We start from the raw sequence: 69,752 nt of genomic DNA on the forward strand, positions 1-69,752 counted from the left end.
ATGAATGCATGGCCACTCGTTTGGTTGGAACGCCAGGCTACCTTCCACCAGAGTTGGTTTTAATTAGTTTGAATCTGATTTACATCTACTTGAGATTATGGTTTTTACACATATAGTAACACTAGTGTAATTAATCCTTGCAGATCAGTTCTTGAGCTTCACATGACTACCAAATCTGATGTGTATGCATTCGGAGTAGTTCTTGCAGAGCTCATTACTGGTCTCCGTGCGCTTGTGAGGGACAACAAGGAAGCTAATAAGACAAAATCTCTAATCTCAATTGTAAGACAGTTTTGAATGTTTCAGGAGAATCATTGTTTCTCCAATTGTCACACTGATCTTCACCCAAGTGTGTTCAATATATATTCAATGAAATCAAAGGATCAAACTGGCCATTTTGTGAACAGATGAAGAAAGCATTCAAGCCAGAAGATCTGGAGAGCTCACTGGAGACAATTGTAGATCCCTACCTGAAGGACAGTTACCCCATTGAAGAAGTTTGCAAGGTTAGCAAACACTGAAACTTTACATGCCTACTGACCCACTGAAACATCCCAGATAATTGACTGATAAGTTCTTTTTTTTTCTCTGAATTTTAGTTGGCAAACATTTCTATGTGGTGCCTAAGTGAGGATCCACTGGACCGACCAGAGATGAGGGAGATCATGCCAATCTTGGCTCAAATTCATCTGGCTTCCATAGAGTGGGAAGCATCACTTGGAGGCGCCAGCGAAATCTTCAGTGGCGTTTCCAATGGTAGATGATGATAGCAGCATGCTTTGGTACAGAGAAGAAGAAAACACTCCTTGTTTTTATTAATTTTAAGGAGAGCTGTTTGTTGTTCTGCATGCTGGGAATTTATATACTGGGCTCCTTACTAACTGTTGATGTAATTATGGGACACGCCTTTTCCTTTCCATGAAGCTGTAGTAGCAACCAAATACTCTCTCCATTCCAAAATAAGTTTATCTTTCTAGTTCAAATTTGAACTGGAAAGATGAACTTATTTTGGGATGGGGGACTAATTATCAAATTCTTTGGAGAACATTTGAAACGTAGATTACGGTGTCATATATCACTCCATTTACACATAGGTTAGTTTCTTTAGATAATGCACAAAGGTTAGCAACTGATTAAGCAGCAGAAAACACACAACACAGGAATTATTATTGACTACTAGGACATGCCAAAAAGAACTAAATTTGATCTAAACTTGTGTGGCCTGAACTGGGAGTATAGCTTCTTCCTTGCTGGCAATCGCTTGTTCAGCTTTCTTCGCCCAGAGAACGCAGTAGAGACCACCAACCATCACCACTCCACTTATTATGCTGCAGGTAGAAACACCCAGTTGATGGTGATTATTCATGAATTTTTTCCATTGCTAAAGAGTTCATGAAAGGCAGTGAGCTGATTTGCAGAAAGAGAGGTAATACCTTCCCAAGGTGACTGCTTCTCCCAAGACAAATGAGGAGAGTATTATTGTGACAATAAGAGTTATGGGCATTGTCATGGCCAAGAAAACCGGTCCACTCTTGTCAATCACCCACACTTGCATGTAGTATGCAAGTCCAGACACAAGTACACCCTGCATATGGTGTTATCAGATAATTTCAGTTGTTTACATTGACAATGTTTAGACTAGTTACCAGAAGCGTTCCCATCCAAAAAATAAAACAAAGGCCTAGCCTCTATGGAGCAAATCTGCAAATGCAATGTTATTCCATAAATGAGACAAACATAGCAGAGTGCATATCAACTTATAAAGGTTTCAGGATGTGCAAGTAGTACAATGCCAAACAGAGCTAACCTGCAACCTGAATTTTATGATGACCTTTGCTTAAACTCAGATTGTCACAAATGACATAAGTTTTGTTCTATGTACCTCAAACAACAGGCAAGTGATCCTTTCCAATATATGCATCCGGCAGGTAGATGGTGCCTAGTTATATCGTTGACCTTTTACTGCTGCTATTCACTCAATTGCACAAGATCCTGCCAGATGCATCATAAGGATTGGAGGATTTTTTTTTTACCTGTAGTCTAATGACAAAACAAGATTTTTTTTCTCAAACCTGAAGTAACCAATACTGATTGAAAATTAGCACAGCCTGAGAATATTGTACTTACTGAATAAATCACGGCGATAAGACCTGCATCTAGCCCCAGTTTCCATCGCGAAAAATCTCTCTCGACTGCTAGAGCAATGAAGAAACACTGAATAGTTGCAAACACCATCTGGATGGTTGTGTTGAGAAGCTTAGATGGATACACCTCCAACATAAGACCCTGAGGAAGAACTGTCACAAACCCAGAGTACCAGCACTTGGTCTATTGTTTGCATTTTTTAAGTGGCTCTGCAAGAATCCATACCTGAAGAACTGTCCAAAGAGCCCAAGATGTGGTGGATATAACCGTCAGAAAAATGCCTGACTGCCATGTCCTTGTAGGATAGGCAGTATTCCCAGTATGGGAGACACTTTGATTAGATAGATGCTGAAGGTTCAAAGACTTCAATTCAGGTCCATGGTAAAATGCGAGTACGACGACACCAACAATGGAGAACAGAACACCAAAAACTTTTGCAAACCCATGGATCCTCCTCAAGTTTAAAGACTCCATCCTACCAGATGTACAAGGAGAAATATCAAAACCTGAACAAACTCGTAAAGTTCGTCGAAAACCTGACAATACTTCGTCATGCTCGCAAAAACTTTTGATGTAAATATTTTTCAGTCTCCAGCAAGTTAGCTGTTGCCACTATTTATTCTGTGGACTTGATCTGAAGATGGACCTCTTTAAAGTTCTTTTTTTTCCATATTTTTCATGATTTAGAATAAGTTTAACTGTAATAAAATCCTATATGATGTTATGCAAAAGTTTCACTATAAGGGTCAGTTCACCCTGTCTGTTTTTAGTATAAAACTTAGGAGTAGCATCATGAACAAAAATGGACAAATGAAAACATGTGCAAACCTGAAACCTTACCCCATAAGAACTGCCAAGAAGAAGGCCACCACAGGTAGAAGGTTAGATATCGCAGATGATGATGTTGCTGAAGAATAACTAAGACCAAGGCCATATATGTTTACTGATCCAGCAATTCTACAAGAAAACGAAGTATACATAAAATGATTAATGCTTGCTGTAACGGTAATAGCAAAATGAGTAGATAATAATCCACATGGTTAGCAAAAAAAAAAGCTACCTATCCGTTTTTATGGAAATGTACAAATTGAAGAACAATAAATTGGATCTATTGTTAACAACGTAACAGAGGAATATTTATGTAATTACATATAACTAAATATACACTAGGTGTAACCCTTAAAAGAAGACAAAACAACCATATGTACTGCGAGGCGATAGAGAAAGAACAGTCCAAAATTCCAAACAGTCGGGAAAAAAAAACAAATGGACAATTAATTCAATACAGTAAGGGAAAGGGCAATTTTGTCAAATTTGACAAAGTACCTCTAGCTACCAAAATTTACACTAAAAAAAGTACAAAGTAACTGGTGGTAACAAATTTTATATTATAAAATATGGTACCTCCCGATATTTTTTTAAGGATTATAAAAATGCACTAACAGAAAATAACATTAACATAGAATGCTCCGGTAAGAGCCTAAAATTGAAAATTATGCAACTTATCCAGTTTAACACAGAGATTCTAAAAACTAATTTCAAACAATCTTTCAGGTAAATATCAATCAGAACGATGAGAAAAAAAAAGGTACATGACACATAGCAAACTTTGACTTACCCATATAATGCATGTACAAATAGTTTAAGCAAGATCTTGTATGACAATGGTGGAGCAGTTTTCCTGCACAAACACACAAGAAAAAAAAAAGAGGCTCAAACCACATGCTTCTATGGTGACATCCCAAATAAACAATTAGCAAAATCTCCATACCTTTCTAGCACAAAAGCAACAGGAACCAAGAATAGGATAGCAATCGCATGCCTGTAGAAAACAAAAACAGTTGTGCTCATGCCTCTATTGAACGCTATCTTGGTGACTATCTGCACTCCTCCATATATGGACCTTATGAAGAATGCAACCACAAGAACTTCTCTGTTCCCCATGAGATTAATTAGTGTAATTAATCGAACTTGTACGTACACTTGGACGTACATCATCTGTTTATATAGGAGGGGTGATTCCTGTTGGACCCAGCTTAGCTTGTAGTTACTTTGACATCAGCACACTCCACTATCAGAAAATGGATTTGGGTTGAGTTTAGGTAAAAGGTAGGACACTCTCCAAGGTGATCCACATAGGAATTGCATATTCACCACCACAGAACACCAAGGCTATACCCAACTTAATAACTCCATAGACAGAGAAAAATTAAAAGAGGTAACATAGGTATGGTTACCTATAAGCATGGCTTGAAAGTTGCATATATTGTACTAAAATACCAATGGCAGGAGGTACTATAATTCGAGCAAAATGTCTGAAAATATGTCCGACTAGCAAAACAGACTGCGAGATTTCCAACAATTTGCCAGCTTTTTCAATGGAGAGAAGATTAATTACTGTCTACTTCTGAAACACCATTTCTTTTCTATGTGAAACAACCATTTGCTTTACCAAAACTCTCAAATCTCAAACCGGCTCATTTAATTGTTTCAAATGAAATATATATTCCATGGTTGGGGGATGGGGAGCACAGTAATGCTGCATAAATAAAAGCAAATGCATGCGGCATTCATTACTTTTTCGTGTGGGAGGAAACAAAAACAAGAGAAAAATATGAAACCATATTTTGTTGACTCTATACTGTTATCCGTTCAAGATTAATTATTCAAATGCCTAGTGTGCACACCACATCACATATATGTCAATTTCGAACAAAAATACCAGGTGCTGCAGCCAGTGTGCTTCAGTTCATCAGCTGCTCTCAGAAAAGGGTGAGAGCAGGAGAAAACATTGGGCAGGCCAAAACGAGTGGACGAGGAAGCATCTGACGTTTTGGTCTCTACCCTATCCGTACTGATCAGAGAAGTACGTGTAATGCCCTGCCCATGACCTGGCACGTCACTTTGGTGTGGATCCTGATTCATGGGCCACTCATGTATCATCATATCATATATGCATCACTCAAGGAATTGAAATTGAGAATGAAGTGCACATTATTATATATTGAGATTTTCTCCGGTCCAACAAAAGTGTCTCGAGGTATCAAATCGTTTCTTACTATTGGATCTAGCTAAGTAGAATGTGCACTGTTAGATCCAACGATCATAAATAATTTAGTACCACAAGATACCGGTGCCTCGAGATATTTTTTGTTACTTTTTATTGGACTGAAGCAAACCTCATTACTATTATAGTTACTATGATGTTGTGCTGGCTTTGGCATAAGTGGAACTCGCCTGATAAGGCTTGGGCTGGTGTGCACATCCCTGTCAATGATGAACAAGATTGTATGCTCCTTTCCAAAGCTTCCTATACGATGATAAGTATGGGTGATAAAGCCACATAGAACTTTTGTCGCGACCCTCGCGGCTAAACCCTACTCATTCATATTTAAATATGACATTGTTGATTTTATTTGGTTAAACTTTTGAAGTTTTGATCATTAATAGTTTCAAAATACTTAATTTAAAAATATAAAAATCATATGGGTATTTTATAAGTATGTCTATAATATTATAGTTTTATTAGATATTATCATGGTCAAAGTTTCGAACCAAAGGCCAAACAAAATCAGTAGTTCTAAATTTAATTTCAGAGATAATACCACACAAATCATATACAAAAAATAGTTCTAAACTTCTAATTGCTATACATTGTTAGAGATAAGCCCATTCATGATTCAGTAGACAACTTTGACTTATTCAAAAAAAAAAAAAAGTAGACAACTTTGACGACTTTGTATCCTGGGACCCAGTGACTGGTCCATCATCCATGTATAAGCTGTGGGCTGGGTCAGCTGACCACGCAGCTTTCTTTAATCAAACACCCTTGCAACCATGTGTAAATCCAGGGAAAAAATAGAAAAATTGACCTCATTTAGTTGTAAACCTATATTAACTAACCTCGCAGGGTAATATTCCTAGTTTGTCACTACTAGTGGGTCCACCTCTAACAACACTTGGCTTCAGACTGAACTATTGTCACAATTTGTCTCATTGGTTTTCATAGGATCATTTCAAATTCTTTCCCGGCCTCTTGAGCCATTCTATAGGAAATTAATGAGATCCTTTGTACCTCAATCCTTTATTTCAAATGACCAAAGAGAAAACTTTCCTATTGGATCCAAAACCTACAAATATGTTAATCCTACTAATCAAAGGGGCCCTACAAATATGTTAAGTATTGGCCATTGCAAACTTGAAAAATGATTAATCTGATTTTTTAAGAAAATTTCACACATATATGTATATATATTTCAAAAATAAATATTTTAGGAGTTTGGAAGTGTGCGTATGAAAAAAGAGAGTAAACTTAGCCCCCATTTGCGTTTGGAAGCATGCCCTTCATCCATACTATCAAAAAAATAAAGAATCCCTTGGTCAAAAAAAACCACTAGAGAGCATGTGCCTTTTCTATATTTGTTTCTTAAATATTTTTCCAAACACCATCCTCATTTAATATCTTGAAAAGTCATCTGCTAAAATTGGATTTCTAAGGCCACCTTGAATAATAGTGCGCCAAATATCATTTAAGTCTTTTATTAATTGGTCCTTGAATGCCATCAAGGTCGATATATAAACTCAAATAAATGCATATTTGGACCATTAATCTTGTTTAGTGTACAACAGAAGGTCCAAAACGGAGCTTTGCTTCTACACGGTCTCGTGCATGCACTTCGGGTGATCCCAGCATGGACAAGGGATATTTGTAGATGAGCCCCTCAAATTGGAATAAATCTCATCCACTCCAACCACCATAAGGGGCTCACAAATACCTTATGTCCATACCAAGAGTCCACATGATGAAGTGCATGTAAAATTATATAGCCAATAGACCTTATATGGTGAGCCATGTCAGTGCCCAAAGGGTCCAAGTATACTAATCTCATTTTTTATCCTGAAAATAGAGTATGTAGAGGAAAAAGTTGATTCATTAGATATTTTATCTCATCCTCCAAAAATAGAGCATCCTCCATATTGAAAAGAGAAATTCTATGTTTAGAGTTTCTCTCTCCTTACTCTATATCTCAACATCCAATCTTAAGAGTTGAGAGCAAAAACATTACGAGATGATGTGATTATAAAATATTAATAAAATATATGTGAATGATGTAATATGGATGTTTTGTTGAAGTGATAATTGATACGAAGAGACAATATATTTTAGATGGTCATCCAAATAACAATATGATCGGTCAAAAATTTATATGAGCAGCGAGGAATGGTCATATGGAACTTATGAAACATTAAATAATATTAAGGGTGCAAAATGTGTAGTAATTTTAAAGTTTATGGATCTAAGCAAAAGTGTCATGATTGCTATACTAAAAGAATAAGATACAATATTTTTTAAATTCCCTCCCGCCTCCCTTAAATAAAATGGGTTGTGTGGTGAAACTATATATGGTGCAGCTTTCCGTTAGAATGGCGTAATATATGAGTAATCAAGAGGATTAGTTATGCATGCATGCAGTTGGTTACAGTTGCTTGATAGACATGTATTTTAGTGTATTACTCTCTCTCTCTCTCTCTCTCTCTCTCGTTACTTAATTCTCGTCGTCCAGGACAGGTCAAAACTTTTAAAATTTTCACTATTAATAATTTTAAAATTTTTGTTTAGTTTAAAAACACTAAGACAACATGTATAGATGAGTTATAAATAGTATTTTAATAAAAGTAAATATTTATTTATTATTTATATTTTGATAGAAAATTTCAGTCAAAAATTAATTTAAAAGACGTGTCGTTGCCCAAAACGACGAGAATTATCAAACTAAAGGGAGTACGAAGAAATATTTTATAAGTCACTAAAGGGCCAAGGGCAGACATAGGCCTGGGCCAAACCCTAGATAAGGCCAGCCCTCTGCTTTAATGGGCTAGAGAGAAAATTGCAAGATGAAAACACCCAAGTGGCCCAGGCTTTAAGGAAAGTACAAAATCTATTTCACATTACAAAATACAAAATGATATTTATGCACACCGGACTTTAAAACTTAGTGGCACCTGAACTTTACCGCTAGTCCACTACACCAAGTATTATCGAAGCTATTGATTTGATTAGCATTAGGATACGTACAAAGGCTCTCATTGCCATCTCTATCGCTGCATGCTGACTGACGTGGAAGAGACTATCGCTGCATGCTGACTGACGTGGAAGAGAAATAGGATAGGAGAGAAAAGTGGTTGTTTTGCATGGAGTCAGTAAAACATCGACTCTTGGCGCATAAAACAAGGAGACAACCAGAAAATCAGCTTTGTACGTGTGCTGACGTTTTGCATGGAGTCAGTAAAACATCGACTCTTGGAGCATAAAACAAGGAGACAACCAGAAAATCAGCTTTGTACGTGTGCTGACTCTAATTAAAGGCACTGATCAGATGAATGTGAACAGAGAATTAGTTAGCCTGTAGTTATGAAAAGACAGCTTAAAAGACGGTCTTTTGTATGAGGAGTTTTTTCTGCTAACGTGGCTTGAGATAGAGCCCATTACCCTTCAACATGCTCTTATACGTCATAAAGTGGCAGAGCTACCGGCAACCATGGGTGTCGGCTTAGGCTTGTTAGCCAATGTGCTATAGAATTTTGATGTTACTCCCTCCCGTCACTATTATTTGTCGCTTCCAATAGCCAAACACTGCTAGGTGCAAGTCATTTTTATTGTCGAAAACGTCAAATAAATTCAACAGGAGGTAGTATTATATGATTTTTCAAAGTAGCTATTCAAAATAAATAGTTTTCCATGGAGTCAAGAATTTTCTAGATCTGCATGCCAATGTTGTCATACATGTCTACTGCATATGTTCAGGTGGTAATTAACCAGTCACTGTTTAGTGGTAAGAAAGAAACACACTATAGTGCTTGTGATCTAATCAAGAGAACAAAAAACTTCTTTATGCATGATGTCGATATGGCTCAATGAATGTATGTATTTAACTTTATCGATTAAATCAAATTGTCGTAATATTATCCAAAGGCTTATGTTGTCATGTTATGTTTACAGACATCTGATAATGCAACAAGTTTAAGGACAACTAATATACTTTTGATGAATCAAATAAATCCTACAGTATCAATATTGAAATAAATACCGAAAGACAAGTGTTGCACAATAATCATGGCATTGCTAATCAAGATTGGATCATCGAACAATGGCACCCACGAGATCAAACACTTAACGCAAGATTTGAATTTGGTGATGCACAAATAACATGTCATCAATGTTATTTGTAATTCAATATGGAACTAAATAGCTACTTGTCTCCAGCCTAAGATCTTTTTAAGTGTAGTAATCTGCAGGAACTTGTTATCTCACAATACTGGAAACTACTCCCTCCGTTTTATATTGTAAGATTTTTTAGCTATATCTAAAGTTATAATTGATTAATGTATATTATTTATATATATGTCTAGATTTATTATTATCTAAATAAATCTAGACAATAAAAAAAGTTTTTTACGTATGAAACGGACGTAGCACTATTGACTATTGAAACTAGCCTAAACTTGTGTTGCCTGGACTGGAACTGCCATCTGTTGCTTACTGACAGCTGCTTGCTCACTTTTCTTTGCCCAAAGAACGCAATAAAGACCACCGACCATCACCACTCCACTTATTATGCTGCAGGTCAAAAACCAAATTCATCATGAAAAATCATGAAGTTTTTTTTTTCTTTTTTTTGGCATAGTTAAAGAAGGCATGAAGACAATGAGATGATCAGTAGAAACTAGGAAGAGAGGTATGTACCTTCCTAGGGTGACTGCTTCTCCTAAGACAAATGAGGACAGCATTATTGTCACAAGCAAGGTTATGGGCATTGTCATGGCCAAAAAAACGGGCCCACTCTTTTCAATCACCCATACTTGCATGTAATATGCGACTCCAGAGACAAGTACACCCTGCACACATTGTATTCAGTGGTTTAATAGAATTTCAGCTTTGTCTTTTTTCTAATTTTCATTGGAAGCATTCTAACAAAGTAGGTCCACTTCAAAATGTAGGAAACAAGGGACATATCAGAAAACATGTCAATGCGAGTGAAAATATATGATTTGAAACACAGGAAAAAATGTATTTGAGTTTGAACGAGTGGTAGGACAAACAAAGGAATTCAATTGCAGTAAGAATGTAAACATGTACAACCTCATCTTTTTGCTTATGCTTATACTCATAAGCCACAATTTGAATTTTCAACTTAAATCTAGAGTTGATTTTTGGATTTTTCTCATCGTAATTTATTTTCTAGCCTTTGGTTTTAGATCGCAAAAACATGTACATAAAAGTTTTATTCATAAATTACTTTTTATTTGCGAATATGTTGTTTTATTTTTTCCATCAAAAAGCCAAACAATCACCATTGTAATGAAGTATTTATTCTATGAAACAAAATTTAGTGTTATGCCAACAAATATAAGCCAAAACATATAATGCATATATATTAAGATATGACTAGTGCATACGCAGTGCAACGCTACGGCTCAATTTAGTAATGCAAATAAGATATCATAAACTCTTTCAAATACAGTCAAATAAACATAATATTTGAAATTGTTTGTCTACCAAACATTTGTTCATCTAATTATCTAAAACAAACTCTGACAAAACAACAACACACCACTAGTTAAAAGTGCTTATTGTAGCTTTGAATAATTAATTATTAGATTAGCACACATTACATTTGCAAGTTTCCATGTTTGAACGGTAATTTCAGAGCTTCCAAGACCAAGTTTATACACTAATTTCAGAAACATTGCAACAACAAATTCATACACTAATTTCAGAATCACTAAAGATCAAGTTGCAAGGACAAATTTAATTAAATAATTTATCTACATTTTCCAATGTTAGTATAAAATTTAAACTTTATACAAACATGAGTTGTATAACAAATATCTTTCCATCACCTTATAATAAAAAACTTATTGCATTTGTATATATATCAAATGAAAAAACAACTATGCAACTCTCAAATAACACATACTTCAAAGACTAATTTATTTATGAGTTTAAAAACAAATTTTACTGTGTCTCCTTATATTAAATAAAAAGATATTTAAATAAAATATTAATTGATTGTACAGTACATAGAAAATACTTATCATGTGAATTTTTTCATTTCAAAAAATATATCACATGGTTTTTAACAAAGTGGAATTACTAGTGATGTTTCCACTGATTGTGTTCCCTGATCATTATTATCAAGAGTGCATATATCCTTCAATCATAAAAATATATTCTACAGTAACGCATTGTTCGACTGATCAACGAATTTACTTATTTCACATAAAAAATGGTACCGACACAATATTTCTAGAACCCTAAATACTCATTCATATTTACTAGATATTTATCTCTAATATTATTGTTAGTGATTTGGTTGTTTGGGCATCTAACATTAGTAGTTTAGAGACTTGATCAATCTGATAATCAACGTTGTTAATGTTCTGACGGCGTTGTGTGTCGTGCTGTGCTATTGCATCAGCCAGGTCGATGTTGTGATTAAACTTTGATTTTAAAGGTATATAGTGCATATATATTCGTAGAAACTTTATAATTGGAAACTTTATATATTTACCTTTATATTAAGTCTCTAATATATATAAAGTTTTTACTTTTTCTAATTGGAAATATATTTTTTATCATATGAAAACTCTATAATTGATAAGATAGTTTATAATTTAGAAAGTCTCTAGTATATAGGATTCTTTGTAAGGAAAGGTGGAGTCTGTCATCGCCGTCTAATATGATTTTAACCGTCTAATCCTTGGCGTTGGAGAACCAGCGATCATGCTTCTTGACGTTTCTGCGGCAACAGAGTGGAATCGTCCAGCGATGCAGGAGGGCGTGCATCTCACCTCAACAGCGACGCTCCGTGATGACCGTTGCCTGTGGTGTTGATCATATATATATATATATATATATATATATATATATATATATATATATATATATATATATATATTATATATACACATATCTATCCTAGACCAAAACAACACCTATAGTGATGACAGATATATTCAACACCTATAGGCTAAGGCCCTCTTTGGTTTGGAGGAATTTTATAGGAATTTTGAAGGAATTGAATTGTTTCCTCTAAAATTGCTGTAAGATTCATATGATCCGAAGAAGCTCTAAAAGAAAACAACACACATATATATATATATATCCTAGACCAAAACAACACCTACAGTGATGACAGATATATTCAACACCTATAGGCTAAGGCCTTCTTTGGTTTGGAGGAATTTTATAGGAATTTTGAAGGAATTGAATTGTTTCCTCTGAAATTGCTGTAAAATTCCTGTGATCCGAAGAAGCTCCAAAAGAAAACAACACACACATATATATATATATAACATATCAATATATCGATCATTTATTTTTAGCAATTAAAGTAAAGTCTACATATAAATTAAAATACATGTGAATATATATTCCTTATTTATATAGATCATTTGTTCTATTTAGTTTGTTTTCCTTATTTAATTTTAGCGATTGAAGGAAATGCGTGTAATATATATTACATGTAAATATATATTGTTTATTTACATCAATCAATTGCTCTATTTAGCTCACTGACTAGGGAAGTGGGGACAACACTAAAGAAGAAATGGGGAAGTTGTGAATGGGGAGTAATGTAGGATGTTGGATCAAAACACAAATAATCTAGACCGCTCGATGATAAAGAAGTCATGAAAGAATGAGTAAAATGAGTTGGCGCCAGACAGTGGTAAAGTGCAATTGGAGATTACAGTGATCTTTTCCTGAACTCAAGTTGGCACAATGGCATTACTTACGTTCTAGTTAAATAAGAGGCACAACTAACAATTGCCATCCTGTGCATCCAGCATATAATAGTACTCATTACTTCCTCCATTTTAAGTTATAAGTCGTTTTGACTTTTGTCAAATTCAAACTACTCCAAATTTAACTAAATTTATAGACAAATATAGTAATATAAATAACACCAAATTAGTTCCATTACATCTATAATTGAATATATTTTCATAATATGGGCCGTAAATATTACTACATTTTTGTATAGACTTGGTCAAATTTGGAGTAGTTTGACTTTGACCAAAGTCAAAGCAACTTATAACTTAAATCAGAGGGAGTACTTTATTCGACATTTTACTTCTTATTTCATGGAATTGCACCGAATCCTAACAAATTTGTCACAGGGGAGCATTTTTTACTAGTTCTCTAATGAAAATGTAAAAAAAAGCTTAAACCACTGAAGAAACAACCACTGTTGGATGTAAATAATCAAATGCTGAGGATATTTCGATCACTTACTGAGTAGATCACAGCAATCAGACCTTCATCCAGTCGCAGCTTCCATCGCGAAAAATCTCTCTCAACCGCTAGAGCGATGAAGAAACACTGAATTGTTGCAAAGACTATCTGGATGGTTGTGTTGAGAAGCTTAGAGGGATATGCCTCCAACATAGGCCCCTGAGAAGCACTGCTGTTTAGGTAAATTAATGCAAATTAATATCATGGACAAGGCTAGAGTTTTATTTTGAGTATTCATACCTGAAGCACTGTCCACAGTGCCCAAGATGTTGTCGATAAAATCGTCAGAAAAATTCCTAATATCCATGTCTTTGTAGATTGGGAAGTAGCCCCAGCATAGACAGTATTCGTGTGGTTAATAAGACGGTGATGATCGAAAGATTTGAACTCAGGACCTTGGTAGAACGCAAGTACGATAACACCAATAATACAGAATACTACACCTGAAACTTTTGCAATTCCATGGATCCTCCTCAAGTTCAGTGACTCCATCCTACCAGGTATACAAGGAGAACTAACAATTTTTAATCTGGCCAATCAACTCGGGTTGTGAAAATACTGCATAATGTAATCTCATTCTGTTCAATCATTTGCGTAGTTGAACGTGAAGAGAAAATATTGGCTCTAGTTGAGGCTCTTGCAGCATCTTTCTTGTCATCACTTGGCTATTATACATTACAAATTTAAAATAATCTAATCATTATAGTGTAACTTTTATGCTACAATAATATGTATAAAGTAGTCAAACAGTAAAGTGTACACACTGGGTACCTCTGATGCCCTGCAGAGATAGCATGTCATGTTTAATTTTGATACTATACTTTTTTTCTGAAGGATAGAAGTACTAATCAAGCTAATGTATCAGGCAATTAAGTTGAACCCTTCAGAATCGTAGCACATGACAACATGAAACTTGAAACTGTTGATGACTGACATATGCTCTCTACATGTTTTAACAGCTTTGATTGAAACTCATTTTGTCACGTTTTCATGATTTGAGAGGGTGAAATTTCAGTCCTGTAACTATAAAATGTCTTATAGGACATTAATTATACAAGAGGCATGTAACGGTTACAAGCTTAGGTTAAATATTGAAGCTTATCCTGCGTCTGGTTCAGTCTAAAAGTTAGCATTGTAGCAAACCAAGAAACATATGAATGTATTGAAGCTATAGTTTTATTAAAGCATGGTGGTAGTGTAAAGATGAAAAACCTACTTCAACATAAGAGCCAAAATGAAGGCCACCACTGGTAGAAGGTTAAATATTGCAGATGATGATGTTGCTGAGGCATAACTGAGACCAAGGCTATATATGTTTATAGCCCCAGAAATCCTAAGATGATAGTAAAATACAGAAAGTGGTTAGTGGATGTGCTGTAAACGGAAACAATCATAATTAACTGAAATTTATTGAACATTTACAAACAGAAACAAACCAATCAAGAAACTAGCGTTTCCAGCAACTTATTCATAGATGTATCACTAGTCCTATATGAACTTATTTAAATTCAATCGATGGAGCATCTTAACGATTGTCATTAACAAAGCTAATAAACTATGATTAAAAGCTTAAACTAGAAAAGAGAGACAGAACATGCATGTGTACAAGACTCTGACCAAGAAAAGATAAAATGAACAATATAAACTGTTCTTTTAACCACACTAGTAATACTAACATATCGCCCATGCGTTACAACGGAATTTTATTAAAAATATCATTAGCATATTAATAAGTAGAGTTAATAAAAATAGTTTGATATATAGTAATTATTTTTTAAAAAAAATGGGAGGGAGTTGGTGGTGGGGTAGATAGCAGATTCACCACCACCCACCACCACCACTACTCATCTTTATAGTAGTATAGAAAAAATGGAAGGGAGTTGGTGGTGGGGTAGGTGGCAGATTCACCACCACCCACTACCACCACTACTCATCTTTAGTATAGATACCCGTGCATTGCAACAGTCCCATATAATTAATGATGGATTATACAGGCCCATAGCGAAAAGAAATATTTTTTTCTAAAGAAACCACTTGGTTTTCTTTTTAGTTTTTGTGTAAGTGGTGTTTTTTGCATGACGCGGGGTGAGGAGGATGATGGATGACCCCACTTTTAAGAAGCAGAGATGAAAGAGAGATGGTCAAATAACTCAACAGGAAAACTAAAGAACTTTGCTCAGATCATGCAAAGTAACTTCATGTATGGTGTTTGGTATACAAGAACTTCCAAGATGAAAATTTTGAAACCTATCCAGCTTCGTATAAAGAGCCTAAAAACTTGTTGCAACCAACATTTCTGGGCAATAACTTAACGGTGATGGTTTTTAGGTCAATATATAAACCAAGTAGAAAATACAAGTCACACTTTGACCTACCCATATAATGCATGTACAAATAGCTTCAGGGAGATTTTGAATGACAGTGGTGGAGCAGTTTTCCTGTAAAAATACTAAAAAAACATCAAATGCACCTTCCATAATGACAACCCAGCAAATAAGTAGAACTCACATACCTTTCCAGCACAAAGGCAACAGGAACTAAGAACAGGATGGCAATGACATGCCTGTAGAAAACAAAAACAGATGTGCTCATGCCTTCATTGAATGCATCTTTTGTTACAATCTGCATGCCTCCATACAGGAACCTTATGAGGAATGCAACCACAAAAGCTGTTCTAGAGCCCATTGGTAGTCAGTCTGTTGGAGCTTGAAGATATGTTTGTTTAAATAGGAGGATGATCATCCTTGGAGCCAGCTAGTCTTAGTTACATCAGCATCAGCATACTCCACTATCAAACTGGGATTTGTTTGCTTGGGTAGTACTAGTAGTAGGATCCTCTAAGGTGCGCCACTCAGGAAATGCATATATCTTTTATCATGTACAGAACATGGTTACTTACATGTTACAGGTTGCAGAGTTAGCACGGACAGAATATCACCAAACAGCAGTACATACAGATGCCAATATTTACAAATGGAAAGTTTGAGCATCAACTTTTAAAAGTAAATTTTAATGTGGACCATCCATTAACTATCACTTATGAAAGCGAACATGTAGAAGAAGAAAAAACAAGTCATACTTGATAAGTGTTTCACGGTATGGTGGAAAACAAAATGGTAGTCCAAGCACTTCCTCCGTCCAAAAATATAATAACATCTAGAATTTGAATTTTGTCCAACAATATAAGGACATGTTCATCTACCTAGACAGTTCAAACAACCATAACCATCCATCACTTAATTTTCTCACCTACTTTTCCATCTCCTCCAACCGCAATCCTAACAGTCTCTTATCCTTAATATCTCACAAGGACTCCAAATGTTCTAATATTGTTGGACAGATGAAGCACAAAATAAGTGATCAAGAGAACACATCTTACATCACACCTTACTTGTACAATTCATTTGCACATATCAGGTGAGCATAGAGAAAACAAAAAATAATAAATAAATGAGCTTACAATTATGCCCTGGTAATGATTTTCATAATCCGAAACATAGTTTCCTTTCCGTTTCAACATGTTTTTATAGAAGAGAAGAAAATCATCAGCTATCCAGCTGTGTTGATTCACATGATGTTATTTTTCATGCAGCAGTGGAGACTCTTTGAAGAACAGGGAGCCCAACAAAACGACGAGTATCTATCTACCTATCCCCATGATGAAAAGGACACAGAATGTCGAATGAGTTTCAAATCTCCCCAAGGAAGCTGAAATGTCTATAGATCCCAATTCTTTCTGCTCCCCATTTGTTGCTCTGTTAGCTGGCTAACTGTTGATCCAGGAGCATGGCTAGTACCTTTCCTGTGTGCCTGCATGGAACCTGATAGTGAGCTTGGTGTCTGGCTTTGTGACATTGCTGTCTGTATCTTGCCCACTTTCAGGCTATGTGAAACCCATATAACCAAAAGGTACCTTTCGTTCCATTTCAAAAGAAAAGTAACTCATCTACAAAAAAAATTTAACTGTTTTGCATGAATTTTTTGTGTTCAAGAGAGTATATAGGAGAGGGAAGAAAGATAGGATTATTTCTTACATGTTAGGTTGACACACTATGGTAATGTTCTTTATCCCCCTTTACTAACCTATATTCCTTCGTTTTTCGTGTGCACGTTTCGCGAACTAGTGAACGGTGTATTTTTTGTAAAATTTTCTATATGAAAGTTGTTTTAAAAAATCATATTAATCAATTTTATAATCTTTTAATAATTAATAATAATTAATTATGTATTAATCTATTAATATATTTTCCGTGCCAGATAACTAATACTCATCCGAACGCGGCTTAGGTTGTTCCATGTGCTGAGTGGTCGGTGTGCAATGCCTACACCACAGGAAATCACTTTTTCAAAGAAATACCGGATGCTACTTGTGCCTCATGGATGAGCAACACAGAAAGAATGGATGAGAAAACGTTGGACAACTCGGAAAGAACGGATGGAGAACACCTGCCTTTTTGTTTTGGGTCTGACCTATCCATAGTACTGCTCAGAAGAAATGATGAGAAGTAGGTATAATGCTGTACACATCACCTGGCACTTCATTTGATCAGCTGCCTTGATTCCATCCAACACTGCCATTCACTGGTTTGATTGGGCTGTATTCTTTATTCAGTGCTGCAATTTTCAAACTGCTTTTCTGTGTCCTCAAATTTCCTGTTTTAGTACGAAGATTTGCAAGGATTTTGTGTATTCCCTAAAGAAAAAAAAGAAAGACAAACATATATGTAATGTAATCCTTTGTAGAATTCATTATTTTAATACTCTCTTTGTTAAAAAGAACGGAGAATTATCATGAAGACCAGTTAGGAGAAAGATTTAACAAAATCTACAATCCAAATGATATCTTGGGCACTGGCTCGAACATGTGAATCTAATTTTATGATAAAAAAAATATTATTCGTCATTCCTTATGGAGTTTTTTTTATAACATATCATTCAATTCGCGTGTCTTCTATTTTTTTTTACCACTTGATCCATATACTTTTTATAAGATATATATTCCCTCTGTTTCATACTATAAAACTTTATGGGTTTGTCTAGATTTATCCATGTATTAATGTATATATTTTATATATGTGTCTAGATTCTTTAGCATATATATGAACCTTAAAAAAAATCTTATAACATGAAGCAGATGGAATACATCGGTAGCCACGGATCCCTAGACAAGAGAGAGAAAACAAAATAAAACAAATGGCAGTGGTGACCGTGCCTCACCTCACCTGTAATTATGAGGAGAAGCGGCGGCGGCGGCGGCATGGACTGGTGTGGTAGACCTGACAGGAAGAGCAGCAGCTCGGGGTGGAAGATTGGTGCAGATGAATTCCCTTCTCTCGCACCCTGGCACTGTCCGTCAGCGTCGGCGCCGGCGAGGCGTCAGGGGTGGCGCCCAACCGGCGGTGAAAATAACAAGCGGGCATATTACTCCTACTGAAACAAAATGCAGATTAGTCGACCATGGCAGTACTGAATTAAGTCCAGGTTCATATGTATTCAGTGCCGCCGATATCTTGGTTGTCGGCCACAATTCGCACCATACTCACAACTTGTAAGCAGAGCATTGCAAAATCCACCACACAAAGTCTCATCTGAAGCTCAAAAAAGAAAAGGGCATCTACATGCAGTAGAACTGCTTGTCTTCAGAAATTTGTTGTAAACAGTTTCAGTTCTATATATATATATATATATATTTTCTAGAAGAGAATGCTGCACACAGTTTCGATCAGTTCGTCGAGTCGATCTTGTCTTTCCCTTCTTGAGATTCTGGAGCTGCAGCTGCTGTTTCTTGTTCCTCCAAATCCGACCGCGCAGTTTCTTCTCCATGACCTCCTTGACTGCTGATAGCTGCCTGTTCTATCCTCTTCCCCCAGAGAACGATATACAGGCCAGCAACCATCAGCGCTCCACTTATTATGCTGTTCATCAGACGAGAAATTTAAGAAAAGTTTGGTGTTATTGTTCTATTTAAAAAAGGTAAAGATTATTTAGCAATTGAAATGGCACCTTCCCAGGGTGACTGCTTCTCCAATGAGTAATGAAAGAATGATAGTGATGACCAGAGTTAGGGGTACTGTCATGCACAAGAATACTGGGCCCCTCTTGTCAATTACCCAAACTTGCAGGTAATATGAAATCGCAGAAACAACAATGCCCTGCACTTCTTCAGAAATTTCAGAGGTTGCATTTCTTCTTGATGACGAAAAGACTTGTGCTATTGTTCAGAAAGATATATTTTAATAAACCAATAGATGAAAAGATTCTGTTGCATTCTCTGTAGATGTTAGAATTAAAATATGCAGTTTAACAAGCTGACAGTATCATTTCATCCATTGTTGCAACTCACCAGAACCATACTAACAAACAAGAAGGTGGCAAGTTTTCTTAAGTTATCATGAATTGTCATATGCTGTGATTAGTTGTCTGTACGAGATTGGGCCAAACTAACCCGAGCTTGAACATTTGGGATGCAAGGGGTGAGTGTTTGGTGGTAAATAATATTCACTTGTCATGCATGTTTAGATGCATCAAAAAGATGATTGAAAAAGTGTTACCATGCCTATAATGTGCAATTAGGCATTATTTTACCTTGTTACAATAGTAACAACTAATAAATAATTCAGCAGAACAGGACTGTGCAGGTACGCCCTCTCGTGTTTTCACTTTCTTTAATCTATCAAATAGTTAAAGAGAAACAGAGAGGAAAGAAAAACAAAAGTAGCACTCCTCCTGCTTCAGTGTAACCAAATATTGGTGAACAAAGTCCAAGGGATCTTTTACTTACACAATAGATGATGGCAACAAGACCTACATCGAAACCCAGCTTCCATCTTGAAAAATCTCTCTCAAGCACTAAAGCCATAAAAAAAGATTGAACAGTTGCAAAGACTATCTGGAGAGTTGTGTTGAGTAGCTTAGACGGGTATTCCTCTAACAAAGGGCCCTGGGAAGTACCATGTAGGCTAAAGTTTAGCATGGAAAAATTAAAACTGCACGTATATACAGCTCAATGGGCTTTGCAAGTGTTTACCTGAAGTACTGCCCAAAGAGCCCACATTAAAGTTGCAAAAGACTGCAAGAAAATTCCCAGTATCCAGTTCCTCAGGGAATGAGTACCAGCACTATTTGTGTGAGGAAAAAGGTGGTGGTTGATGAAAGACTTCAGATCAGGTCCTTGGTATAATGCTAGTACAGTAACTCCAACAGCACAAAACACTATGCCAGAAACTTTTACTACTCCATGGTGCATCTTTAATTTTAAAGACTCCACCCTACCATATGTAGAACAAATCATTTTAACTCCAGCAAAGTTTGATAATATGATTTTTCTCACATTTAAAAGGCTAACTTACATCACAGTTGATTAAGTACAAACTCTTAGCAAACTAACTACACAAAAGACACAATGTAAGAATTAATTGACCAATGTTTTCTAGGATGAGACGCAATTATCATACAGAAACACTTACCCCAGAAGAACAGCCAAGAAGAAAGTTAATACTGGCACAAGATTTTGTACTGCAGAAGCAGATGTTGCTGAAGCATAATTGAGGCCAATGCTCGATATGTTCATTGAAGCAGACATCCTTGGCAGATTTCAACCGAAGTTATATTAGTACAAAATTGCACAAGAATCAATTTAGAAAAATATTAGCTTTGGATTACATTTCCAAGGAAAATAAATCAGCTCAATACAGTAAGTTTTTACAGTTGAAGACTATCCAGCATGGGCTTCATTCCAATGAAGGGAATGGAAATTAAAATTGAAGTATCATAACTCTCTTTCTCAGCTCCTGACCTTTTCGCTCAAAAAAAAAAGTAAAGGTGCACTTTGCAGAAATGATGAAAGCATAAACACATACAAGAGGTAGGCACGGAATTTTCTCAAGAATAATGGGCACTGATGCAATAGGTAGAGCCAGAAATGTCCTGATGATAGATATACGGATTACTACGGGTCAGTTATAACCAAAATGAATGGACCAGTTGTACACAATGTCTAGTTTATATAACTACTAGTTTTCCTCAATATTTTTCAGACAAATATAACTTGTCTTCCCTGCCCAGATCAATCACTATCATGTTTAGTTATAGTATTGTAAAATCTAGATTTAAATGGTAACAATTGAATCAGTTGTCTCTATGTGGCTACGACCAGACTATAATGATGTGGAAACAGTGTATACTTTGCTCAAATTTAAACAAAAATGAGAGGATTGAAGAACTGTATATTAAGCGTTCAATTGATTGTGTGCTATCCATTTCTTGCTCTAAAAAACAAATTATACAATATAGTACCAACAATTCAAGTCTGATATTTGCAGATTAAGGATTCCAACAGAACATGAAATGGAATCTATTCTACATTTGCAAAAGAATGCTTCACCTAGCAAGTTATCTGATAGAGCAGAAAACTAAAAAGATATAATTTTATCCTCACTAAAACTCCATTTGGCGTTGAATTGGACTATGGTAACCTTGTTTGGTAACTGCTTTTTAGACATCTCAGCATCTGACAAATTGTTTTCTTCTAATTTATGTTGCAAATTGAAAGAGACCTGAAAATTAACTAACATATCTTGTCTAACCTTTAATTTGATCTATAAAACAAACTATAACAATTACAAGTTCAGACAACAAATTAAAGATAAGAGTCATAAGACCAATACAACACATCAACCACAAATTGAACCTATGACAAGTTAAAGATAAGCACAATAAAGCATGTCAACCACAAATTGAGCCTTAGTGTACTAAGTACTGATTCTCTCTTCTTGAAATCATACCAAATATGTTTAGACTTTGAAAATAGTTGATCTTTAGTGAAGACACATCATTTAATTATTTATATACTGAGGATGGTTATTCTAAGCTGCAGGTTGTACAGAAATGCAAAGCCAAGACACCCAACCTTGGCCATGTTTAGCATTTTGCTATACAAATTTCGCATAGCAACACAAGCAGTTCCCATCTAGTATAGAAGAACGATCGACTTACCCATAAAGTGCATGCACAAATAGCTTCAGAGAGACTTTGAATGACAGTGGTGGGGCAGTTTTCCTGCAAAAATAAACATCGATGGCTCAATCCATGCTTCCAAGACGATGTCCAGGGGAAAATGCAATCAAATGTGCACACCTTTCCACTACCAAAGTGACAGGCAGTAAGACTGCTGTAGCTACTATATGCCTGTAGAAAACAAGAACAGACGTACTTGTGCCTTGGGTAAAAGCAACCTTGGTCAGTATCTGCATCACTCCATAGATAAACCTTATGAGAAATGCAACACCGTGAGGTACAGTGCTGCCCATGATCCTTCTATGTTAGAATGTAGAAGGTGACTGGCTAAATACTACCATCAGCGCAACAAGAGATTCTAAAAATCATGTCTTCAATCTTCATAGCATTTTTTAAGTCATATCTTCATAAAGTTAGTTTACACAACTTTTCAAGGTGTCCACTAAACAAATCTATATTATACTATATAGAGACAAACTAGTCACACACCATAATCACAGTTAAAATCTTTTTAAACAAAATAGCTAGGTGTTTAGACTTTAGACCTAACATGTTGGTTATACATAATTACATATCAACATATACTTTGCAAAAGAAGTTGCATAGCTTGAGACACTTTTTTTTATGACAAATTAGATATCTCAGCACAAAGTGCCTGAATATTCCATTGATTGCATGAGGCATCTTCTTTCCAAAAAGAACCTCAAAGATTTGGAGCATCCATTAACCAACAATGGAATATTGTTCAATGCAAAGCCATAGCACTACAAAATTCAAAGCGATACAACAAATTCCAGAGTCCACACAGAAGTAACAATTATGCTATATTCTCTTATAAACACGACGATATAAAATGATTAAACTTCAACTTCTGTTTGCCTTTAAAGATATGGTATCATAGATAAAAGTAACTTTGCTCTGCTTCTTTAGCAATTCCGAGTAAATGTGAATCCTATCACAGTGTTTAGTTGAAGGACAGGGCTATAATATGGTATACACCAGGTCTGTGCTGGATTCAACTAGACTCACAGTGTTTCCTGGAGTTTCATATACTACCTGTCTCAAAATACTAAAACCTAGCACTATATTTGACACAATCTAGTACAATGACTCTGGACACACCCTCTGTCCAGATTTGTTGTATTAGGTTTATGTCAAACCCAGTACTAGCTTTTAGTATTGTGAGATGGAGGTAGTAGATTTCAGTGATTTTTATTGAATTTCACTTGAGAGAGCATCAATGAAAACCATAGTTTCAAACAAGTTCAAAATTTTAAAAATGCCACTACTAGTATCAATGAGTCTCTAAACTGAAACTTCAAGCTAAAAACAAGTTTCAAAAACTGAATCATCAAGTTCCAAATCTGAAACTATGTCCTAAGAAAAAGATCTCAAGCCTCAACTAAAAGATGTCATCATTAGTACTGTTTGAGTTCCAGGGCTGGAATTTGAGTTTAGCGATGACCTTCAAGCAGGTTCCACAAATAGATGGTGTACAAGCTCAGGCATGAGAACTGTATCAGTGCACCATCTGCAAGTCTGCATGCTCAAGCCCTTGCCCTGCTTGCTGCTGACCCACAGCCAACATCAGCTTTTGCCTGCTCACTGTGGGCCTGACAGCCCTAACTATGGGGTTGCAGCCTCTCATAACACACTTCTGCATCCTCCTGGTCACTTGCAGACACTTAATGTGTGCCTCTGGGCACTGTAGTAATCTCTAATAGTCACAAATTGCAACATAGATGGGGAAGACGATGTGTGCTCTTTGGATGAAGCAAGTTCCAATAAGCCTAAAATGTATTTACTTTTCTCATGAAAAAATGATTTCAAAACTAAAGCTTTCAATGGTAAGGTGAGTACTGCTTAATTATTTATTCAAAATATCTGCTCTTTTCTAAAAGGATGGTTTATCCCTTTTGAAGACATCTTTCAGCAGTGACAGTAAAATAATACAGCTTTGAGCAGGATGGAAGGATCAGTAGTGGAGCATTATTCAATACACTAAATGCAGAAAAGAAAAGGGCAGAACTAATGGACAATGAGCAAAGTGAGTAAATGAGGAATGATTACAGGATAATCTTTGTCGTTTGCCATCTAAAGCATGGAATTCTGCAATGAGTAAATTTTAAAATGAACCACATTTCATGAAGCAATGTGGTTAATACTTAGTAGTGCAGAACTGCAATGCGATGCAGTTCAGCGCTAAGATAAACAAGATTCAAAGGAAAAATTGACCAGACAAGATTCAAAAGTTGTTCCTAGGAATAACTCAGTGCATGTGCAATTAACTAAACAGAAGGAATGATATGCCAATGGCTAACACAAAAAAAAAATGTTAGACACCAAGAAACTAGATTGTCTGTAATTGTTACTAGATTAATGCATGTGCAAAGGGTTATGGTGTCGGCAACAAGTTCATATGCCTGCGTATTATCTTTTTTTGCGCGAAAAAGATATACTAGTGATACCTTATTATTGATATCAAAAGCTGTTTTGCAGACAAGTTTAGTGCAGACCAACGTACATTTGTCTCTCATTAAAATAATAAAGCTTAAGTGCTCCACTAGGTGGCCACCTAGGCACTCGGTTCCAGACCACAGCCCAATCCGTCAAGCTAATTTTTCCTGCCTAGGTTACTGCCAGTCTTCCCTTGCAGCAGTTAGGCATTAAGCATCGCCCTTTCACCATGCCAACACCTAGCACCAAGGGAAATGAAACTTATACAGCAAAGTTGCCATACAAGTTTCACAACACTTCATGCTAGTATGGCATCAGTTTAATACATATTGGATGATTAGACAATGTGGAAAGGCAACTCAACTCCTCTTGGAGTGCTGATAACCTTGGAACAAACACGATGTTCCAATGAATTCTCCCATCTTCATACTTAACCACATTTTGTTAGATCCCTAAATAAATTTTAAGGACATCGTCTCAACTTCTGATAACAGCATAGCACTTCAATGTTATGTTGCAGTTATGGTGAGACACTGTCTAATTCTAACTACACTTCTTAGATTTTTATTTTCCTTTTTGAGAAAGAATCATTACTTCCTTTAAAAATCAGAGAATAATTACACACTCTGGATCAGGTTAGGGTTTACTAACAGAATAAAATATACTGCCAAAATTAAAGCATGATTTGAATTGTGTACAAGGAAATTTCTGATTTTCAGTTACCACTTGAAACTGATCTAGGCTTATATGATATGTACAAATGGAAACCGATAAGTTACAGTGAGGCACAGGGGCTTGCTGATTCAGCTTTAAGACACTCAACCAAGGTCAGTGTTGTTGCTGGTGAGTTTGGTATGATAACCAAGGGAAAATGAAATTATATTTTACTTATACACCTAACAGCGTAACCACATAACAGGCTAAGGCCACCTTTGATTCAGAGGACAGGAGAAGCACAAGAATTGAAGAAGGTAGTCTTTTCCAATCCTATGGGAACCAAAAGCACATGAAAACATAGGAAGAGACCTCTGATAGTGCCACAGGAAAAGCAAAAGAATTCTCTCATTTTGAATTTGAATAGCATGCCGTTTGGCATTCAAAGCAAGATGTAGTCGTTTCATGTTCTGCTAACAACCAGGACAATATATGTATGCTATCGTAGTTTGGCTGTTAGCTTTGAGCTGGTAGAAAGAGCAGGAGAATATATTCAATATGGTAATTCGATGGTTTAACAGCTAATCAGGCAAATAAATGGTAATAGGCATTCAGACCAAGCTGTCTGCCGAATACGCGCATGAAAAAGCACACGAACGGGAACAAGCACGCATGCCAGTGCTTTTGTTTCGTACCATGAAAGTTACAAAGAGGTCTGAGCTCTTTCTTATTTTCTTTGAAATTTGGTATAGGATTGCAATCCTAAGGAACTCTTCCTTCCTTTCCTATGAATCAAAGGGGGTTGTAGGAAAAATCCTTAGGAACTCCAATCCTCTAAAATTCCTTTGCCGTTCCTTCAAATCAAAGGGGGCCTAAGTATTTAGCTGACATGTTTGCCAATATATTGTAAAGTATACATTTGCTCTAATATATCTTCAAAGAATGCAATTCAGGCACATGAACAATTCAATATAGTGTGATCAAATTTATATTATACCACCTATAAGATTTGATTGCAAACGTTGTTTCACACAAGGTTGTGTAATTGAGCCACTTAATGAAAAAATGAATTTAATTGATGTAGATAGAAATTTGAGCTTAGGTGGAGAGTACGATAAAAAAAATGACTAATAGTAAACAACTACCAAGCTCGTTAATACATTGCATGATTCTTTTAGCTACAATAGCACATCACATATTTTCGATGTGTGGCATTTCGACCATTTTAAATTTTCCTCCAAAACGATATTAAAGAGATTTATTGTAAACCCACCAAAACAAGAATTCCTTGTTCATCTTTCACCATGATGATGAGAGTGGGACTTATACAACAAATATTGTGTCAAATCAAATTCTTCTATTGAAGATACTAGATGTCTGTAAAAATATTAATCCAACTCCTTTGCACAATAATAAATAGGAAAACTAAAGGGTCCAAAAATATACTAACAGCAAAATAATCATAGTAATTAATTCTCCTTCCATCCTATTATATGGGAGATTCTGTGTTGGCCCCAAGTCAAACTATCCTAAGTTTCACGAAATTTATAGAAAAGAACAATAGTATTTACGATATCAAATGAGCATCATTAGATCCATTATGAAATATATTTTCATAGTTTACTTCTTTGATGTGGTAGATGTTAGTACTTTGCTCTATAAAACTTCATCAAACTTAGGACAGTTTGACTTAGGACAAACACATGACATAATTCCCTATATTTTGGGACAGATGGAGTGCCTCAGATCAAGACAGTATTACCCTAATGTGGATAAGGAAAAATACCAGGTGTGGGACTGAATAATGGATTAAGATAGGAAAAAATCCCAGGTGCCAGCCTCCAACACATACGTGCAGGCAGCAGGCAGGCTGCAACCTCATGCGCTACAAAGATATCTGGTTTCATGGCATGCTTCAGTGAGCCGTATAGGTGGTCTATGTCTGGAATAAGAAGGGATTGGCTAATTTCATATCCTCTGTTGTTCTAATTGGCTGCTTGATGGAAGGTAACAGATGGGCCCAGAAAGGGCCAATGTTTCAGAGAGGACTGGAATAGTTTAGTAGTATTTAAGAGAGGTGGACTGAAATGATGGTATTTTATGAAAGATGAAACACAATGATGGTAAAAAAACTAACTTTCTCTTAGATGAAGTAGCTTGCAGATCAGCGTGGATTTCCCATCACTTCAAGATCCAGAAAGAACTGGATGTGGGAGAGGGAAGCGAGCTAGATTGGCAATTTCCCTGCATGTCAGAAGTGCTAACCTCCATAACCTTAAAGTCAAAATTTTAGCTAGAATTTTGAAGCACCCTAGTTCCTATAGTTTTTTTCATGTTTGTCAATCATGCCTGAAATTTTCCATTCAACAAAATGTGACTCAAAAAGCAATATTGATGGCCTGAATTGGTATGAGGATAACAAAGCAATTGTACCTTAGAAGCATGTATGCATCCATGGGGCAGTCTATCATGCAGGAAAATTGCCAATAACTGTCATTGCTCCATACCTCAAATAGCAACTGTCTGGCTTGTATTAACTAAAAGATGACAAACCAGTTCACAGAAAGCAAGTGTGTATTTATGCATGAGTTTTAGTAAATGGTGATCATGTAAACAAAAGGGCAGAGTTGGAGATCACAAAGTGGTGAATGTTACATAGAACAACATGCTAACCATTTCAATGTAACCAGAGAAGCACACTAACCCTCAAAAAACTATTGCTGGCAATAGGTACACAAAAATGATGAGAATGTGCACATACTACTTTTGGCAAAGCTCAAAATGGTCGGCCAGATTTCTTCTTTCCAAAGATCACCTCCCAAATAACCGGCGAGAATGGACCTTTTTTGTCCAGGTGCTCCCTGATGGACTTCTCATCAATAGCAAAGTTCCTGTCCTGGAAGCTCCTCACAAGCTTCTCAGCCTCCTCCACCCCCTTAGCCTTGCATACCCCATCAACCAAGCCCACAAAGGTCATGGCATTCGGCGAATGCCCCGCCTCAAACATCGCCACACAGAACTCAACTGCATCATCCAGCCTACCGCCCTTGCACAGCCCCTGTATTAGCAACCAGTAGCTGAAGGCATTCGGAATAACCCCATTCCCCTGCATTTTCCTGAAGATCCTCACGGCGTCGTCAAGCTTGCCCGCCTTGCAGAAAGCCTCAACAACAGCGGTGTAGACGACAACCTCAGGGATGGAACCCTTCTCTCGCATAAGGCCGAACAGCTTCATGGCCTCCTGCACCAGCCCGCTCTTGCATAGGCCGTCGAGCATGGCGACGGCGTTCGGGATCAGCCCAGTCTCCTTCATCTTCCTGAAGATCTCATCCACGTCCTCGGGCTGCGCCGGCTCGTGCTCAGGCGTCGGCTTCGTCGGCTCGCGCTCAGGCTGCGGCCGCTCGCCGCTGTTTCCCGCGGCGGAGGTGGCGGCTGCATCGCCCAGCTTAAGCTTCTCCATCAGGGACTGCCCGATGGGTTTCTGAGCAATCCCTTCGGGCAGCTCCTGCTGCTGCTGCTGCTGTTTCCCGGCGGCGCGTCGGAGGATGTCGGTGGGGAACGCAGCGTGGGGGGAGGAAGAGTCAGGGGCACCTCCAGCACGCCCAGGCGGCGGGGGCGGGGGGTTGTTCTCGGGGTCGGCACCGAAGTTGAGGGTGCGGAGGAAGGCCTCGTCCTCCTCCTCCTGCCGCGCCTCGCGGATCACCCTGCGTCGGCGGTCTCCAGTCGAGTAGCGCCTGCCCGCCCCTCCTAGGAGGCGCCAGAGGCCGCCGCATCTCGCCGGAATCTGCAAGCTCATCTCTCCGGTTCTCCCTTTCCCTCTCTCTCCTCTCTCGTGGCGGCGGAGCAGCAGGGATAGGGAAGAAAGGGAGAAACCGCAGCAGCGGAATGGGGTTTATGCGCGGAGGCTGCCAAGTGGGCCCCACGTGTCAGTGAAAAAGAGGTCGAGAGGGCTTTGCGAGTATTAGGCACACGACACGACGGTGCGCCTCGGCCTCGGCCTCGCCTCGCCGCGCCATGTCTTGCAAGGCCGTGTCGCGCATTCCGCCGAGCACCCTGACGTCGCTGCTCCCGCGCGCCCTCGACCCGCGCGTCGCCGTCGTCGACCTCGTCGCGGCCCACCTCACCACCGGTTCCGACGACGCCAAGCCCGTCGGGGCCGAGCTCTCCCGCCTGCTCCCCTACCTCGGCCGCGACGAGCTCACCGCCGTCGTCCTCCGCACGGGCCACTCCCACCCGCTCCCGACCCTCCGCTTCCTCCTCGCGCTCCCGCCGCCGGTGCAGCCGTCGCCTCCCCACCTTGCCTTCCTCGCGAGCTCCCTCGCCTCCTCCGGCCTCTTCTCCCAGGCGCTCCACGCGTTCTCCAGCCTCCTCCAGCTCCACCCGAGCCACGACGCCCTCCCCACGCTCCTCCGCTCCAGCGCCACCGCGCCGCACCCCTCCCTCCCGGGCCTCCTCGTCAAGGCCCTCCTCCGCCACGCTCGCCTCCGCGACGCGCTCCGCGCCGCACTCCGCGCGGCGGCCGCGGGCGTCCCGCCCGACGCCGCGGCCTTCAACGCCCTCCTCGCCGCGCTCTCCCGCGCGGGGCAGTTCGATGACCTGTGGGCCGCGCACGCCGTCATGGCGCGCGCCGGGGTGCGGCCCAACGCACACACGTTCAACATCCTCGTCGCCGCCCTGTGCCGCGGGGAGGACGCCGAGCGCGCGCAGGGGTTCCTCGAGGAGCTCGAGGAGCAGGGATTCGAGCCGGACGTTGTCACCTATAACACCCTTCTCTCAGCCTACTGCCGCAGGGGAAGGCTGCAAGACGCGCTCCACCTGTTCGACGTAATGCCATACAGACGTGTGCACCCAGACTTGGTCTCTCATACAGTTGTAATGGATGCACTCTGCAAGGCCGGGAGGTTGAGAGATGCTCAGCGGCTGTTTGACAGGATGATCCAGAGTGGGCTGAGCCCTGATGCTGTTGCTTATAGTGTACTTATCACAGGATACTGTGGCGAAGCGAGGTTAAAGGAGGCAAGGTTTCTGCTGATGGAAATGGTCAGGAGTGGGCTCTCATCAGAAGGGTTTGCTCTCAAGGTTGTCATCGAAAGTCATGTAAAACTTGGTAAGCTGCTCACCTGCTTGAACATGGTGTCACCTATAAGAAAGTATGGTGTTGTCATCCCATTGCAGAGTTACATTTGCTTGATTAGCGCATTATGCGAGGATATGCACCCTAATGCTGCCAGGAGTTTGTTGCATTGGATGATAGAGGATGGGCACAGCCCTAACATGGAGATGTATAATATGATTGTGGAGTGCTTCTGCCAATGTGGCATTGTGGAGGAGGCTTTAGATATCAAGGTTGAAATGATCTCAAGAGAAGTGAGACCAGATTTTAGTACTTACCAAGCACTAGTAACCTGCTTTTGCAGGTTGGGGAGGAGCTTAGACGGTGAATCAATCATGAAAGAGATGATTGAATCAGGTCTCCAACCAAATGAAGCTATTTGTGCTGCCTTGGTTTGTGGATTCTGCAAGGAAGGTGCTCTTAATAGGGCTGAATTAATTCTGAAGGCTTTTGTTCTTGATTTCCATGTCCATTGCTATGAAAGCTACAATGCTCTGATGAAGGCATACTGTGCAGCCAGGAGCAGCAAAGAATCGTTAGCATTGCAGGACAGGATGTTGGAACTGGGTTTTGTCCCAAGCAGTGAGACATGCAGATCGCTTATACTTGGCCTTTCAAAAAGTATTGATCTAGTTTCTGCTGACGATGGTTTTTCTTGCATGAGTAACAAGCAAAATGGTGGAAATACAGAGTGAATAATGCAAATACTAGGCTGCATGCTATAGCAGATTCATTGGTTCAATCAATTTTAGGTGGCAGATTATCTGGCAACCACAGTTTTGAGCTTTCATCGAAGTTCCTTATCTGCTGCTTGATGGCCAGGTGTACTCCTTGCAATTACAATGGTAAACAAGTCTTAAAGTACCAGAATTATAACAGAGAGTAGGCTAAAAGCCTGCAACAGTTTGTATAAGTGGAAAGGCTTTACCTGGGTTGAAAGCAAGTGATCATAGGCTTACGATGAGCTATCCATAATATGAGCCTCCTATCCAAATATCCATGATGTCTTCGTTGCACGGCCGTATGGATCTTGGGTTGTACTTGGTTTTGGACATGCACTACAGATGCGGGTACGCTACTGAGGGCATGTACCCTTTAGGGGATGAATTCAATATCCTCACTCTCTGAAGTTGTAGTGTGGTGAGGTTAACCCAGCATAGAGTTTATATAGGTTAGGACTAGCATATAAACTCATGTGTTAATTGGATGAGGTTTCGAAGGGGATTTGGATAAGAGTTTTACCGTTTCATAATTGCAGAATGATGTTTTGCTTCTGCTGCTGCACAGAGGACAGAGCAAGGTGATGAACCAAAAGCCAAAATCAGCATCTGATGTCCATCATATTGCTCCTACCCTTATCCAGTGACTCCAAAACCCAGGTGGGCTCAATTTACTACTCATTGCAGTTTCATATTACGTTTCACCACCCCATTTCTTGATGGTCTGTGCTCAGTCACCGTTGATTGAGGGCTTTTCTAAAGCTAGACAGTTAGTCTACCATTTTCAATCCTAGTTAACACGCATTTGAATGACAGCCGGGCTTCATTTTCAGGCGGAATGGGCACGATCGCTGCTGGAGTACAACGAATTCCCATGCGTCTTATCACATTCTCACGTGACCCAAGTCCAATGTGAGTGTCTGTTCTTGAATCTTTCCTCGACCAAGAAGAAACTGTGTTGTAGAACATAAACGGGCGTAGGAAACTACCAAGAGGAAAGAATGAAGTAGTGCTTTCCACATAGGGGAAAGTTATGCAATTTAGTTTACATACTTATAATTTTTCATGTTAGTTTCATCTGTTACTTGGTTAGGTTTTCTTGAATGAAAAACATCAAAATCGTTCTGACCTACTAGTATCTTGTCTTGTCACGCATGTTATCAGTTAGTAAGTGGCTTGCACTTTTTTAGATTGTTCTCATGGTCAGTAGCACCTGAGCATAATGGGGATTCCAACCAATTGGACGATAGAGAGATGTACATGAGGTTGCATACTTCATTTTTAGGATGTTTGTAATCAGTTTAATTTGTTTCTTCTGAAAAGTGTTGCATCTTTTCATTGAAAGTCATATTACTATAATAACATGTTAAATGGTCCACATTCCATTGTACAACCTCCGATTTTTTTTTCATTTGATCTACGTTGTATTATTCATCTTATTAAAAAGTATGCATAATTATTTTATTATGATTTGTTTTATATTTATAATTCTGCATATTTGCAAAAAAAATGATAAGACATATACAATGACGTCAAATAAAAAAATTAGAAAACGGAGCGATAGAGCTCCAGCTCCCACAAATAATGATGCTGTGTATAATATGAAACATCTGGTTATCTGCTAAAATCATTACTTCACAGTATTTTTCCGAGGATTACACGTGCATCATTATTACTCCATGCACAAATACATATGGCATAAAATGGTGCACGATTATTATTAGTTTTTGACATAAAATGGATATACATAGAATGTTCTTCCTATACAAATAAACGTGGATCACTCGCCCGGTGGCCTCGGCACAGGCTGCCATCCGGCGCACAGCTGCACCACCTCCTTGAGCGCCGGCGACGCGGCCTCCATGGTCCACCTGTCGTAGTACTCCTCCGGCCTGAACACCGCCGGCCCGCCGTCCACGAGGCACGGCCGCGCGCCGTTGAGGAACGCGTCGCCCTCCGACCTGATCCACCCGGCCTCCGCCTCGTCCCGGTCGGCCGCCTTCTCCGGCACGTACCTGAACACCGCCTTCTTCTCCCCGGCCTCGTAGATGTTGCACTGCGACGCGATCTGCGCCTCCACGCCGGCGCCGGCGGCGTAGATGCCCCACCCCCTGGTGTAGTTGTTGTACAGGTGCGCCTTGCCGAAGCGGAGCCGCGGGTGGCGCTGCCGCGTGCCGTCGAAGAAGCAGTGGTGGATGGTGACCCGGATGCAGCGGTCGCCGGTGTGGGTCGGGTCGGCGCCGACCAGCATCGTCTTGTCGTGGCGGGAGAACCGGCACCTGGAGACGGTGATGTCGGTGCTGCCCCGGGTGATGTCGATGAGGCCGTCGTCGCAGTCGGCGAGGCTGCAGCGGTCGATCCAGATGTCGGTGGAGGCCGGCTTGATCTGGACGGCGTCCACGTCGTGGCCGCGCCCGCCCTCGATCTCGAGGTTGCAGACGATCACGTGGTGGCACTCCTTGAGCTGGAGCCCCTTCCCGGCGAGGCGCACCCGCTGCCCGCGCCCGTCGATGGTCTTGTGGGAGGAGACCCGGAGGTAGGAGCGGAGGTGGATGGTGCCGGAGACGTCGAAGACGATCCAGAGCGGGCCGTGCGCGCGGCACGCCTGGCGGAGGGTGCCGTGGCCGTCGTCCTCCAGGGAGGTGACGCGGTAGATCGGGCCGTGGAGCCCCCCGATGGCGCGGCGGCCGAACCCCTCGGCGGCGCCGGCCAGCGCGCGGAGGGTGCGGTCGGCGTCGGCGTAGGGCATGGCGGGCCCGGCCGCGGGATGGGGAGCGGGCTGCGGCGGGTGGTGATGCTGCGCCATGGCGGCAGAGGCGGGAGTGAGGAAGGGGGTGGAGCAGGAGGCGCCCATGCCGCAGCTAGATGGACCGCGCCGCCGTGCCGTGCGGTGCGCGTCCGCGTCCTCGGCACCACCTGCCCATCAAACGGGTCAGATCAAATGAAACACTCCCGGGTCAGATCGGAGCAAACGAACGACACGGCGCCGGTAGTGGAAAGCGCCGCCGACCCCATCACTGGGAGCTCGGCGAAGCCGGGGATGAGCTGGACCTGGACGTCCCCGGCGGAGGAGGAGGAGGTGGCGGGGCACGGTAAGCGCCGAGTGAGGTAGGACAGCAGGTGGCCTCGTCGGAGAGACGCGCGCGGCGGGGGAGAGCGGGGGAAGGGGAGGGAGGAGAGGTCGTAGATGGGCGTCGGTGGAGTTGACTCGCCTCGGACTCCGAGGAAAAGGATTACAAGGATTTTGACTATCTGTAATGTTTGATTATTTATTTTATTAAAATTTTTTTACTATTTTTAATGTTTGATTACTTATTTTATTAAAAAAATTGAATGTATTATTTGTTTTGTTTATTATTTATTATTAAAAGTAGTTTAAGTATTACTTATAAATTTTTATATTTACCTTAAACTTTTGAATAAAATGAATAGTTAAAATTATAAGTGAATAGTTAGAATCAAAGCACTATTTTGTAGCGCTCCATTCCCCGTATACTACTGTCGTTAATAAAGTGGATGCCTCGTAGATTTGCCGCCGTTATATTCGTTTCGTGTTCATCGCCAGATCGGTCGTGTCGGCTGTTGTCTGTTTTGCATCATTGGTATATTGGAATACATCGTAGAATCAGAAACACTGTGTTTAATAGCCGACTCTAAGTTACCTGTCTGACGTCGTTGACTTTTTAATTTATATTTGACCCTTTGTTTTATTCAAAAATTTTATCCAAATATACAAAATTATAAATCATACTTAAAGTTATTTTAGTAATAAATCAAATCATAATAAAATAGTCAATAATTATATAATTTTTTAATAAGACGAAGGGTTAAACGTGTATCAAAAAGTCAACTGCGTCAAAAAAAATCGAAGAGAGTATGTATGTAAATTTATTGACATTGAGGAAAGAGAGAAGGAGAGAGAAAAACGGCTGTTATGTATGTCAACCGTTTAGAGTCGACTCTTAACATTTATTTAAGGAAATTTCCTTGTATGAGATAGATTAAAAGTAAATAAGAGTAATAAAAATATTTTATTATATTAATAAAGAAACGAATCTACCTTTATACATATGCTTATAAAATAAGTTAATATTACTGACGTGATCGAGGTAAGAATCAATACTAGGCTTTTACTTTTGAACATACTTTTATACATCTGACATCAAAATACGTTTTAGTCAATCGTCACGTCTATAACTATCATGCATATGATGAGAAAATTGCTACTAACGTCCTCAAAACATGGTCGTTGTTATACCATCTATAATTTGGATTCGCCGAAACATCACGTCAAAACTTCATGTTTCCTATAGTTGTATCACGCTTAACTACAAATTATCTCAGTTAAGTTCGATCTATATAAGTTTAGTCCGATCTAGCTATAGGAGCTTGTCCGATTAGCTAAGATTAGCAACTAGGGCCACGTTCGGCCATGATCATAAGTTAACTAAGCCCCTCGTTTTCTGCACGTATGCTTCTCGAACTGCTAAATGGTGTATTTTTTACAAAAAGAATTCTGTAGGATAGTTATTTTAAAAAACCATATTAATCTATTTTATATTTTTAATAATTAATAATTAATAATTATGTACTAATTATTACTACGTTTTTCGTGTCAGGCATAAGTTAACTTATGCCCCCATGCCGAACGGGGCCTAGATTGATGGATTACATTGGTTTGATATCTAATTACTCATATACAACAATATTTTACTGATTTCATGCATGATTACATTTAGATCTGAACTGTCTTTTGGTCCGATATTCTAGGTTTAGCACGAGCATGTATGCATTTATTTATGATTTTTGTATTAGTAATTTCCATAGCAATCCAGTTTACTTTGAATTCCATGTTTTGTCTTCTATCGACTGCTGATTGTATGCGCGATAAGCAACAGATCAGTCTGATCGGCTGATTAATCTTGAAACTGTCTCGGTTAAGTCCGATCTTTTGAGATTAGTTAGTTCGTTGAGTTGTTTGGTGATTATCCTACTCTTGATTCAACCGATCAGGTATATTTTCATCTGTCATTATAAAATTCCTGTAAAGCCGATCGTCTAGCTCATCGGCTAGTAGGGCTGAATAATGATCCAGCTCGGCTCGGCTTGGTCCAGCTCGTTAAGATAACGAGCTGGCTTGGCTCGGCTCGTTATCCTAACGAGCTAAAAACCCAGCTCGAGTTGACTCGTTAGGCTCATGAGCCATGCATAAAAAGTTAACCTAAATAATTTTTCAATAGGTTATACAAGCAAATTTTCATTTCAAACATGTAAATCATATGAAATTATATTTAAATATTAAAGTTTGAACCAACAAATTACATGGTAACCTATGAAGTACTGAACACATGCATTCCAGGGTAAAATCAATGAACGCCGGTGATTCTTATGTCTTTGATCTAGCTCGTTAGGCTCGCGAGCAGCTCACAAGCCAGCTCGAGCTGGCTCGTTATCTCTAACGAGCTAAAATGCTAGCTCGGCTCGTTAGAAAAATGAAACGAGTCGAGTAGAGCCGAACCGAGTTTGTCACGAGTCAAGCGAGCTAACGAGCCACGAGCTTTCTGTCCACCCCTATCGGCTAGGGTCCTGAAGCAGTATTGGCCTTCTGACCGATAGCGGTTTAGGTTTAACTGTTTTTCATGTTATATCTTGTCAGTTAAGGGATCAAACTGACTGGCACGCCCAGCAATTTAAGAATTTAGGTTCTGCACTGGAGTGGTCTTAGAGTAACTCCCAGGCCTTCGTGTGTGACACGCTGTTAGTTATTTTTAACATCAACAAATATCAAATTAGTTTTATTCAAAAACATCATAAAATATACCTAATCAAAATTACGGAACTTCAACTTGTAAACATAACTAAAATACCTTTGACTTCACGTTGTAAGAATGCCAATACATTTTGCACAAATAGAAAAAACTCGTAATAATGTGGAATAAGTCCACTTTAGGTTCATAGTCTTATCATCGAGTTCTAGGAACGTCCTTAAATCGTAAAATTAGATATAACGCATCTTTGATCTTGTAAAAATCATTTAAATATGGTCCTCCGATAGTATTGATGTATGGTTTCATCGATGTGTCATTCTAGTTAGCAAAAGAAGATAAAATAAATAAATAAATATTCAGATCCACATGTAAGTCCCTCACTCCTCTCTCTCTCTCCTGCATGGGGTGTACATGTCAAGGGGGCATGTATATATACCCCTCCCTTCTCTCCTTTCTTCCTCTTCCCCTCTCTCCAATCTTTTCCTAGCTAATGACGTCTCATCAGCACCTCATTAGGAGAGAGCCACCATCGCCTGTGGGGCACGGACGACGACCACTGCCACCACCAGCTTTAGTCTGCCAGTGAACCTGAGCTCACAGTGGCGGCGTACTCTCCAGGATAATAGGGGCAGTGGCGACATGCCACGACGGGTGCAAAGGTCGTGATTCTTTGAGGTTAATGGTGTCGAGGGCAGAATGGCAAGCCATTTTCCACATTCGTGCTATCATGGACAAGATTGAGCAAGGCAGCGACTGTTGGTTAGCAGACAGAACAAAATAATGGTGGTGGAGCTGGTTGGAGGCATTGACCCAAGCTTTCCTCGCCTCACGGCCTTGCCCGGCGTGCGCACTGCCACCGGTGCCTGTGGCCTAAAACCGGGAGACGTCGGTCCAACCGAGAAGAAGTCTTTCTACACCCCAAAAGCTAGCCCATGAGGTCTCTCCTTTTAAGTTGGTGTCACTCCCCCTAATCTTTCAATAAGGGACTATCCCCAACAATCTCCCTCGTCACACATTAGTGCCCCCGAGCACATACGGACCTCACACCCGCGGTCCACTGACCGGCTCAACACATAGGCACATACGGGCCTCACACTTGTAGTCCACTGGGCTTCGGGCTTACACCACACGAGTGTGCACGAGCACTAGAGAGATTGTGAGGGCCCAGCTCTGATACCACTTGTTGGCCCAAAACCCGGAGACGCCGACCCAACCGGGAGGAAGCCTTTCTACACCCCAAAAGCTAGCCTATGAGGTGAGGGACCCCTCCCCTTTTAAGTTGGTGCCACTCCCCCTAATCTTCCAATGTGGGATTATTCCTAACAGTGCCCATATCGGGATTAGGGGTGGACAGAAAGCTCGTGGCTCCTTAGCTCGCTCGGCTCGGCTCGGCTTGTTTCATTTTCTAACGAGCCGAGCTAGCGTTTTAGCTCGTTAGAGATAACGAGCCAGCTCGAGCTGGCTCGTGAGCTGCTCGTGAGCCTAACGAGCTATATCAAAGACACACGATTCGTCGGCGTTCATTGATTCCACCCCGAAATGCATATGTTCAGTACTTCATAGGTTTACTATGTGATTTATTGGTTCAAACTTTATATACAATTTCATATGATTTGCATGTTTAAAATAAAATTTTGTTTGTATAATCTATTGAAAAATTATTTAGATTAACTTTTCATATCTGGCTCACGAGCCTAACGAGCCAGCTCGAGCTTTATAACGAACCGAGCTGGGTTTTTAGCTCGTTACGATAACGAGCTGAGCCGAGCCAGCTCGTTATCTTAACGAGCTAGACCGAGCCGAGCCGAGCCAAGCTGGCTCGTTATCTAGCCCTAATCGGGATGGTGTTGTGCTCACTGCGGTTAGAGTTTACCACCCAGTTGGCGGAGAGGAGGGGGGGAAAGAGAGACGAGAGGGGAGAGAATGTTTTTATATATTTCCACTTGATTGACGAGTGAGTCTCATACTCGCATTTTATTATTTTAACTTTTCTTTTGCTAACTAGTAGGATGGCACTTTAGTGAAACCACCCCGCTATACTGTCTGGGTACCTATTTTAAATGGGATTCACAAGTTTAGGGTCCAAAATATCCGATACTGGGATTGAGGCATGATTTTAAAACTCGGCGATAACATAAGGGACGTCAGATAAACTTATTATGCCATACTAGTCTAGTCCGAATCCAAACATGGCACAGCCCATCTATGCCTACCCTGGGCCGCTCCCAAAGAAGAAAATAGAAAGGCCCAGTAAACCAAACCGCCGCGCCCCTTCCAGAAAACCACCGGCGGCGCAACCCGCCGCCGCACGCAAATCGCGGCTCGTCCCCCGACGACCCCGAGCTCGGAGCTCCGAAGCGGCGGCGGTAGACTCCAGGTCTCCATCTCCACACGCGGGCGGTCTCGGCGTCCGTACGTGTGCCCGCGGCCCACCACCCCGACCTCCCCCTCCCGATGGACAGGACGGCCGGCGGCGGCCGCGTGAAGGTGGTGGGGCAGGTGGAGCGGGTGGACGGCGCCACGCTGAGCTACGGGGAGTTCGTCGACCGCTTCATGAGGCCCAACCGCCCCGTCGTGCTGACGGGCCTCACCTCCTCCTGGCGCGCCTGCCGGGACTGGACGCTCGCCGCCGACCGCCGCGGCCCCGACCTCGAGTTCCTCGCCCGGAGCTTCCCTTCTCCGCTCGTGCAGGTCAGCCACCGCCGCCGCCTCCGCCAGCGCTCTCCTCGATCGGCTCATCTGCTCATTTCCGCTAGTTAAGACGCACGGTGATGTCGGATTGTCGGGTTTTCTGCAGGTTGCTGACTGCTCCTCGAGGGAGTTCTCGGACCAGAAGCGGCTCGAGATGACAATGCGGGAGTTTGTCGACCACTGGGTTGGGAATTCTAGCAATGGAGATTCTGAAGGCCCCCTGCTGTATCTGAAAGATTGGCATTTTGTCAAGGTCTGTTTGATTCCACAGCATGCTTTGTTCGCCCCCTTTTTTTTGGTTGGATTTGTGGTATGATAACATTATCTAGTTTTTTCCCAATCAAACTATAATAAATTCTCTTCAAAGATCTCCATCTTGCATATAAATTACGAATTATGGCATGATGAGCTGATTCTGCAATCGTTGCATTGTCAGAAACTGCAATTGCTTTTAGTTTGAGTCGGGCAGATGTGAGGTAGTCATATCTATAGCATAGTTTTTGTTGTATATCTGTTTATTTTATCTTTATGCCACACAATTTTCATTAGCAACTGAAATTATTAGAGCCAAGACAATACAGTTTTATAACACATTGTATTACATAGTTTCAAGACTGAAGTCTGTTCCAATTTCGTAGACTTTTAGGCCAGAGAAATATGATGTGCGTGTTAATTTCAAGCGTGGTACATGACTGTGATTATAAGGAACTCTCCTTTGATAGCTCCAATAATGGACTGTATTGAATGCAATATTTTATTCTTTTCCCAGTTGATAATTCATCACCTGCTCAATGTGGTTGTCATTATATTGTCTTCTTGTTCCAGGAGTACCCTGCTTATGTTGCATACACCACCCCAAAATTCTTTGCCGATGATTGGCTCAACATGTATCTTGATAGCCATCCGATACATAGAGATTCTGACATTGCCAACCATAAAAATGAAATAAACTGTGCTGACTATCGGTTTGTTTACATGGGATCAAAAGGTAAGTTCTTATTTAAGATCCCCTTTTTACAATATATTCATTTGCTGTTGTATGCTTTACATGTATGACATTGAGGTGTTCTTTCTTCTATGGTTTTGCAAATAATCACACATTAGATTTACGGCAATTTACTAACTTTCTTGTAATTGTGTTTGTGATTTCATCTCCTATGTAGGGACTTGGACTCCTCTTCATGCTGATGTTTTTAGGTCATATAGCTGGTCGGCAAATGTATGCGGCAGAAAACTATGGCTCTTCCTTCCACCATCACAAAGTCATTGCATATTTGATAGGTAATTATTGGTTTTGGATACTTCTTAGCATTGTATTGCATTGTTAGAGGACTTCTGTCAATTAGACTCAGCTGTCACTGATAAGAAAATTTTGACTCTCATTCCTCTCTTGGTTACTCATTAGCAGGAGTCAGTGATTGTTCTTAGCTCTAATTGTTCTCTGTTTTCTTTGATGCAACATAATTCAACAATGGGAACCTGCATTTTACTTAAGAACACATCGACATTTTATGAATACATACATAGAACTATAAGAGTGAATTATAAGTTATCATGCAACTAGTATGCCTGGGTCAATTGTTATGGATGTAAGCAAGCTTAAATGAAGGCTAAAGATAGTCCCTTTATTTCGCAAATGGCATGACATGTATCTATTCACTTAAAAGTAATAACTTCCTTCTGAAGTTTATTATCAGAACCAGTTATATGTTTTTGTTTTTAAGTTCAGAAATGTTTATGTGAAATCTGAGCTTTGCCCTAGCCTTTTTTACTGCTGCAACCGCGAAAGTGATCCTGTCCAGTTAACAGATTTTCTGTTCCCTAAATGATGAGCAGGCCACAGTGGAACAATTTGTGTTTAAGTTTCTGCATTTTATTAGTAGAAACTGTAGGTGACTGATTTCCATTTGGCAGAGGTTACTTTGGAATGTGATCTTGATTTGATTCTTTCATTCTGTGCTGCCTGCCGCTTTTCCTTGCTCACTTGCTGAAACAGTATTGTCTATTGTTACTAATTTGCGATTGTTTATTATGCCATGTAGGAACTTACGATCTTCAGTATATAATATAAATGATGAGGTTTCTGAAAAGCAGTTTCCTGAATTCAATAATGTACCTTTTCTCAGCAATACATATTTTGAAAAGTTCATTTTTTTAGACTGGATCTCTTTCCCCCTTCCCTGTGGTTTTATATTTTAAATGCTCCTTTTTTAGACTGAATGGCTAGAGTGCACTCAGGAGCAGGATGAAATCATTTTTGTGCCTAGTGGGTGGTATCACCAAGTCCATAACCTGGTAAGTAAATGCCTTCATCTTTAGTTCAGCACCACATGTTTATGCATTTGCTGTTTGTTACACAAGTGGATATATATTCTAATTTCAATGCTGGATTAGATCAGGGTTGCAAATCATTTTTAGAATAGAATGAGAAGTAGCAAACCTGACCATAAAGATTAAACAGAACTACTGAACTGTCTGAAAGACCCCATTATTACTATACATTCACTCTGACACCCTTCCAGTTTTTCACTTCACAATAGCATAAACAATCTGTTTTTTATCTTAACTATTGGATTTTGACTGAACATGTGAGGTTGAGTTCCCATTGTCCTATTTCGAGGATGGTCTGTACCAGATGTATCCAGGAGTGGATGTGGGTTGGTTTTATTGTTATTGAATGATCTTAGTTCATCGTCAATCATTATTGAACTGAAATATTGTATGATTGAAACTGTGTGTGTCTTTAAAGTGGGGATTACTTGGGCTATACCAATTTATGGTGATGATTGAATCATGTGAATTTGATCCCTGTGACTTCAATGGCTGACCAACTTCTCCATCGTACATTTTATCAAGGGCCCCAGTCACCCCCACCCCCATCCCCTCTCTCCCAGCACCATCACCTCCCCACACCCCCAATCGTCAACAAACACACATTGTGCTTCCTTATGAATTTTCCCCTTTTGACATTTGCAACAGGATGATACTATATCAATAAACCATAATTGGTTTAATGGCTACAACCTTCATTGGGTGGTGAGTACATAGTTGTGAACTTAATTTTGATAGCTATAGCATAAAAGTTTTTCTAATGTTGTACATGCTATAGTGGAACTTGCTTCATGAAGACTACAAGGTTGCAAAGGATTATATTGAAGACATTCGGGACATATGTGATGATTTTGAGGGACTATGCCAACGCAACTTAGCAGCGAATACAGGTAATGTTCTATCATGTGGGATGGATTACTCATATGAAGAAACAGGCAAATGCTGTGTTTTCTGATAACATTATGTTCTGTTCTCTTTTCAGGCATGAACTTCTATGACTTCTTCGTCTTCATAACACGGTTTGCTTTAGCCAATATAGTTGAGCTTTACCATATTCAAAAGCCAAAAGAGACTGCTCTCAATTCAACAGAAACTACTAACCACTTTGTCTATAATCTCATGTCAATACGAAATGTTGCATCAAAAATGACATCTACAGAGGCTTTCAATACTGAGAATATTTGTAACATCTCAGAAGAAAACCAGAGTGCTTTCTCTGATATCATAAAAATATTGGAAGAGGAAAGTTTCAGAAGGTTATCGGTGGCGATGTCAAAGGCATATGATCACATTTACAGAGGACAGAGAAATTGTCTCAAAATGAGGGATTCAAATCAGAAGGGTTGTTTGTCAATGACCTGCGTGAAATCTGACTGTGATGTTGTTGGTCACATTACTTCTTTCGTGCGCGAGATTCATGGACCTGCAGATTTGGTAATACTAATTGATAGTACTCTTTCTGATGGAAAATTATAAGTTTGCCTGGCACTGTAAATGTGTGTCCGCACTGGTGCATAGGGCCTGTTTGGAGGAGCTATTCTCTCAGCTGTAGCTTTTCTCAAAAGCTGCTTCTGCCAGAAGCTGCCCAAAACGGTTCACAGCTTCTGAGAATCTATAGTTACAGATTCTAGAAAATGAACTGAGAATCCAGAAGCTGGGTTTAGGAGTTTTTTCAGATTCTCAGAAGCTAGCTACCAAGCAACTGTTTCTCAGTATCTAAAGCTCCTCCAAACAGGCTCATAGTCTCATTCTCTAGGAATCCTGGATACTTGACCACTGCTGAATGCTCACAACCTGCGTGTTCTGGAAGGATAGCTGCTAAGCATGACATTCCCATTACAACTGTGCAATTCTTAAACCTGGTCTTGCGACCCTTCATCCTTGGAGATCATTTCACAGTGTGCATAACAAGGACCATCTGGCAGTAATTATATTGTGGAAATTTCGCATCAAGAACAAGATGGAAAGTAAGGGGCTACAGGTCAACCACTTACTGTCTTACATATGTATTTCAAGGTGATTCACCAATGGTGACATTGACATTGCAGATACGTTCAAGCCTCACATGTTTCACTATAGAAGATAGAAAATACTACTCCCTAGTCCCTCCATTCCTTTTTTATGTTTTTTTTAGGATGCGTACAGTCAAACATCAAAGCCTCACTAACATGTGTACTGGAGACCATACCGATATGTAAAAAACTGGAGATAGTTTTTTTTCCCTTAGATTATTCCAATTTTGTTTTAGTTAGCTCTTTTGTTGGTTCGTCGTTTGTTTACCTTTTGTTGTGCTGCCAGCAAACAAATGGAAAATCTTGATGATGTAGCATGAAGAGTGTTTGTGTAGCAATAAATGTTTTCACCTGCTATCATTTATTTTAGGCTGTTAGCAAATTTGCTTGGGGCTATAAAAACCGACAAGGTAATGCAGCTTATAGCCAGTAGCACAACGATTTTTCTTCTGATCATATTGTATATGATTTATTTATGTGGAATTCATACATATTAACTCCTAAGAGAATTTCAATATGAACAGAAAGTCTTATAAATTATAATGCAATCCGCTAAGATCATTTATATTTTTTAATCATATTGTGCTTGTTTTGCTAATCATATTATGCTTGTTTTGCTGTACTTTTTATTCTAAAATTCTTTACTACAACCAAATGCTACAATCCATCATAATGCACGTCTAACGGGTAACTCGTTACTGTATTTTCTATTGACAAAACCGAACATTTTCCATTGCTTAGACACACTATGGCTTACTGATGATGTAGCTTGAGAGGGTGAGAAAGTATGGGAAAATTGTAAATAAAAAATAAACTATTTTTCGTTCTTTAATCTGTATAATTTTTTATATGCACTTAGTGACATGAATTCCAGAAAACCAACAGTTTGCTGCCATTAGTAAATTATCTTCAGAACCGGGCCCTAGTATTAGATCCGTTCGCTCCGATGCATGCATGCATCAGTACGTCCTCTAAATCAAACGGTTTCATATTGAATTGGATTGTTGCTCTTGGCATGGCATGCTCCATGATCCTGTACCTGAAAGAACATTGTCCGGTGTGTGTGTGTAGTAGCACTGGAGGATTCCTGGACCGCTGATTGCATTGGTGCATGGCAAATTATTGTTTTGTCAGATCCATCTGGGGACTAAGTAGCAGCCAGCAGCAGCAGCAAGCGACCAAAGGAGGAACAGCAGCAGCAGGTATACTTGTTTTTGTATGCACTGCACCTGTTGGCTGTGTGTGTCTCCTGTTTGTGCTGCCATCTTGCTTCAGCTTTCCAGTGCCACATTATGCCCTTGTCTACTAGATTGTTAACCATGTCAGGAGGCTATCATGCTCCATGCTGTCTTCTTCTTCTTCTTTTTTTGACTAACATAGTGGAACGCAGGAGAACAAGAATCACTGGGAGAAGAAGTGGAGGTATCTCGCCATCACAAGTGGTTCTCTTCATGCTAGGATTGTGCCAGCAGCCTTGAACAGGTTCAGGCTCCTCGGTTTTGCTGTTACAGGTTAGTAATTTTATCTGCACACCGACACTGCATTCTTGTGGCAATGACTTTTGTTGCACGAAGCCTAATTAAGTTTACTTTGGGTAATTGGGCATGTAAATATGTAATCAAGTTTTGTTGTCTCCTCTACATTCACCGGTTTGAAAGCCTCCTGTAATAACAAATATTGTTTGCTGCAAGTAGCCTAACGGTGTGGCTGGCCTCCAACACTCCAACAAAAACTGTGCCTTGTAAATTCTCTTTCAGACTTTCTAAACCCAACAGAAACTGTGTTCTTACCATCACTGTTGTATGCGCTGTTGTATGTCCTTCTGAATTCTCTAATTCAAAAGGAGCAGGCTTTATTTACATCTAATAGTTGTTGCTTCCCATTTCAGCTTTGGCAGGCACTTTAATTTGCTGAAGGTTCATACCTGCAAATCTTGCAATTTGCTTACTGCCCCAGTGTGTCGCTCTCACACCACATGCTCCCACCAGCAAACGGTTGTGCTGCACGCAACTGCGAGCCTGAGATTTTACCCACAACTCCAGAAGCTAGCACTGAAAGCCACAGCCACATTGTCAGTTGCTCGCAGTAGTCTTCTCGGTGTGTGGCTTCTTGGCTCACCTACGCCGTCGGCTGCAGACATTGCACATACTCATCTCTCCCTCTTATTTTTCTCATGCAACGACTGGGCTTGAGTCGACAAATTAATGTGACAGTAAGTCAGTAACCGCTCGGTTTTCGGACTTACCAAGCTGGTACGAATTTAGGGCTTGTTTAGTTGCCAAAAATTTTTGGCAAAAGGATCATATCGAACGTTTGACCAGATGTCGGTTGGGATTTTCTGACACGAATGAAAAAAACAAATTTCACAGTTCGCTTGGAAACCACGAGACGAATCTTTTAAGTCTAATTAATTTGTCATTAGCATATGTTGGTTACTGTAGCACTTATAGTTAATCATGCAATAATTATGTTCAAAAGATTCGTCTCACGATTTTCCCCATAACTGTGCAATTAGTTTTTTATTTTTTTATCTATGTTTAATGCTTCATTTAAGTGTCTAAAGATTCGATGTGATGTTTTTGGAAAAAGTTTTTTTTTAACTAAACAGGGCCTTAGAAACAGCTCGGTAAACTAGCGAGTCCAAAAGGAATTCAAATTTTCAGCAAAAAAATGTTCGAATTTTGTCGGTTTTCATAGGTTACCAAGCGCTAAACATGGTTATCGGTAAAAACTGCTTGAGAGCGGTTTTCATAGGTTACCAAGCGGTAACCTCAGGCTGTGCTCTTTTGTATAATTTTTCCAAATTATTGATCGGCTTTTGCATGCACATTTTTAATCGTTTATATCATTAAAAAGCTATCAAAAATCAAATACTCTTTCGTCTAAAAAAGAACACAGCCTGAATGGTTTTGTACACCGATGTATGCAGCTGCATACCGGAGGAGACGGGTGAGTGGTCCAGGCAAAAACGGATTGGATGGACGGATGGGGCTGGGAAGATTAGATGCTTCTGCTTTACTGCAAATCTGCAATGCAACATGGATGGAAACGTGGACGTGAAGGAAGGGACAAATGCTTTGGGGGAGAAAAAGAAAAAAAAAATTATACGCCTACTGTTCTAGGGGCAGCATAGTATTCATGCTACTTCCATCGTTTGATATATTCCCTCTCTGCATTTCTCATCTTCATGGGGAGACTCTTTTGATAATTACATTTATAATGTTGTCTCTGCCCAGATCGAGGTTGTAGTAGATTGCTTCTTGTGCTTCTAATGGCAGTGCTACTGATTGCTCGAGGTGATGTTGCTTAGCGTTTAAGCGCGGTACATGCATTTCTTTTTTTTTTTTTTCTAGCCTTTGGTTGGTTGCTCTGTATCCTAGAATGATGTTTTCTACTGTTTCTTTCTGAACATTTGAGTCGGATCCGAGGAAGAAGGTGAATGATGCTTCTTTTTTTTTTTCGTTTTGTTTCTCTGAACATTCAAGGAGAGAGAGAGGAAAACATCTTTGTTTGCGGTGGTGGCAGTGTTGTAGGTATGTAACTTTACCTGATAAGTCTCAATTGTAATGTTCAGATTTACATACATCTGGCTGTGTCATTGGATTAAGGTCGCGTTCGGCAATAGATACGTTATTCGGCACAGAAAACGTAGTAATATTAATATGATTTTTAAAGCAGCTTTTTCATAGAAAATTCCGTAAAACACACACCTTTTAGCAGTTCGGAAAGCGCGTGCGTGAAAACGAGGGAATCTAGGTTAGTAAGAGGGATTGCTGAATGCAGTCTAATTATATTAAAATGATTTAATTTTATAAAAACTTTCTAGTATTTAAGTCATTCATTTATAACGTCAAATAATTTTCATAAACTAATTTTCATCAATAATCATCATCCTTCGTCCAGCAACACTTTCACCCTTAGTAAGAATTTAATGATTGAGCAGATTTATATGTTGTCTTAGTGAACACATTTATATGTTGTCTTATCCTTTTGAGGTTGTATTTTTTTTCTCTTGTTATTCTCATATATTTCCCATGATTTTTATGTTCACACTTTTTAAACCGTTAAGCGGTGCATCTTTTGTAAAAAAAAAGATGGTATATATAAGTTTATCATCATATCTTTGTAAAATATATATTTAGCTTATAGTAGTTAATTTCATCATTTACATCATTAAATAACTATCACAAAAAATAGACAAACTTTCTTCCTAGAAAAACACAATCCAAGTGTGTGTTCTAACAGGAGGTGATGTGTCCCTTCAATATATGAGCGTGCATGGTGTAGGGGTGGGCAGAAAGCTCGTGGCTCGTTAGCTCGCTCGACTCGTGACAAACTCGGCTTGGCTCGGCTCAGCTCGTTTTATTTTTCTAACGAGCCGAGCTAGCATTTTAGCTCGTTAGAGATAACGAGCCAGCTCAAGCTGGCTCGTGAGCTGCTCGCGTGCCTAACGAGCTAAACAAAAGATACGCGATTCACCGGCATTCATTGATTCCACCTTGAAAAGTATGTGTTCAATACTTTATAGGTTTACTATGTGATTTGTTGGTTCAAACTTTAATATTTAGATACAATTTTATATGATTTACATGTTTGAACTGAAAATTTGCTTGTATAATCTATTAAAAAATTGTTTAAGTTAACTTTTCATGCATGGCTCGTGAGCCTAACGAGACAGCTCGAGCTTTGTAACGAACCGAGCCAAACCAGCTCGTTATCTTAACGAGCCAGACCGATCCAAGCCGAGCCGAGCTGGCTCATTATCCACCCCTAGCATGATGTGTGCACATCTAGTAACTGAAGAAAAAATAGGAACAAGAGTTAACTAAGAAGCAAGGAAAGAGCCACTAATAAATTGACAATGCTTGTATATACTACCAATTTGACTACATTGTTGAGGACCCCACTAGTCCGACTCACAAACTAGCCGATGAACTTTGCTAGCCTTACATCCTGCCCTTAATTTGGCACCGAGCACCTCAACACTTCCGACCACCAAAAATTCAAAACAAAACAAAAAAAAGACCACCATTCTCCCTTTTGAGAAATTAACCTTTGGCAAAAATATAAAAAAAAGAAAAAAAGATCACCAGATCCATAAACAAAAAAAAAAAGAAGAAGAAGAAGAAGAAGAAGAAGAAAAAGAACATATGTATGGAGGATCACCTCTTCCTCCTCCAATTGTGGAAAGCTAAGGTAGAAGAAGAGCGAGGTAGGTCAGGTGCAGTTGACGTTCTTGCCGGGGCCGCCGTAGTAGAAGTAGTTGCCCCAGACGGCGTTGACGCCGCCCTGGATGTCGTAGCAGTCGGGGTGGTCGGCGGTGACGTGGAAGCCGGCGGCGAGCGGGACGAGGCTGTTGTCCCAGTCCACCACCTCCAGGTTGCGGAAGTAGGACGCCCTGCCGAACCCCTCGCCGGCGAAGTGCCCGCTCCCCATCTGCGTCGCCGTGTGCGCCCCGCCGTCCGCCCTCGCGTCCACCACCTCGCCGCCGAACTGCACCATGCTCGCGTGCGACGCCAGGTGGCTGAACAGCACCGACGGCCAGTACCCCACCAGCTCCCCCGACCCGAACTCCAGCCACCAGTTCCCGTGGTTCGGGTCCTGCAATGCCATCCATTTGCATCCCTACGTTTTCAGTTCAGTTGCACGCACCGACCAGTTCAACCCTAAACTGCAGTATCCGCCTACCGCCTACCGTTTTAGTCCAGATATTATCAAAATTGAGTTGCATGCGCCAGCCAGTTCCATAGGTTTGACCGAACAGATGTGACGGTGTTTTATGCATGCTTGTATTATGATTCAATCAAACCATTTTTTTTCTTCTATGGTTTCTACCCAATTCACATTTAGCACTTGTGAAGAAATGCTGAGAACAATGGCATGGGTTTGGTCATTGGTGATCCCTAGCTCCCAGAAACTGGTCCTGGTGCATCTCATGTTTTGATCAGGTCCACTCAACAGTCCCACCATCTGTATCTATGACCATCTAAAGAGTATATGCACATATACATGCATGCCTACATAGGATGCCCAAAATTCTTGGTTGCTCTACTAAATGCTACCACCTGCTTGGCTCCAAAGAACTCTAGCACCAGCAGGGTTTTCTTCCAACTTCTTCTAAGGTTCAATGCTCAGATGCCACTGTTTACTACTAGAGCTGAAGTTTGAGAGGGGATCAGGGGAGTAGTAGTAAAGCGAATCATACTCTTTAAAGTGTCCATGGACGGACAGACTGACAGTGCAATGATGAGCAATGTGTGCTGCTGCTGTCTAGCAGATGCCTGCACTCACTGCACTGCAGTGCAGTGGCCCGGCCGGCCAAGCGAAGATCAGACGCCGGCAGCAGTTAATTCAGGTTGGTGGATGAACACCAAGAGCACAGCTCAGAGGATTCAATATGGAAAACGCAGGAAGAGAGTAATTTGGATGCAATTAGGCGGTGGGTGCTAATTTGTCCCCCAATTAGTTACCTTCCAGACGAGCAGGCTGATGTCGAACTGGCCGCCCTTGTAGCCGGAGGTGGGCGAGATCGCCGCCCCCATGGCGATCCTGCTGTTCGTCTGGACGAACCCCGAGCAGAGCAGGTTGTAGCAACCCGTCGTCTGGTACGCGTCCGTCTACACGTATTTAACCGTAAAATTTAACATGGTATCAGAGCTTTAACACTCGTAATAAACAAAAATCGAATGATTTAACGTCAGGTATCTGAGGTGCTTACCGTCCAGTAGGTGAAGAATCTTGGGGAGTTGTCCCCATACAGCTGGGGGCTCACCTGTTAAAAGACAACACACCGCTTAGCTACACTCTCATCTTTTCGCTTCTGTTTAAACTTATATGACAAAATTTAAAATTTTACAAATAAATTACTTTTGTTTATAAATATATCGTTCAATTGCAATCGCACGGCTCCTAGCTTCTTTGTGGTTTATGGAGCTCGAAGGAGATGGAGACGGTACCTGCCAGCCGGCCTCGATGGTGTTGAGGTCGTTGCCGAAGGAGCCGGCGATGACCCAGATCTGGGAGAGGCTGAACTCCGACGGCGTGCTCACCTTGGGCGCCCACACGTTGATGCTCGCCTTCGCCCCGTAGTACTCGTCGCCGGCCACGTACCCCACCGCGTGCTGCATCCCAACCATTAATCCCAACTACTTCAATCCATGTTCATTCATGCTTCTCTCATCACTCTCCTAATAATGCAGCTGATACCCTTAATTATCTATTTAATCTGCACCTAATTAAGCTAGGAGCACTTCATTGCAGTCAAGAAGGCAGCTGGGAGTAATTCACCCTCGTCATTTTGGCTTTTTCCAGTAAAAGCCAAACGACATACTAATTGCAAATAAAAAATAGCTGTAAATGCAATCCGAAAGTAAAATCTAAAAAAATTACTATGATACAATTAAAATTAACTCTAAATTTAAAATTTAACTTATACTTTTATAATGATAGGTAAAAGCCAAAACAAGAATCCCATTATTAGCAGTGGCTCGATCAGCAGCAATGGCGACAAAAGCAGTCAACTCATCGAGTGGAGTCAATCCCGTGAGGTTAAAAACTGGTCACTGATGAATGGGAATGTCCTTGCAGCGATTGTCACCGGTAGATTGGACGTTTTATTTTTTTTCTTCCAGCCGTGTGACGTGACACTTTCAGCAAGTCTACTTGTCAGTCGCTCAGATACTGATGAGAGGAAAAAAAAAAAAGTAAAGGAAGGACATTTGGTACTGCTACCAATCCCGGAGATATGTACGCCTTCGGTGATTCGGCCCCTATTTGGAACGAGGAATTTGATCGTTTGAAATTGCACGGTTTTTGAAATGGATGGGGCAAAAATGGTTCTTTTTCATGGAGAAGATTTTTGCTTTTGCTTATTCCTTTTGCAAAATTTGGGTTTTGGAATGATTCAAGAACAGAGATCCTTGGAGAGAAGAAAAAAAAATGGATTTTTATTTTGGTTTGCTGACCTCATGGCCGCCGGAGACGGAGTCGCGGCGGAGCCTCGCCGAGGGCACCCGGCCGAACCTCCTGACGGAGCTGGCGCGGAGGACGTCCGCCTCAGTGACGCGCCTCACCGGCACCGACCCCTCCGGGCACGACGCGCCCGAGGACGCCCACAGCTGGACGCCGGCGTCCGCCGTGTCATTCGGCCGCCGCCACCGGTCGTGCCCCCTCGGCCTCTCCGGCGGGTCCTGCATGCGTGCCACCACGATCCAACCCAAGCTTGAGCCTCTCCGCGGAATCCATTGCAGATGAGGTGAGGAGCAGAGCGGAGGAGATGCTCGTTATTACCAGTGGCCTCTGGCCGCGCAGCCTTGGGTGGTCGAACGCCGGCTGCAGGTGCGCCGCCACGCAGTCGATGAGGTCGCCGTCGGGGCTCTGGATCGTCCGGAGCGCCGGCTTGTTGAGCCGCCGGAGCAGCGCCTGCACCCTCCTGTACCTCCGCAGCTCCTGCCCCGCCCGTAGCGTCGCCGTCGTCGTCTCGTTCACCCCCGCCGCGCCGCCGCCAAGAACCGCCACAATTACCACCACCACTAGAATTGACGACGACGAAGACCAAGCAGACGCCATCAGCGCGGTGCCCTGGAACCGTGGAGCTTCCTGTACCTCTCGCTGCCTCTCCCGCGCCAAGAACTCATCGGCCGGCCGGTTCACTGCCGCGCCGCCGCCTCCTCCCTCCCTCAAACTCGGACACACTCACTCACTCACTCAAACCACTGACACAGTGACACTCACTCTGCCAGCCACCTCTCCTCTTGTAGCGAATCCCTCCTTTGACCAATGAAGAAGAAAGATCGAAGAAGACAACGCAGCAAGCAAGATACTAGTAGGTAGGCAGCAAGAGCTAGACCGCCGTCGAAGCAAAGGTCTCTGCAACCAAGACGAAGGCGCTAACTGCAATGGCAGCAGCTAATATATACTACCACTGGACTGAATGAAGACTAGCTTAGCTAGCTAGCTGGTGATCATGCTGCTGCTGCTGCTGCGTCCTCCACAGCTCCACTCCCTCTCCCCATGGCCACTAATCATGAGAGAGAAACACAGAGATGAGATCATGAGAGAGAGATTAACTAGGGGGCCGGGCCGACAAAGCATGAGGCTTTGCAGCATGAAGCAATTGAGTGAAGTGAGAGAATAGTTGTTTACTACTACTCCAGTTGATAGGAGGAGGAGGAGGCTTTGCTTTTGGGAAAGGGGGCACCCTGCCCAACCCCAAGTGGCCGGCCATGGCAATGGATTACTCCTCCTCACTCCTCACCATCGCCATTGCCATTGCTTGCTCTGCAGCAATTGAGTACAAGAATTTTTTTTTTCTTCTTTGCAAACAAAGACATGCCATGTACAACTGCTGCTACTACTACTACTTTGCTGTAAAGCAGTGTGTGTTGTTTGTATACATACAGCATCATACAGGGATGGGTGTGCTTGTATGGCAAAGGTCCATACACCGCCTCTTGAGTATTTCCGCGCCTGTATAGTGTGCAAGTATGTAGCAGACTTGTACTCATGTGTTCCCTCTTTTGACTGCTGCAAATGTGCCAAGATTGACACGGACGGGATCGGGCCATGATGAACAGGTTGGTAGACTTGTCTCTTTTGCAAGCAATGCAAAACATGTCTGTGTACATGGATGTATGTTCTTCAATTTAACTCTGAGCTGTGCGTGGATGGATACAATCAGAAGTATTCAGATGCTAGTCTGAATGTTCAGACATGATTTCTAGAGCTCACATTCCTTCCAGAAGTACAATAGCAGACTATAAACCAGCTATAAATATATTTTAAGAAGATACGAGAGAAGAAAGAAGAACAGCGAGCTAGAAATTTATAGTCAGTTGTAGCAAAAGACAAAATGTGTATATGACAGGTGAAACCATGTATTAATAGTGTAGTTATGTTTTGTATGTAACTATTGCATGAATTGACTATTAGATTGACTATAGATGATTTGGAGCTAATATTGGTTGGCTATACTATTGAACTTGCTCTTACCAATGAGAGAATAATGCAGAGCAAACAGTAGTAACACAACTAATGATAACCAAGATTCTTTGTTTTCAATGCATGAAGCATTACTACTTAGGTAAACAACCAGACTAATCTAATCTCCTTTTCCTGAAAATCAATTTTAAATCTGGTCAATCTTCTGACTGTGGGTGTTCTCATTGGAGGAGTGAGTGGTGGTGGTGCAAAAGCAACAACAATGCACTCAAACAAGGGGGCCAGCAAGTTGCTTTGGGTTGGGTTTGGGCTCCCTTTATCTCATCCTTCTCTTCTTTTCATCTCCTCCTTTATCTCTTTCCCTCCTCCAGTTCATTGGGTTTTGCAGACAAGAAGAGCATGCCTGCTTGTTCCTCCTAATAGCTACTCAACTCAACTATTCTTGCTGCTTCATCCTGATTCTTCTTCTTCTTCTTCCTCTGCTGCTGCTGCTTGGTCTTGCTAGGTCTCAGTAGACTCTGATAGTCTGATGGATTTGTGGTCCTCCATGTCCTTGCTTTCACTGCTTCCTAGGACCCTTAGCAAATGGCAATGCTACTCCTAAACTTGTTTTTACATGCCAAAAAGGCTTCTATGGGATTTGTTTGCAGGCAAAAATCGTTTTTTTTTACCCCTTCTTACCAACATGCCACTTTTCATGCCTTCTTGTGACAAATGCTCCCTTTTTCATTTCTAAAATGAATAGAGAACAGCTTTAGCACGACCCCGGGTAGGGTTACTTGCACTAATGCACTAAATTTAAAGTACAGGTGGTATGGTACATTGGCGCGGCATAGCCTCTTGAATATCTCAGTTGAGACATGGAATGCGTTTTTGGACCATCATATATATGATACATGTCCTGAGTACAAGTGTAGAAACAACACCATCTTTTCCTGGCCTGAAACTGTTGACAGCAACACCACAGGGCCCAAGCAGTTTCTGGAACTTTTTCTAGGTGATATTGCTGGGTTTGAACATGTTTGGCAACTTCTGTTCTGCATAGTGATGCCAGTTCTGAAGAAGATTTGCTCAGAAATCTCTCTGATTAATGTGCTTGTGATCATGTACACTGGTCCGGAACTCTGGAATAGTTCAGCATGTCTTGTACAGTAATTACGTTAAAAAAGGTTAAAAAAAGGAAAAACTTTTACTAGCTGTACATTGATCACAATACACGCATGCCTCTATCATCCCATTGATCAGACTGTCAGATCTCTTCATGCATCGGTAGTTCGGTACTCAGCTTTGCCACTAGCTAGGATCTTTTTAGCACAAAAAAAAACGAAAGATAAATCCTTTAATACCTAATGCTTTGTTACTCTTTGGTATCTTAGTTACTGGTGATCATGGTGTGTGGATGTACTTCACAGAGTAGTTGTTCAGAGCAAGAACAGCAGCTGCTGACTTGCTATACTGCATTCAGCTCAATACATACATACAGGGTTACAGACGCATGCCTCTCTGAGATTTTATTCACTCATTGATCAGACTGTCAGATGAGATCTCTGCATGCAGAGTAGTATCAAAGCTGCTTATTACTGCTTCAGCTTTACCACTAGTTAGGATCTGAGCTCCCCCTCTTTTCATTCTATAAAGAAACAAAAGATAATCTACCTAATTCTCTGTCACCCTTAGGCCAGTCTCGATGCATAGTTTCATAACTATAATTACTAAAACTATAAACTAGGTAACTGAATCAGATGGAACGAAACTTCTCTCTTATCTCATCAAACTCACTTATTTAATGACTCTACCAAGTCAGCAATTTTACTGATATGATACTCTATTTAATGTGCATGACACCCTATGAAACATGCATTGAGACTGGCCTTTGGCCCCATTCGTTTCGAGTGAAATTGGACTTTCTCGGGCACACTTTCCAAGTTTCTAAACGATATGTTTTATACATAAATTTTATGTTAAAAAGTTTCTTATCTGATCATTTGGAGTAAAATTTCAAGTTTGCTATAGTTAAAGAAGTTCAGACAATCCTTTAATTTCTTAACCTTATTTATCTTAAACACCATTTACTACTCGTAATCATGTTCTGTTTAGTGTGGCTATTCTATAGGTCGCCTTTTATTGCAACTCCCTTTGAGGAGCGGCTGGTGTGGGCCCGGGTGTATCTCACTGTCCAGAATGTTGTGAACATTAGGCTCTTTCTTTATTTATCTTTTCTTTCTTTCTTTCTTTTTTTCTCTCCTTTATTTTTTTGTAAGCTGATGCTGTCAACAAGCTGCTCTTCCCGGCCTGTACCGTCGTGGAGCATTTGTGTGGATTGAGAGCAAAGGAAAGGGAAGATCAGGCTGTGGGCATTATGAAGATCGGATTAAATTAATTATGTGCATGCATGCAATGCATGGATTGATGCTGCTGTCAACCGCGTAATCTACACACGCAGATGCAGCCATCTCGATCGAGTTAATTAATTAAGCATGCTACTCTAGTAAGAAGATGCATGGAGCGTGCGTTTCCTGTTTCCATGTGGCGGTAATGATGCACCCACGCCATGCAACTGCAAGCAAGGGGAGCCATGCCAGCCATGCATATATATATTCGTGGCAAGCAATTAGCGCAGGACGAATTAGATTATTACCGTAATCTTCTCTTCAGTATAGATCAGCCACAAAGCGGAATTCCTAAAATACCACTTCATCGTGAAATTATAACAGTCCGATTAATACTTATATTGTTATATACATATCTTCTATTTCCAGTTAGCTTCAATTATTACTACCTTTCTACTATTTGATATGATTAATAAAATAATACACCTTTTATATTTCCTATTATGTCTTTACATTGTATTTTATACGTTCTTCATTTGGTATGATATGTATTTGTTCATTGTGCTCGTCATCCATTACAAATTTAAATTCTTAACTGATGTTATGGTTCTCGTTACAAATATAAAACTACACGTATGCCAATTGTTGATACTAATGTTTAAAGTTTTTAAATTTCTAATATACCCGAAGCAACGTTTGGGGTATCAACTACTCATTTTTATTCTTCCCATCAAAAAAAGGCTAACTGCCGCCTTCTATGTTCTAACGGGATAATTGATAGATTATGGTCAGAGAAAAGTTTATTTGTATGAACTAGTTAAATACTATAAAAGCTAACAAAATGCTTAGAAAAGTTACTTGATGCGCATTGCTGATCTAGAAAGTTTCTAAAGCCAGTCTTAATATATGTTTCATGGGATGTCATGCATATTAAATAAAGTGTCACATTAGTAAAATTGCTGACTTGACATGGTCATTAAATGAGGGAGTTTTATGAGATGAGAGATGAGTTTCATCTCCATAAAACTCATTTGGCTCGGTTACCTAGTTTATAGTCTCAGTAATTATGCCATGAGACTATGTATTGAGACTGGCCTAACAAATATTAATATTTTTGGAAACGTCGCACAAATCCATATTTTTTAAACTACTAAACAACATTTTTTTAAAAAATTATGTAGAATTTCTTTAGAAAATCACGTAAATCCATCTTTCACTTTTTTAAATAGATAATACTTAATTAATCATGTATTAATGACTCACCTCGTTTCGTGTGACACCAAAAATCTCGTCTAAATCTCCACCAAAGAACGGGAATGGCACGGTTTGTATTAGCACCCTTTTCAAACTATAAAACCATGTGTTTTCTAAAAAAAATTCTATGATGATTTTTTTAAAAAAAATCAAATAAATCTATTGTAGTTTGCAATGGTTAGTACTTAATTAATCATATGCTAATGACTCACCTTCACTAAAGAACGGGTTTTTTATGAGACGAAAAACAAGGTAAGCTATTACCATATGATTAATTAAGTATTAGCTATTCCAAACTTGAAAAAAATACATTTATTTGATTTTTGTAAGAAATTTCTAAGCATAATTTTTTCTATGAAAACCCACTATTTAACCGTTTGAAAAACTTGCTAATAGAAAGCCAGCAAGCATCCATCCCTCCAATCAGAAAAGAACGGTGTCTTACTAAATATATATTAAAACAAGTGGTCAGAGGCAGAGCAATGCATAACAAGATTTTTTTTCCTGAGAAAACATATTTTTCAAAGTGTAGAGCAAATAATATGGTGAATTTTTTTTGAGAAATATCATTCTTTTTATGGAAAATCGTAAAATCGAAGGCCGTCGCAGGAAAATCGCAAAAATATACTACTGTCGAATGGAGGAAGGTCGATAGGTGCCTTTCGATGTTGTGCTATTCGGCAGGGTGCCCTATCGAACGGTGGAAGGGCGACTGGGCCCACCACCTGCCACCGTGCGCCCTATCGAACCATGGACGTTCGACAGGCCCCCCACCGACCCTAACCTGTGGCTATTCGACAACCCGCGCCCGACCCCTGTTGATGTCGGGCTGTTCGACAGCTATGTTTATAAACCAAGCCACGCCTTCCCTCCAATTAGATGGGCCACTGTCTAGGGCCTGTTGAAATGGTGACTCCACCAGTTCGACAGGCTCTGTGCATGCACCTACTGATGTCGCAGCAGTTTGATCGGGAACCCAGTCGATTTCTGGCCATTCGATATATACTCTATCGACCTACGGAAGTTCGACAGGGGTCTATTTTTGCGATTTCCCTGCGACGGCCTCCAATTTTGCGATTTTCCATAAAATTCTAATACGGTGAATAAGTTGAGAAGAATAAAAGTAAGACTATATATGCTGGTTACAAGTTTTGGTTGAATGCTTACCATATTTTTGCAGCACTTCCTAAGTTTCTAAACTCTCAAGGCGCTGCCAACAAGTGTCATGTAATCATGTTTGTGTGTCCACTAGACCCATTGGGAACGAAGGGATATGCAACTCCTGAGTACGCACCATGATGACTTGAATAATTGATCAATAGTTATAAATCTAATGTTATAATTATTAATAACATAGCGCCCAGTCCCTGGCCTATACGGGTTTTGGATAATTGACGACAAAATGGTTAGGAAATCAATGTGTTTCTCAAGTGCATAAACATGCATTAACTCTAACTAGAAATAGAATGGTGCATGGTGGCCCCTACAATGAATGATATTCATTAAGTCTTGAATTATTTCACATGGAGTCTAGGAATATATACCTCACTATCAAGAGGCGCCTGTGCAATTTTATGTTATATGTTATGTAAGTTCTCAAAATATTTCTTTGAACTTTTAGTTGAGAGACAAATTTAATTAAAAGCACCACCTGCACCAGGAAAATAGTCTAATTGTTATTTCCACGAGCAGAACCTTCGGCTGTCAAAACGACGTCTCCGGTTAGGCATTCTGTTTAGCCAAGAGGCCGAAATTCATTCTCCTGTCATTGTCAGGGACCAAAATCTCCAGCAAAGTCTTTTAGACAAGTTTTCACAAACATCTAGAGCACTCCCACTCCCTCTGCACCTTGATGAAGTGCCATCTTTGTGAGATATTGAGTAAGGATGATTTGGGTGCAAGTGAGGTAGGATTAATCCTTTTGAGCACTCAAGATCGACTCCAATGCTTTACACCTGCTTGTTACTCTTAGAGGGTAATTAACCTCCTAGCATAATAGACATCTCCTGCGAGCTTATAATTAATTATGGCAAAGCGTACAACATTCGTGAATGTTCTACTTCGCCTCTGACAAAGGCGTAAATTGAGTGATGGATACCGAGCTTGATCTTCGTGTTGTCTTGGTGAGGTTGAGGGTTGAATGCAACCTGGCTCTTCAGAGTCCCTTGACATAGACGTATTATTGTTAAATCATATTTTCAGTTATCTCTAGTCCCTTGGCATAGATATATTATCGTTCATGAGATAGCTTTAGATGTTGTAGAGTTACTTTTCACCTTCCTTCACATCCTTTTCTAAACTTTCGTTCAAGGGGTTTTATAAATTGGAGGCTAATTTTATCTTTTGCAAATATTTTCCTATCCGTATGATAGGATGCCTTTTGGTAAATTTGTTGGAACTTCTGGCCAAACCGGAAATTCTGACCCATTCACCAGAAGCTCTAGCCTTGTAATGATCTACTGTGAAGGAACTTTGGGTTTTCCATGGAATGCCTATTCACACACCCCTCCCTGTATGCACTTTCAGTTAGTTTCAAGATGATCACGTTGACTTAAAAATTGTGTAACATTTACTACAGATGCTTATTATGCGAAGCAACAATCCCTTTTTAGAAACGATTTGACATCTAGCTCCCATATACGGCATTTATAATATATGTTTTGTAAACCTAACACGAATACACAGTAGCCAACATATTGGACAACTAGTTTAATTACTTTGAAATATGAAAAGCCAAAAAATATTAAGAAAATCTAAAAAATATCATTGACAAGCGTCTAAGTCTAAGAAATGTCATTGACGAATGCGAGTTCTAAGAAATATCATCGTACAAATAAATTTGTTTAAAAAATGTCATCATCGTTAGGGTCTCATCCATTTCTGCCGTTAAATACACTGTTTATACTATAGCACTTAACAGAAAAATATTGAGTGAACCCTAACAGCGATGATATTTCTTAAACAAATTCGTTTGTTTGATGATATTTTATAGAACTCACACTCGTCGATGACATTTCTTAGAATTAAGTGTTTGTCAATGACATTTGTTAGATTTTCTCAAAAATATTTTTACATATCACATAGTTTCTACTTCTTCAAACTCCAAGGAGATACATGGTTTTTAAATTTCTATTAATTTTGGAGTAAATTTTACAAATCAAGGTTTGGGGGCACCGTAAAAGAAAAGCATAGGTATTGTGATTAATTTATTTCAAGGGACCCTAGGTTTTATGGCAAAATGTTATGTGAAACCCTAGGTTTAAGTTTATGTCACTGTTTTGGGTAATATATTTATGCATAACAATCACAAAATATATAGTATGAGATGCTTTTTTAAGTATATATACATATTAATCGTATTTTAATGAGGGTTGGTTATCGATAGTATCCTTGAAAAGGTATTGGGAGGTACGATATTTTCTAGTTTAAAACTTGATATCTTTAGGCTTTAGGTGCTAGGTATCTGCAAGTACTGAAACTTTTAGTATAAGATTTTAGTACCACCATCTGCTTACTAAAGGATTGTAAAATTTCTATTACATATGATGACGTGCATTCACACAATTCTAACCATTATATTACGTGGAATTAGGAGTGTCAATCCATCTATATTGGGTTTCCTATTACTCGTGACAATATTGGTCAAATGAAAAACAACGAGTGGCATGTGCTATTAACAATGAATAGATTAACATTTATTGAGAACTATACATTTGTCTGACTTAGCCCACCTTAAAATAACTTTCTTCACCGCTGCATGACCCTCTTATCCTCCCCTAATTTTATGCTGGAGCACACACTATATAGTCCATGCGCATAAATTTTGCATTTTTTTATGAATTGGTTTAATTTAGTTTTATATTCATACAAAATCATTAAACGTATAAAAATTGTTTTATTATGAAAGTATCTTCAAAATACCGTGACCGCCTCAAATGAAGGAATATGCATATGATTGTAGAATTTTTTTTCTCAAACATGTTAACAATTAATTGCTAGAAATAAAATTAATCATATAAACTTACGATTTTTGTTTTGGCAAAATAGATTGGGCTATCGATTTTTTGATAGGTCAAGTTCGTCAGTTGGATGTTTTTCAAAAAAAGTTCGTCGGTTGGATGAAAGGGTGGTGGTCAGCAATTAGGGTGATGGTTCATTGTTCCTTTCTCCAAGATCACTTGAGTCATCGCCTTCCTCGAAGGCACATGACCACCAATGTTGCCGCTGCCTAAAGGAGATAAAATGATTGTCATGATAAGCACAGCGGGGCTGAATCCAGTGTATTTTAATTACTGGTAGTAGAATTTAATCCATACCATTGATCTATTTATAGGACGACTATAATTAAAATATACTACCAATAATATTAGGTGTAGCAGAAATTTGAAGGAGTAATATCGTCCTTTTTATTGTGGTCTTTATTGCAACAAAAAATAAAATTACAAAATACTGCTAATCAAGTAATTAACAAAATACAAAAATACTCATTTTCTACCGGTAATATAATACTACCAGTAAATGCACCGGAGATTTGCCCTAAGCACAACACTGCTGTAAATATATACTCCGAGTGTTTTTAAGCTTTCCATTAATCTTTACTAAGGGATGAGGATTTATTAGCAAAATAGTTCTTATAATGGTGTGAATCATTAATTACTAGCTTATGTCTTTGTCTATACAAACATCTTGTGTTTTCCATTTTCCCTCCTTTTCTTTTCCTTTCATCCTTATTCCAGTAACTTCATTTCTAGAAACCCCATAAATATATATTTTTTTACCATCCATCTGGTCTAATACACTAGATTGATTCACCCCTTTTATCTCTTAGTGAATTCGATGACCGAAACTTGCTAGTTGATGTTGGCACATTGTGGTTGCATTTTGGGGAAGAACTTTCACTTAATATATGTGTAACTGTTTAGTGTGTCACTGTTAGTGAGATTTAATGCCAATAGGTTTCATTCTGTCACACAAATTAAAATTATTCTATGTTTTTACAATCGAGTATTATGCTTTACGTGGATTATTCTTATCAGTTATTTCAGTTTTTTTCTCCTGGACAATGCTCTGTACTTGACATGGATTCTTTTTATTTTGTTTGCTATTTAATTTCTTCAATCTTTCTTTCAAACTTTAGCAATTTTAGGATTTTTATGATGGAATGTGCATCAAAATCAAATATATCTATTTGTTAATTCCTAATCAAAACTGTTATTGGATGTATTTTTGTCAAGGATCTTATTTTAATATTTGTAACCTTAATTGTAGATATTTACTTAATATATTTTTATGCACTGGATGGTACATGTCTGGCATCACTAATTCTTTACAGATTTATTTCTAACAATTTAATTTAATTTGAATATTATTGAATCAGGGATTTTACTCTGTAATACAAATTAAGATCAAATCCATGTCTCTACCTTTATACAATTGGGTATTGTGTTTTACATGAAATCTTTATTATTATTATTATTTATTTTACTCCGAATTATAGATATTTCCAAATTATACTTTCTATCCACTATATATATGTTTATATATTTTGAACTCACAAGGGCTCATTTGGACCGGCAGGAATAGGAAAACGTAGAAAATATGATATGATTGCATATGGAAAATATAAGATTGAAAAACATCATACATATTATTTGGAACACATTAATAGATAAAACACATGATTCTTACTAATTGAGTATAAAATATAGTTTTTGTTGCTTTGATGAATGTTTGATTATGATTATTTGAAGCCACATGCATTGAATTGCCTTGGTCTTCTCAAGGGAAAATAAAAAAGAGCTTCTAATGAACGTTCAAATTTCTATGGAATTCCTATGAAATCATGGCCAAAGTAAAATTTCCTCAAACTTTCAATGCCTTTACCTCACATATTTTTATCAGGAAGTACTTTACTGTTATTTTCATTATGGAAAGTGCTTAAGATTCCCTGCACACTGCTTCAAATTGACCTTTTGTCCATCCTTTTCTTCTTCGCAAGAACGAAGCAGTATCCTTTATGTGACACACGATCGATCGCATGTATCATCAATGGCATTACCTGATCATGCATCCCATGGATATAGCTGCCTCAAATCTGATCTGAAGAAGGGACTGGAGAGACCAAATGATGGACACACTGCCAACCCTGTTCTTGGATATACAGCAGCAAAGTTCAGAGTAAAAAAAAAAAAACAGCGTTGCGTTGCTGTTGCTGCAGGTGAAACGTCTCGTCGATCGACAAAGGAATTGCCTTTCGCGTCTGCCTCTTTTTACTCGAGAGATCGGCCTCGATCGCTGGCCAGAACCTGAAACGGGGCTTCGAAGAGGATTTTGCTTTTGCAGTCGCGTGACACATGAAAGAACAGTTCAGTTAAGTTCAGGCCCAGCTAGCTTACCGATCTTTCTTGTGGATTATCTCTCTTTTTTTCACAAGTTTCAAAGAGTCTTGCTGCGTCTTTCTCTCCAGCTAGATACTGTTTGAGTCGCCGATCGATCGCTTCAGAGTTCAGAAGGTCCCAGTGGTCGAATGATATGGAGTAGGGCTGGCTGGCTGACAGTGTGTCTGAACAATGCCCGTTTCTTCAGAAACATTTTTCTTACAATGGGGGTGGATGTCCAGGCTCTTCTGCCGGCCAATGGTTGTGGTTGAATGTGCATGATATGAGAGAGAGTGTAAGATCAGTGCACGCAAGTGCAGAGACAGAGCAATTGCGTATGAACGAAAATTTGAAGTTCAGAAGAGGATGGTAGAATGTGAGTAGTTTTCTTTGTTCATTATTAGTTTGACAGTTTGATGAACTATATTTGTTGCTTAAAAGTTAAAACTAGAGTAAATTTCACAAGAGTATATTCTTTGACAAAATTATCATAATACTAAATATCTAAGCTATAGTATCACAAAACTACACATTTAGGAACACATCTATCATAAAACTATATATTAAGACAAGTCATTCCTAAATAGGTAGTTTTGTGATATTGTGGCATAAATATATATCAACATACAAGAAGCATACATTACAGTTCAGTGTTTTTTTTCTCATGTTTTTTCGTAGAATGTGCACTTCTTCTATGTATTTGGTCAAGAACATCCAGACATCAAACCCACTTTTCATGATTAAAACAGCACATCCATCAAAAAAAATCCACGCACACTCCTCTTCCAAGTTGCTACTATCCAACAAATGCAACAAGACACAATCATCACTGTCCTTGAATAACACCGCCTCACACACATGAAGGAATTAAGAGCATCCCCAACAGCTCATCTATCCCATCCTCTATCCTGAAAATAAAGGATGAAGACTACAAATTGAGCTCCAACAGAACGGCTATCCTATCATCTATTTTTAGATGTCATCCATATTAGGGGAGTGAACCTTTATATTTGGATGATCTCTCTATCCTCCAAAGAGATATAGAAGATACCATATATGGATGATCTAGTGAAGTACATAAAGATATGAAGAATGAAACTAGTTTAGATGATCATCCAAATAAAGATATGGATGACCAAATTTAGATGAGCTGTTAGGAATGCTCTAATGTACCCACTTAATGATCATCCACACTACATAATCCTCCTGTAAAGACACTAAATAGCTGGCTAATTGGGATCAATATCATGGCATGCATGCAGATGCAGAATTAGTACCTGGTTAAGTGGGTAGGCAGGCAGCAATTAGAATGTCTTGTGGGTCTAAGCAAGGAAGAAAAAAAAAGGCTAGCTGCTGCTTGTCCCTTTTGTGGCAAACATGCATGGCATCTTCAATTTCTAGCTAGGCTTGCAACCACAGATTGATAGGTAGGTAGGCAGGCATGTCTATATGCATGCTGAATGCAGTTCTTGATTATATGAAAAAGAGTACTGAAGGCAGCCTGAAAGGAGTGGATGAGGAAGGAGGAGCATCTACCTGACAAACTTCCCCCTTTTTCTTTCAAAACACAAAAGGGAATAGATCTCCACATCCTCTAATATGCAACTATATCCTGGTCCTCATATTGGGTTGGGCACCTGTGGAATTTGTGCAAGCATGGTAGGGCACATTTTGTCATGTCAAGGACTCTAAGATGACATGAACTTAAATTTATAAGATCCCCTGAGTCTTGGAAGAAAAACTATTCGTTTTGTTTTATAAGAGAAGAAACTCCCCATATCTCTGCATAAAATTCTAGGTTTGAGATGGTCAATATATATATATATAGAGAGAGGGGAAGCCTCTATTCTACTATCAGGTGTAGCTACTCCTTTCACGTCTAAGGTACAGAAATATTTTCATACATATTTCTGTTCTTCTCTAACAGAAAAAAACAAACTCTATACATATATTTGTATCATTCATATGAGATTTAACAGTGTCTGTACTTTCTGTTGGATGAAAGCAAAAACAGTTATGAAAGTGTTTCTGCACCTTAGACATAAAGGGAGTAGCTTATATATATATATATATATATATATATATATATATATATATATATATATTGCGAAGGAAGTTATAGTTTGTACATCAACATATATATAAGAATACATATCCCACCCTGGTAGGATTTAAACCTAGTGGATGGAGTCATGCACCCACAACTCTACAACTATAACTAATGTGGTCTTTTCTGACGAAGATGATGTGATTTGCTATTTATCTTTGAGGATTTGCAGTGTGCAATCTCTTTATACAGGGATAAATATTGGAGGAGCACATTGAAACAGACTGTTCCTCCTCAAATCCGTGGCTCCTTTGGTTGCTTTCCGCTTTTTGATGTCATTATATATACTTTATTGTCATTTTTTCATAATCTTTTACAACATATATCTGTCGTATTTTAGATGTCTTTTCGAGCATGTGTCCTCGTTGGTTCTGATTGCTGAACCATCTAGCTGAATATGAATGATGAAAGAATATCTGATTTTTGCGATAACTATTTAATGGTGTAAACAATGGAATTAGCTATTATAAGGTTAAAAATCTACTTTAGAAATGTATGATGACCTTTTATATATAAATATTTTTCAAAAGATATACCATTTAGTAGTCCAGGAAGCGTAGGCGCAAAAGCCGAGAAAAAAAAATCTAAGAATAATTAGGGGAAAAGGGCGCTTGATCCTAAAGATATGTGATACTAAGAAAAATGCTCAAGTTGCTTATGCAGCTATGTTTTTTTACCCATCTTTTCGCTTTTTCTTATGTTTATAAGCCAAAATTTAAATTTTTAATTTTAAATTTAGAGTTGATTTTGGGAGAGGAGGGTTAGTAAAGTATATTTTCCAATATTAATTTTTAGATTGCTAATAATACATACATAAAAGTTTTATTCATAAACTATTTTTTGTTTATAAATATATTGTTTGGTTTTTTTTCTATGAAAACACAAACAATCACAGTTTCCCTGATGAAAAATGAGGAACAGGTGTGCACACCTTCTCGTTCTAAAGAAAGCTAAGGCCTAAGGGGCTGTAGCCATGGGAAACAAATAAGGTCATATCACCTTTGAATAAACATTGTTTATTGGTAACCACTCTCTAGGTTTTTTAATGTCTGATGCAGTTGGTTTTTAGTTATTTGTTTGACTGCTCGTTTTATTTGAACTTTCTATGTAGATATGTAAAAATGAAAGACATAATTAAAAAATTTTAATCATAAAAATAATTTACAACAAATATAAATTGTAATCATGTAATTATTCTAATAAACAAATAGTCAAACGTAGGTCAATGATATCAACCTAAAAACGGAGGGCGCACAATTTACTGACGAAGTGAATGTGGTAAACCACAAATTTGACGAGGAAGCAACATGACTTTAGTTATGCTTTACCTCATAATAACCCTTTTTTTTTACAGTATTGAGAAAACTCTAGCCAACCATGTCAGAAGTAAATTTGGCATCACACATTCAAGTCAGATATGTAAATAATTTAGTATCCCAATTAACCAACCATCTTCCACAAAAAAAAGGCACTACCATAGACACAAATAACACTGACGGCAAGACTGAAAATGGGAGTATCAACCTTTCCATGCAGCTATGGAGAAAAAAAAAGTTCCATACCTGATTTGGAACGAGAGAATTTATCTCAATTCCAATAGAAAATGAAATGAACTGATTCCTGCCAAATTACTGCAAAAAATGCTATTAAATTCCTGTGTTACCTGGAATAACCGTATCATGTTCCACGCAAGGTTGGTTGAAACCAAACCTGTTTCAAAGATCACACTGGAAAATTTCACTGTTACAAACATCCTATAAGATCATACTGTAAGCAATTCTCCCTGCATTAAACCATAGCATTAAACACCAAACATCACATGAGAATAACTTGGTGAAAAACCTCTTGTGTGTTTTTTCACTTTCAATTTGGAGGCTGTCCACAAAATTGCACCCAGAGGTAAACAAGATAGCAACAGTTGCTACACCATTCCTCAGACAACAATATTCAACCTGAGTACTCAACTCAGCTCCCTTGACTTCCGACGACGACAGGTTGTTTAACTTTAATTAAGTATAACCTAAATGGAGGTGAAGCATGAAAAAAAGAAGGAAAAAGAAATATGGCCGGTTCAACTTCCTAAATGGTTCTGTTTTGATCAGGAAAAAGAAAAGATGATTCAGGTCCCCTGCTGCTCATCTTCGCTCAGCATCTTTGCAGCAGCAAGTATCATGTCCACGACTTCATACCTCATACCTTGCAGCCCAGGATCATCCTTCCTATGGAGTTTCAGCATCCTTTTCTCATGCCGCGCCATCCCCTCCTTCGCTCTCTCTACCGCACAAGATGAGCAATACCATTTCCCCTTGGGAATTGAGGAGCGACGCGGCGTTATGCAGTAGAGATGGTAAGCTTCATCGCAGCCATCGCACAGGATGGTCAGGTCATCATCTCTGTCAGAATGACAAACGCGGCAAAGGCACGATGGGCAGTACCAGCAGGGCTTGTCCAGCTGCGCATCACTAGCGATCTGGTTCGTCTTCAGGCAACGAATGTGGTAGTACTTGTATAGACAATGGGTGTGGCCACATATCAAGAATCTCTTGTCCTTCTCCTCAGGGTTTCCACACACCTTGCATAGGTCCTCGACATCAATACCTGGCAATTCCACATCCTCAGCAAGCTCTCCACTGGAAATCACAATTGCTCTGGAGTTATCAACATGTGTCCCTTTACTGGTAGTTTCCTCACACCCTGGAGGCCTACAAACCTCAAGGTCCTTGCATATAATGCAATTTCCATGGAAACAATTAGGTTCATAGTGGGCCAAGGCCATGTCACCTTCAGCTGATACGTTATGGATAGGGCAGCAGCTTTTACAATACCAGCTTCCAGTTGAAGTAGATGAAACAGAAGGTTCAATGCATAAGATGTGGAATGCTAGCATGCATCTCTTGCAGGTAAGGATGCTATCACCTTTTGCTACTTTGCCACATTCATTGCAGGTAGTACCGTTTTGTACATCATTAGCATTCATTGCATCAGGTTGATCTAACTGGTTGAAGCCCTGTGAGGTTGAAATTACCAATGCATTTGGCTGGACCATGGTAATGGGTTCAGAACAGGTTGCCACAGCTCCCTGTACGTTGGAACAATAGTATTGAGCAAATGACAGGCAAGGCATGACGTAAACAGAAAATCAAGCCAATACCCTAGCAACAGAACACTCACCTTCACATTCTCTTCACTATCATTTGATCCTCTCTCTCCTTCAACCTAAAGAATGTAATAACAGATTATGATATCAAAAATAATGTCAGAAATGGACCATTTGCAGAGAGAATGAATCCAAAATTCAATGTAATTCTAATCCTAATTGAAACATAAAAAACACTATAGGAGATTTCAAAAGGAAAAAGACAAGAGCTGTAAAAGATCTAGCCATTAAGTGCTTGCCTGCTTTGTGTAGGACGCTTCTGTGAGGCTTGAAAGACTATTTGCTAGGTCAATGATATCTTGACCAGCCATTTTAAGATCTTCCCATAACTGCAACCATATCAAAACCATTTAATCACTATTTACCACTACGAAAATGTTTACAAAA

The 69,752-nt window shown here is 39.6% G+C and overlaps 10 protein-coding genes across 11 annotated transcripts in view; 3 read left to right on the plus strand and 7 right to left on the minus strand.

Moving 5' to 3' along the window:
- Nucleotides 1-1,014, plus strand: part of LOC102710446 (lysM domain receptor-like kinase 3) — a 4,928-nt gene extending 3,914 nt beyond the window's left edge. For both annotated transcript variants that reach the window (XM_006644226.3, XM_040520095.1), the window contains 4 exons: nt 1-52; nt 144-282; nt 408-506; nt 600-1,014. The exon at nt 1-52 is cut by the window's left edge and continues 46 nt beyond it. In XM_006644226.3, coding sequence (XP_006644289.2) covers nt 1-52; nt 144-282; nt 408-506; nt 600-764 — 455 coding nt within the window. In that variant the 3' untranslated portion in view covers nt 765-1,014. The remainder of the gene's footprint in view (nt 53-143; nt 283-407; nt 507-599) is intronic.
- A 29-nt stretch (nt 1,015-1,043) lies between these two features.
- On the minus strand, nt 1,044-4,115 carry LOC102710160 (WAT1-related protein At5g64700-like). Its single transcript, XM_006644225.3, has 7 exons — nt 3,917-4,115; nt 3,764-3,826; nt 2,986-3,102; nt 2,371-2,620; nt 2,128-2,286; nt 1,434-1,585; nt 1,044-1,328 (listed from the first exon to the last, which is right to left on the minus strand). The coding sequence occupies exons 1-7, from the start codon at nt 4,087-4,089 to the stop codon at nt 1,208-1,210; spliced, it is 1,035 nt and encodes a 344-aa protein (XP_006644288.1). The 5' UTR covers nt 4,090-4,115; the 3' UTR covers nt 1,044-1,207.
- Nucleotides 4,116-9,560: 5,445 nt separating this feature from the next.
- On the minus strand, nt 9,561-16,126 carry LOC102709882 (WAT1-related protein At5g64700-like). Its single transcript, XM_006644224.1, has 7 exons — nt 15,954-16,126; nt 15,817-15,879; nt 14,658-14,774; nt 13,682-13,934; nt 13,442-13,600; nt 9,890-10,041; nt 9,561-9,763 (listed from the first exon to the last, which is right to left on the minus strand). Exons 1-7 carry the CDS (start codon nt 16,124-16,126, stop codon nt 9,643-9,645), a joined length of 1,038 nt encoding a protein of 345 aa, XP_006644287.1. The 3' UTR covers nt 9,561-9,642.
- A 2,820-nt stretch (nt 16,127-18,946) lies between these two features.
- LOC102719637 (WAT1-related protein At5g64700-like) lies at nt 18,947-22,749 on the minus strand. The gene is made up of 7 exons (XM_006645918.3): nt 22,577-22,749; nt 22,436-22,498; nt 20,908-21,024; nt 20,469-20,709; nt 20,223-20,381; nt 19,445-19,593; nt 18,947-19,356 (listed from the first exon to the last, which is right to left on the minus strand). The coding sequence occupies exons 1-7, from the start codon at nt 22,747-22,749 to the stop codon at nt 19,164-19,166; spliced, it is 1,095 nt and encodes a 364-aa protein (XP_006645981.1). The 3' UTR covers nt 18,947-19,163.
- Nucleotides 22,750-28,065: 5,316 nt separating this feature from the next.
- LOC102709602 (pentatricopeptide repeat-containing protein At4g38150) lies at nt 28,066-29,446 on the minus strand. Its single transcript, XM_006644223.3, has one exon. The coding sequence runs from the start codon at nt 29,361-29,363 to the stop codon at nt 28,344-28,346; it is 1,020 nt and encodes a 339-aa protein (XP_006644286.1). The 5' UTR covers nt 29,364-29,446; the 3' UTR covers nt 28,066-28,343.
- A 135-nt stretch (nt 29,447-29,581) lies between these two features.
- Nucleotides 29,582-32,771, plus strand: LOC102719917 (pentatricopeptide repeat-containing protein At5g40400). The gene is made up of 2 exons (XM_006645919.3): nt 29,582-32,059; nt 32,233-32,771. The coding sequence occupies exon 1, from the start codon at nt 29,582-29,584 to the stop codon at nt 31,373-31,375; it is 1,794 nt and encodes a 597-aa protein (XP_006645982.3). The 3' UTR covers nt 31,376-32,059; nt 32,233-32,771.
- A 165-nt stretch (nt 32,772-32,936) lies between these two features.
- On the minus strand, nt 32,937-34,585 carry LOC102720197 (putative pectate lyase 21). The gene is made up of 2 exons (XM_006645920.3): nt 34,451-34,585; nt 32,937-34,315 (listed from the first exon to the last, which is right to left on the minus strand). The coding sequence occupies exon 2, from the start codon at nt 34,251-34,253 to the stop codon at nt 33,180-33,182; it is 1,074 nt and encodes a 357-aa protein (XP_006645983.2). The 5' UTR covers nt 34,254-34,315; nt 34,451-34,585; the 3' UTR covers nt 32,937-33,179.
- Nucleotides 34,586-39,574: 4,989 nt separating this feature from the next.
- LOC102709318 (2-oxoglutarate and iron-dependent oxygenase JMJD4) lies at nt 39,575-44,589 on the plus strand. Its single transcript, XM_006644222.3, has 9 exons — nt 39,575-39,858; nt 39,965-40,111; nt 40,684-40,846; nt 41,022-41,139; nt 41,901-41,970; nt 42,073-42,153; nt 42,838-42,894; nt 42,968-43,079; nt 43,172-44,589. The coding sequence occupies exons 1-9, from the start codon at nt 39,622-39,624 to the stop codon at nt 43,663-43,665; spliced, it is 1,479 nt and encodes a 492-aa protein (XP_006644285.3). The 5' UTR covers nt 39,575-39,621; the 3' UTR covers nt 43,666-44,589.
- A 4,731-nt stretch (nt 44,590-49,320) lies between these two features.
- On the minus strand, nt 49,321-53,218 carry LOC102709034. The gene is made up of 6 exons (XM_040520189.1): nt 52,491-53,218; nt 52,166-52,390; nt 51,158-51,322; nt 50,920-50,973; nt 50,672-50,818; nt 49,321-49,802 (listed from the first exon to the last, which is right to left on the minus strand). The coding sequence occupies exons 1-6, from the start codon at nt 52,767-52,769 to the stop codon at nt 49,419-49,421; spliced, it is 1,254 nt and encodes a 417-aa protein (XP_040376123.1). The 5' UTR covers nt 52,770-53,218; the 3' UTR covers nt 49,321-49,418.
- A 14,818-nt stretch (nt 53,219-68,036) lies between these two features.
- Nucleotides 68,037-69,752, minus strand: part of LOC102720478 — a 13,050-nt gene continuing 11,334 nt past the window's right edge. The window contains exons 10-12 of the mRNA XM_006645921.3: nt 69,605-69,694; nt 69,380-69,424; nt 68,037-69,287 (exon numbers count right to left, since the gene is read on the minus strand). Coding sequence (XP_006645984.2) covers nt 68,328-69,287; nt 69,380-69,424; nt 69,605-69,694 — 1,095 coding nt within the window. The 3' untranslated portion in view covers nt 68,037-68,327. The remainder of the gene's footprint in view (nt 69,288-69,379; nt 69,425-69,604; nt 69,695-69,752) is intronic.

This window comes from Oryza brachyantha, chromosome 1 (assembly GCF_000231095.2).
Source record: "Oryza brachyantha chromosome 1, ObraRS2, whole genome shotgun sequence".
Classification (NCBI taxonomy): domain Eukaryota; kingdom Viridiplantae; phylum Streptophyta; class Magnoliopsida; order Poales; family Poaceae; genus Oryza; species Oryza brachyantha.

Bases quoted from the DNA above. Each gene is read 5' to 3' on its own strand.
- LOC102709034 (XM_040520189.1), bottom strand. From the start codon at position 52,769: ATGGCGTCTGCTTGGTCTTCGTCGTCGTCAATTCTAGTGGTGGTGGTA. The intron at 51,323-52,165 runs GTCAGCAAACCA...GTTGGGATGCAG, and splicing joins CCGTCTCCGGCGGCCATGAG to CACGCGGTGGGGTACGTGGC. The intron at 50,974-51,157 runs GTACCGTCTCCA...GTCTTTTAACAG, and splicing joins CCATCGAGGCCGGCTGGCAG to GTGAGCCCCCAGCTGTATGG.
- LOC102719637 (XM_006645918.3), bottom strand. From the start codon at position 22,749: ATGGGCAGCACTGTACCTCACGGTGTTGCATTTCTCATAAGGTTTATC. The intron at 21,025-22,435 runs GTAAGTCGATCG...AAATCTGCCAAG, and splicing joins TTTGTGCATGCACTTTATGG to GATGTCTGCTTCAATGAACA. The intron at 19,357-19,444 runs GTGCCATTTCAA...TCTGATGAACAG, and splicing joins GAAGCAGTCACCCTGGGAAG to CATAATAAGTGGAGCGCTGA.
- LOC102709882 (XM_006644224.1), bottom strand. From the start codon at position 16,126: ATGGGCTCTAGAACAGCTTTTGTGGTTGCATTCCTCATAAGGTTCCTG. The intron at 14,775-15,816 runs GTAGGTCAAAGT...CTATCATCTTAG, and splicing joins TTTGTACATGCATTATATGG to GATTTCTGGGGCTATAAACA. The intron at 9,764-9,889 runs GTACATACCTCT...TTTGACCTGCAG, and splicing joins GAAGCAGTCACCCTAGGAAG to CATAATAAGTGGAGTGGTGA.
- LOC102709318 (XM_006644222.3), top strand. From the start codon at position 39,622: ATGGACAGGACGGCCGGCGGCGGCCGCGTGAAGGTGGTGGGGCAGGTG. The intron at 41,140-41,900 runs GTAATTATTGGT...TATGCCATGTAG, and splicing joins AGTCATTGCATATTTGATAG to GAACTTACGATCTTCAGTAT. The intron at 41,971-42,072 runs GTACCTTTTCTC...CTCCTTTTTTAG, and splicing joins AGTTTCCTGAATTCAATAAT to ACTGAATGGCTAGAGTGCAC.
- LOC102709602 (XM_006644223.3), bottom strand. From the start codon at position 29,363: ATGAGCTTGCAGATTCCGGCGAGATGCGGCGGCCTCTGGCGCCTCCTA.
- LOC102719917 (XM_006645919.3), top strand. From the start codon at position 29,582: ATGTCTTGCAAGGCCGTGTCGCGCATTCCGCCGAGCACCCTGACGTCG.
- LOC102710160 (XM_006644225.3), bottom strand. From the start codon at position 4,089: ATGGGGAACAGAGAAGTTCTTGTGGTTGCATTCTTCATAAGGTCCATA. The intron at 3,103-3,763 runs GTAAGTCAAAGT...GTTTTCTTGTAG, and splicing joins TTTGTACATGCATTATATGG to AATTGCTGGATCAGTAAACA. The intron at 2,287-2,370 runs GTATGGATTCTT...GTTCTTCCTCAG, and splicing joins CTCTTTGGACAGTTCTTCAG to GGTCTTATGTTGGAGGTGTA.
- LOC102720197 (XM_006645920.3), bottom strand. From the start codon at position 34,253: ATGGGCGCCTCCTGCTCCACCCCCTTCCTCACTCCCGCCTCTGCCGCC.